The sequence below is a fragment of the Urocampus carinirostris genome, chromosome 6 (assembly GCF_059441175.1).
Source record: "Urocampus carinirostris isolate Australia breed hairy pipefish chromosome 6, RoL_Ucar_1.0, whole genome shotgun sequence".
Taxonomy (NCBI): domain Eukaryota; kingdom Metazoa; phylum Chordata; class Actinopteri; order Syngnathiformes; family Syngnathidae; genus Urocampus; species Urocampus carinirostris.
Genome location: NC_142354.1, coordinates 39,323,462 through 39,387,359, shown reverse-complemented (window position 1 = coordinate 39,387,359; position 63,898 = coordinate 39,323,462). Strand labels below are relative to the sequence as shown.

The 63,898-nt window shown below is 39.9% G+C and overlaps 2 protein-coding genes across 2 annotated transcripts in view; both read right to left on the bottom strand.

Moving 5' to 3' along the window:
- Window positions 1–5,676: 5,676 nt before the first annotated feature.
- Window positions 5,677–33,538, bottom strand: LOC148364772 (immunoglobulin-like and fibronectin type III domain-containing protein 1; the record flags this gene model as incomplete). Its single annotated transcript, XM_088339115.1, is given in 23 exon segments — window positions 5,677–5,732; window positions 7,738–8,064; window positions 12,491–12,787; window positions 12,864–13,056; window positions 13,130–13,215; window positions 14,525–14,833; window positions 14,914–15,042; window positions 15,109–15,285; window positions 15,347–15,646; window positions 15,715–16,008; window positions 17,436–17,577; window positions 18,351–18,475; window positions 18,585–18,830; window positions 18,861–18,920; window positions 20,878–21,159; window positions 21,262–21,424; window positions 22,912–23,025; window positions 23,097–23,292; window positions 23,353–23,398; window positions 24,857–24,956; window positions 26,049–26,188; window positions 26,271–26,393; window positions 33,523–33,538. Coding segments are annotated over 23 exon segments (3,921 nt in total), but the record flags the coding sequence as incomplete, so codon positions are not given.
- Window positions 33,539–46,106: 12,568 nt separating this feature from the next.
- Window positions 46,107–63,898, bottom strand: part of igfn1.4 (immunoglobulin like and fibronectin type III domain containing 1, tandem duplicate 4) — a 25,285-nt gene continuing 7,493 nt past the window's right edge. The window contains 17 exon segments of the mRNA XM_088339113.1: window positions 46,107–46,450; window positions 46,533–46,829; window positions 47,581–47,773; window positions 47,849–47,928; window positions 48,009–48,137; window positions 48,218–48,397; window positions 49,518–49,820; window positions 51,384–51,677; window positions 51,754–51,895; window positions 53,050–53,186; window positions 55,711–55,749; window positions 59,630–59,815; window positions 59,892–60,164; window positions 61,166–61,334; window positions 62,277–62,390; window positions 63,220–63,412; window positions 63,494–63,572. Coding sequence (XP_088195239.1) covers window positions 46,107–46,450; window positions 46,533–46,829; window positions 47,581–47,773; window positions 47,849–47,928; window positions 48,009–48,137; window positions 48,218–48,397; window positions 49,518–49,820; window positions 51,384–51,677; window positions 51,754–51,895; window positions 53,050–53,186; window positions 55,711–55,749; window positions 59,630–59,815; window positions 59,892–60,164; window positions 61,166–61,334; window positions 62,277–62,390; window positions 63,220–63,412; window positions 63,494–63,572 — 3,152 coding nt within the window.

Below are 63,898 nucleotides of genomic sequence, written 5' to 3'. Positions count from 1 at the left end.
CCCTGGTCGTTGGTTTGCAAAAGTCTGTCTGTGCAGCCCTTTGAGACTCCATGTGATGAAGGGCTATACACATAAACATGACTTGACTGTCTTTTAATGATTTTATTCAAAAGGAGTGGAGCATGGACTTCATTTATAAGTTAGGCTTGTGAACGTTTTCATTTTTTCCTTGGCTACAGTTCACACATTGCTTTCTTGCTTTGTTGATGAAATGATGGATATAATGTAGGTTCATTTAATTGTAGATATCACCAGGAACAAACCTCAACGCACGTCAATCATTTGAATCTATTGTATTTATTTGTAGGGAACACTGCACATGGACTGCCTGCTCTATACTGCTCCTTAGTGGCAATGCCATAGTATGACAGCGTGCAGTGGATTTGTGCATGCGTGTAATTCAGATTTAGGGGGGGAAATTGTGCCAAATCTTCAGCAATATGAATGTTGGCGGTTTGAGTGCTAAACTTGTGTGTACAATTATACCTATTAAGGTTTTTGATTGATTGTTTCCGCTTCAAATGACTAAAACAGTGTGTTTTGAGTGTGTTTTGAACTGCGTAAATGGGATTTAATCGGAAAAAAAAATGCAAAGTGAACAATTAGTAGTTGACGTCTGTTTATTTGTCATATATTTTCAACAGGACAAAAAGAGTAAATAGAAATTTCTTGAACACATTTATTGTTTCTGCACTAAACATTTCAGGGATAAGACAAAGGTGGTATTGGGAGGCTGGTGTAACAGAGTTGAAATTTGATTGTTTTGAAAGTTTTTTGGAATTCTCACCATATCTGTGTTTTTGTTGTATTACAGAGACACGAAAGCCGGGGGGAATCGGAGAGGAGGCGGACTTGCTAACACGAGGTGGTGTATCCCTGGATTTTTACAAAGAAAAGATTTCCATCTGCCGCAGGGATGTCGAACTTTTGGACTAGCGTGACGTCATCCACTCCGCTACAAGCACCCCTAGGGCATCCTGTTAATCTGTTAATAAACAACGGGGTATCTATCTATCTATCTATCTATCTATTACTGTTAATATTCCGGTACCTCATTCAATTGTTAAGTCATGGGCGTCTGCGACTGTCTTTTTCGTTTGGCACTTTATGGGCTTCAGCGCTTGCCGTAGCTTCAGCTAATTTGCATCGCGCTGAAGGTAAGTTATGCCCAATATCAGATAAAAAAAATGCATATTTTGCTAGATATTGGAGCTGCTTTCACAAATTATTTTTGCGTATAAAGATATATAAGTTGTGCTAAATGATGTATATTAAAAAAGCACTAAATAAAAAGTAAAGTAATACAGCTTGAAACGATGATTCAACATGTTTTGATGCAAACACGCCACGAGGTGCGGCCTGTTAAGTGATGACCCGTTTTTGTATTTTTAATGTTTTAGATTATTGCAGTCGTGAACAGATGACCTGACTTTTGTATTGTTTTGTTTACTGAATGCAGGTACGTGGGAAAGTTATGTTCATTGTTATTATTAAAGTTTCACTATTAATGTGCTTGCATGTTGTCTGCTTGCCGTAGCGTCAGCTAATTTGCATAGCGCTGAAGATTATTGCAGTCGTGAACAGATACCCTGACTTTTGTATTGTTTTGTTTACTGAATGCAGGCAATAAACCAATTGACTGTGAAACCTTGTGTCGCGCATAATTGAGGGTCGCTACACTTGCTCTTGGACATGTGCAGCAAAACTAATATAGAGCTTTGGATTCATTTTACTGAGAACATTTTCCAGTCCTGGTTGTTTTAAATAGAGATTTTCCTTCTTTTTTTTGGACTTTGTTTTGGATCCAGTGTGACGCGGCAAAGACACATACCGTATTTTCCGCACTATAAGGCGCACCGGGTTATAGGGCGGACCCCGAAAAAATATTTTTTTGTCCTATTTTTGACATACATAAGGCGCACCGGATTATAAGGCGCTACAATGGGAACGTCGACAAAACAGTCAGATAGTTCAGTCAAACTTATTACCCCCTTAACATTCCCAAAGCTTGCAAAGACGCAAATACGTGTCGAGAACACGTGCGGATGCGGTGTCCGTACGATGTCACTCAAATGCATTGTTCCATCATTTGGAAGGTTAAAGTCTTGGGATTCAAGAAATGCCAACCATTCCTTAGTTTCTATTTTCTTTTTCGCTCGCAAATTTACTGTGCATATGACAATAAACACTTGGAATTGAGTTTAATTTAAAAATAGACACTCCATTCCATCCATTATCTGCACCGCTTATCACAGAAACATCGAGTTCAGTCTGAAACAAGATACAGGGATAATATATAGCCGGAGTAGCTCACCGAAGTCGATGTGTTCATAAAAATGTGCAGCCAATGTCCTCTTATATCCGTGAGAGTAGTAAATCCATGAAAATAAAATATTTACAAATACAGTATAGTAAAAAATGCTTTCTGTATGCCGTCAACCACGTGCTATACACATTCATCTTTTACGGCCAATTGCAGGCTTTGTTTTGCCGTCCAAGCCAATGCCAGCCTGTAAATGATAAAAAGGATCCGCCCCTTGACCTTCGAATAACTTTAGCCAATAGTGATCGATTCAACTGATGATTGACACATTTTTTTGGGCCAATTGCAGGCTTTGTTTTGCCGTTCAAGCCAATGCCAGCCTGTAAATGATAAAAAGGATCCGCCCCTTGACCTCCGAATAACTTTAGCCAATAGTGATCGATTCAAATGATGATTGACACATTGGTTAGCCAATGAAACGCCGGTAAATAAATCCCAGCATACACCGCGGACTACTTGGCGTTCGGGGGAAAATCTGGTCGGCGGCTGCAAGTTAGTTGGAAGACTTTGCGACTTAATGTTGATCCATAAATAAGGCGCACTGTATTATATATGGTCAGCTTTTGAAAAAAGGTGTGCCTTATAGTGCGGAAAATACGGTAATTGTCTTTTTATTCAAAATTTTCAGCTTAAAGTAATATGATAGGAACGTGTTCTACTTTTCACTTACATGCGGTAATAAAATACCAAAAGGTCCTGCACACACACACCGACACACACTAAAATCTACAGTGATATTTTACTACCACACCGCATACAATTTCAATTCCTTAATCTGTTGTGTTAATATGCAGTATTGTGATGGCTTCACAGCTGACTTGTGAGCATTTTGTAAAAAAAAAAAAAACAAGAAAAGAAAATGCTTAAAGGGACACTGTGTAATACTTGACCACTAGGTGTTGTTGTGTTGTGCATTGCAACCGAAAACAAGTGCTAAAAAGCACAAGGAAGGATACCAACTACGGAGTCTCAAAGCAACCAAACTGCACCATATTTATTTACAGTTTTTTGGCCAGACTTTCACAAGGATACCGTAAATTCCGGACTATAAGCCGCTACTTTTTTCCATAACTTTCAACCCTGCGGCTTATTCAGTGATGCGGCCAATTTATGTCATTTTTCTAACGGCCGCTAGCGGCGCTGGAGTGTTGCTACCATTAACTGCCCTGTCAAAGCTATATTATTATGATTAAAGCTTTGAAAACTCTCTCGGTGTACCGTCTTTCTTTGTAAATATGTGTAACCCATGTATAATATGTATTTGCAACTGTATATTTTTGTAATGTATTTATTTGTATTTATTTTAGACACTTATTCTGATATGTTTTGCACGGATGAATGGAAAATGAGGGGCGGAACAAACGCGGGGTGCCGAGTTTAAGTGGGGACCGCTAAAGGTGAGGGACAGACAAGGAAAGAAGAGGGGGTAAAAAGTTGGTTAAAGAAAAAGGAGTTGCGTGAGTAAATATGTTCATCTGATATATTTTTCCCACTCTCACATTCGTAAATATACACATTTTTCCTTGGATTAATTTCAACGGGACCCGGACTCTGCAGGTCTGCATCAAACCTTAAGTACCGGTATAATTTTCCGTTCATTTTGCCGGCTGTGATTATTGGACTTTGGAGTTTAATGAAGGACATTTAGTTTCAATCGCGGTACTTGAAGTCGGGTTTGGGTTAATTTTGTGTTTGTGTTACATGTTTAAATGTGGGCGCATGCGGCTTATATACAGGTGCGGCTTGTGTAAGTACAAAATCAGTTTTCCTCTTAAAATGTGGTGGGTGCAGCTTACAATCAGGTGCGCTCTATAGTCCGGAATTTACAGTATTTGTTTTGTGGGGGTACCCGTAACAGCAGGATGGTCAGCAACAATCTTAGCTATAGGTGAAACACTGATGAGTTTATTCTGCTTTTAATATTGGACACTGAGAAGATTGCATAGGATGTCAGGACATTATTTGGACTATTATTGTGTACTGTTGTTTGTTGTTTTCACTATCATGATCTGTTTACATCATTGTCATTATCCGCTAATCAGGTTGCTGTTTTTGATTTTCACAGCCTTTGATAAAAAGAAAGGATCAGGGAATGGCTTTTAGAAGAGGTTGGAATTTCTTATCTAAAGGCTCGATCACCTGTTCTTCTTGCAAGTTTATAATCCATAGATGTCTTCTCTCCTTATTTTAGGTGTCCACTAAACTTCATCTCTCATCTCATTAGCCGTACCGCTTATCCTCATTAGGGTCGCGGGGGGCTGGAGCCCATCCCAGCCATCTCCGGGCAGTGGGCAGGGGACACCCTGAACTGGTTGCCAGCCAATCGCAGGGCACACGGGGACAGACAACTCACTCGCTCATTCACACATAGGGACAATTTGGACCAGCCAATTCACCTGAAATGCATGTTTTTTGGAATGTGGGAGGAAACCGGAGTGCCCGGAGGAAACCCACGCAAGCACGGGGAGAACATACAAACTCCGCACAGGAAGTCTGGAGCTGGATTTGAACCCACGACAGGTTCCCATGACATGAACTGTGCCGCACAAGCGCTAACCACTGCTCCGCCGTGCTGTCCACTAAACTTTAACATACAAATTAAAAATTCTCAACCTAAGAGTATTAAAAGGAAATCACATTTATATGAGAGTTTATGTATTTTTTTTTATTATTCAAACTAATATTATTTATTTTTTTACGAATTATGGTGTTTTTTATCCACTAGGAGGCGCTAAGTAAAACAAAATGTCCCTTTAAAAATGTTCTAACATTAAATTTTATCACAGCCATTCAATTATGAAAGGTTGTTTGTAAAAACAGACAAGAATGCTATTGTTTTTCTTCTGTAGCTTCTGTCTTTCATGTTCTCTCTTCTGCAAACAATCAGAAAAAACACTAGTTAAAATGAATTCCAAAACCACCTGGAAATATAATGACATTAAAAAACGTTCAAAAGTCTGCGGTCACCGAGACAATGTTGTCTTTTCCGTAAAATATTCACACTTTTGTTTATCAAAGTTGTCCAATCTCTGTGATATTTTGCCCATATTAATCTATTGTTTTTGTTAGTCAGTTTCAAATAAGCATTTTTCTTTGCCAATCTGGCTCAAAAGCCAGCATCTCAGAGTCGCCTCCTTATTGTAGATGTTAAAACTTGTGTTTTCTTGGGACTATTCAACCAACCTCTGAGGCATCTACTGTATTTTTTTTAAACAAAGACCCAGATGTACTCCTCCTTCTCTTTCAAACCAGGGGCTGGTCTGTATTTACTGTCCTCTGAAGAGAGTAGTAGACACCAATGTAGAAGATCCTCAGTTTCTTGACAATTTCCCACATGGAATAGCCTTCATTTCTTAGAACCAGAATGGACCGCCAAGTTCCAGAAGAGAGTTGGCGTTTTTTGGCCATTCTGAACGTAAAACCAACCCCCAGAAATGTAATTTTCAAGATACTGGACCTGCTCAAAGGAAGGTCAGTTATGGCTTTTCTAACCAGCTAAACTTTTCAGATGTGCTACCATTATTTTAAAAAGGTTTTCTAATCATCCATTAGCCTTCTGACGCAATTAGCAAAAAAACTATTAGGTCACTTGCAATGTTCCCTCTAACTTTCCACGGGTCTGAACGTTCACACAAAGTCTGTGAGCAACCCTTGAAACAACAGTGAGCAACAGCAATCCCAAGTGTGGCAACTAAATCATTATCAAACATGTCCAAAACTTGTTTCCGGCAATGCAAAAAAATGTTTCACTTTTGAATGAAATGAGTAATGTATTATTGCAAAGGTTGTACGGACTACAAACGTCATTTGTTTTTACAACAATTTACAAAGATTTCCATTTCTTTTTTTCCTAGTATCTTTTGTCGATAATACTAACATTTTGGGGGGCTTTTTTAGTCGGTTGCACGATACACAACTGTATTTAATCACATTTTTGAGTGGAAGTACAATGTTAGCAACACGATTGACCTGGTATAATTGGAAATTATTTGAATGCAACACAAACTTTATCTTCTTTTTCCCTGTTCTTTATTTTTTAAATTCCATTTAAAAAAATCTAATTGAGTTTATTTTTTTCTCGCTGTTACTTTTTTCTTTTTGTTCTCTATTCACTTTTTTCCGTTGTTTCTTCCTTTCCTTTTTTTCTGGCTTTTTTCTGAATGTTTCCTTCTATTTTTCTCCTCTTCTTGTTTCTTTTTTTCTCAGGTTTTCACTACTTTTTCAGTTTGGTATTTTTTTCTTTTTTGTTCTATTCCCCCTTCCTTTCAGTCATTTTGTACATAATTTTACATAATATTTGGTCATATAGGGATGAAAGAAGCAAAAACAACCTGAAGAGCCGTTTAGGACCCGAAAGAGCCGGTTCCTTTTAGTGAGCCGAGCCGAAGAAGCCGGTTCTCGAAAAACTCTACTGACTTTACTCAACTTCGTTCTACTTCGACCTTGACTTCAACATACCGCATTCAGAACACAACGTCAGGGGAACCCTTGTATTTTTACCTTCATGCACTGTAACTTTGACTTAATTCGCTTCTTAGTTAGCAATTTCGAGCCCTGATTTTTGTGAGCTGGCTAGATTTTCTTGTGCGCGGAAAAGCTCTGGGTAGTGCGCAATTGCGCACACACGCAGCTTAGAGGGAACATTGCGCTGGCTAGATTTCTTGTGCACTGAGAATTTGCAGGCAGTGCGCGATTGCGCATGCGCGCAGCTTAGAGGGAACATTGGTCACTGGCGTGGTGGTTACTGTTAATGGGCCTCCATACACCTACTGTATGTCGGCATTGCAATAAAACACAGACATGTGCAGTTAAAATAGTAATTTACAGGGTTGGGTAGGGTTACTTTAACTGGATTACTTTCAATTACTTTTGGATTACTCCAATACCAAATAAGCTAATAAAAGACAAAAGAAACTAAATATGAATAAAATGACTAAATTGTGTGCAGGCTTGGGGAGTAACGGAATACATGGAACGGCAAAAATGATGTTGGCAAGCTGTTTGGATTTATTTTCATTTTGTTTCTGTCGCATTTTATGTTCGTTTTGCCGGAGATCCAAGAGATCAAAGCCAGGAAAGAAAGCTTACCACGTGTTGTGAGTCATAATTGTATTCATATTTAGTTTATTTTGTCTTTTATTAGCATATTTGGTATTGGAGTAATCCAAAAGTAATTGAAAGTAATCCAGTTAAGGTAGCCCTACCCAACCCTGGTCATTTACCACGTTAACTATGTATGGGGTGTATTCTTGATCGGTGATTTTCCTTCCAAAAGTTATTAAATTTCTGGGCAACCCCAAACTTTTGAATGGCAGTGTTGGTCTCACATAAATTGTTGTTTGACTTCTACGTGCTTTATCATTGATTCATACCACTTTAACTTTTGATCTATTAACAAATAAATCCAACACTACCTCTGACGTGGAGCATCATGGTGCACTCGTCCAATCCTAGAGAGTTCTCCGCAGTAACTTTGTACAAGCCGTTGTCCTTGGTGCCCACCTTCAGGATGAGCAGGGAGCACACACCACATACGTTTGTAATGTAGAAGTTGCTGTCGGCACTCAGGTCCAAGTCGTTGCGGTACCACACAACGCGGGGAGTCGGCTCGCCTTTGACGGCGCAGCTCATGTGACATTCATATCCTTCCGGCGGCGCATGGCGCCTCAGCGGGGTTATGAATGATGGCGCTAATGATAGATCAACAGGTTTTCTCCTTGGTACGATCACCTCAAACTTTTCTGTAAGAGAAAATATAAAACATGTACTGCATTTGTTTGTGCATTTGTGTATCATGCGCGCCAATCATTTTTGATTAAAAGTCAGGATAACATTGAGTTTCACATTCTCTCAGCTCAAACTAAGCAATATGACTGAGAAATGTTAAATACGTGCGGTCAAAATTTAAGTTATTTATCAACAAGGGGACCGTTCTCTCTCCGTTCCTATTCACTCTATATACATCGGACTTTAAGTACAACTCTGAGTCCTGCTATGTGCAAAAGTTTGCCGACGACACTGCGATCGTGGGATGTATCAGAAACGGGCAGGAGGAGGAGTACAGGAAATTGATTCAGGACTTTGTCCGATGGAGCGACGCAAACCACCTGCACCTAAACACCACCAAGACCAGAGAGATGGTGGTGGACTTCAGGAGAACCAGAACTCACCCGGTTCCTGTAACCATCAAGGGAGAATGTGTAGAATTTGTCCAGACCTACAAATACCTGGGTGTGCAGCTGGACAACAAACTGGACTGGACTGCCAACACAGAAGCTCTATGTAGGAAAGGGCAAAGCCGACGTTACTTCCTCAGAAGGCTGGCCTCCTTCAACATCTGCAAAAAGCTCCTGAAAATATTCTATGAGACAGTAGTGGCAAGCGCCCTCTACTATGCGGCAGCGTGTTGGGGAGGCAGCGTCAAGAAGAAGGATGCCTCTCGTCTCAATAAACTGGCTAGGAAAGCGAGCTCTGTTGTGGGCAAAGAGCTGGACAGCCTAACAACAGTAGCTGAGAGACGAGCACTGAAAAAGCTGAGGTCAATCATGGACAATCCATCGCATCCACTACACAGCATTATCTCCAGACAGAAGAGCAGTTTCAGCGACAGACTGCTGTCACTGTCTTGTACTACGGACAGACTGAAGAGATCTTTTCTTCCTCATGCCATGAGGCTCTTTAACTCCACCCGGCAGAGTAAAGGCCCACATTAAACCACACCACCTACATTGGATATTACCGAATCTTACTGCAATATGTATTCTGTGTAGCACTATTTAGTTACTCTATATAACACGCTACAGTGGGCATTTGCACGTCACACTGGGTATTTGTATATTGTATTCTTTTGGCTTTATTATTGTACTGTTCTCAGCTCAGGGATGCTGCTGGAAAGGTGAATTTCCCTTAGGGGATGAATAAAGTATCTATCTATCTATCTATCTATCTAACAACGTAAATTATGAACACAATACCGACATAAAATTTGCAATGTATTTATATAATGTCCTTTTTGAATCTCCGATTTATCATCAGATACACCAAAGAGTTGTTACCCTCATTGTGCTTTTTTGCGTTTGATTATAACTTTCTTTTATTTATATATTTTTTTCTCCATTTTCTGACATTTGTCTCTGGTACTATGAATAGTGTGACAATGAGAAGCCCTCTCAAATGCTTTTTCATCCGTTATGACCAACTTGGGTGCCGAGGTGCCTAACTTGTTTGGGTGTTTGGGCAATTGGGTTGGCCATGGTCCAAAAAAAATTGTGTTTTTTTTTTGTTTTATTGTTATTTATTTCCCTTTTATTTTCTTTGTTATTGTATGTGTGTCTCTTGCTGTCGGTCACCCCTCTTGAGGGATATGACCAAGGTAGATCGATAGATAGACATCTATATCATTGGCAGGTTTGGGTAGTGTTACTTTAACTAGATTACTTTCAATTACTTTTGGATTACTCCAATACCAAACATGCTAATAAAAGACAAAAGAAACTAAATGTGAATGAAATTACTGCATTTTGTGCAGGCTTGGGGAGTAATGGAACGGCAAAAATGATGTTGGCAAGCTGTTTGGATTTATTTTCATTTTGTTTCTGTCACATTTTATGTTAGCTTTGCCAGAGATCAAAGCCGGGAGAGAAAGCTTACCACATGTTGTGAGTCATAATTTTATTCATATTTAGTTTCTTTTGTCTTTTATTAGCATATTTGGTATTGGAGTCATCCAAAAGTAATTGAAAGTAATCCAGTTAAAGTAACCCTACCCAACCCTGATCACTGGTGGTCTATTGGTGACGATTCAGCCCTCTCACCGCCGCAACTCGGGTTCAATGACTAATGCATCAAATATTTTGGGATAAGGGTCATTGATATTTTTGACTAATTAATCATTGCACAAATAATGTAATAGAATGTCATGTTTAACGCGCACACAACCTTCGAGTTCTTTTTTAAGTTAAAAAAAAAAATCATTGGAGGTTGAAATGATAATAAATTATTTGAAATATCATAGGTAAAGCATTTATAATTACGTAAAAGATATTAACGCAGCATTTTTCAATCTGTGTGCTGAAGGAATTTTTCCGGTTTTATCCTTGAAACAAAAACATGCCTATGTTTGGTATCTTTGCTTTCTTTTAGTAAACCTCCGAAAAACTTTAACATTCATCCTCATCGGTTGGTGGCAGCAGTGTCCTATTTTTTTTGTTATTTTTATAATCTAATTATCTGCTCAGGTAGTAGTAGGAAATATATTCAATACCTTGTTTTCTATAGGAACTTTTTTAAGATAACGCTGCTAGAATGATAAAATATATCAAATAAAGTTGCACATAATTTGGCAAATTTTGAAAATTATTACCCTATTTTATCTAATAAACAAAAAAAAGTTAGAAAATAGCAACAATAAATATCTTGCTCCTCTGGTATAGAATTCTTGCTCATTTTAAGTATTACGTATGTTATTTTTCTCAAAAAGGTGTTAAAATCCACTCCAAAAAAATAAAGTAAAGTAAACCTATCAGTCCTAACATCAGGAAGAAACTTATGACAGGAATTAATTTTTTTAAAGTTTCAAGGTTTTTTTGATGAAAAAATGAGTGCTCTGGCGCAAAAGATTATGAATGGTTCCTTAGACATTATTCGTGTTTATGGAATAATTATCTGCCCATGAGGTAGTAGTACAAGAAAGTATGGTATATTAAATAACTGATTTTGTTTGATGAAGTAGGTTGTTTTTTTTGCTGATTTTAATTATTATTTTGTTACTTTACAAAAAAAAAAGGAAAACCGTAGAAAAAAGTAAAAAAAAAAATGTATTCTACTGGCAGATTTTCCATCCATCCATCCATTATCCGCACCGTTTATCCTCAGTAGGGTCGCGGGGGTGCTGGAGCCCATCCCAGCTATCTTCAGGCAGTGAGCAGGGGACACGCTGAACTGGTTGCCAGCCAGTCGTAGGGCACATGGTCCAGACAACTCAATCGCTCATTCTTATCTAGGGACAATTTAGACCAATCAATTAACCTGACATGCATGTTTTTTTGAAATGTGGGGGGAAACCAGAGTGCCTGGAGGAAACCCACTCAAGCACAGGGAAAACATGTAAACTATGTACAGGAAGGCTGGTAGCTGGTTTTAGACCCATGCCATCAGAGCAGCATAATTATCAACCAAAATGAAAAGCCTGTTACACCTGTAGAGCCACGGTGACAACAAATCATGAGAATATAATACAATATAAAAATACATGCAGGGACTAATTTTTAAAGGTTTACAATGGAAAGCGTTCCTCAATATTTTTTAATGAGAAAAGTACCATGGCTCAATAAAAGTTGACAAAACACTGATTTAAAGTACCATATGTATGACAATCAGGGTTGGGTAGGGTTACTTTAACTGGATTACTTTCAATTACTTTTGGATTACTCCAATACCAAACATGCTAATAAAAGACAAAAAACTGAATACGAATAAAATTATGACTCACAACACGTGGTAAGCTTTCTCTCCTGGCTTTGATCTCTTTGATCTCCGGCAAAACTAACAAAATGCGACAGAAACAAAATAAAAATAAATCCAAACAGCTTGCCAACATCATTTTTGCCGTTCCATGTATTCCGTTACTCCCCAAGCCTGCACCAAATGTAGTAATTTTATTCATATTAAGTTTCGTTTGTCTTTTATTAGCATATTTGGTATTGGAGTAATCCAAAAGTAACTGAAAGTAATCAAGTTAAAGTAACCCTACCCAACCCTGATGACAATACAGACATGTCATCCCAAAATATGGTGCTTTCAGATGTAAAATGACCTAAAAGTGTCTTTGATTTAAATAACATATTTTGCTTCTTTATGGTTAGAATTAAGTTAACTATGATATTGAATATTTCTATGTTTTTTTTCAAAGTAAAATAACTTAAAGACAAAAATTAGGCTATCTACTGTTATTTAAAAAAAAAAAATGTTATTTAAAACATATGTGTTAAATTTAGCTATAAGCTATTTTTTGTATCCCTAGATTGTGAACTATTTGATATCAGTAAAATTACTTTGTAAAATTATCAATGCCCTCACTAAATCCTAACTATCGTTACAATCTCTTGGAACCCAAAATATTTATTTATATCTGCACATTGTATTTTTTTCATGATCATCTGCGGATACCTTTTTCCTTCTTGGTTTCAAATGCAGGTGACACAGATGGCACAGAAAGCCCAATGTCGTTTTTGGCAAACACCCTGAAATTGTACTGACGCCCAGGAACAATGTCCACAACAGTAAACTTGTTGTTGAAGATGTTTTCCGCCACTATTCTCCAATTATGCTTGAAGGAGTCCCGCATGGAGATGACATAGTGCAGCCTGTCATCTTTCGTCTCATCTGGAGAGGGCGTCCATGACAAAGTGACAGTTCCTGGGACATTCTGCAACAGTTCCACGGGACCTGGAGGCTTTGGGTCATCTAAAATTTCCGTTAAGTAGTCAATAATTGCATATTTTTGTTTAAAAATGTCTTAGTCAATAATGCTGACATTGACCTGTTACCCTAATTTCTACATCGAAGCTTTCTTGGCCGGCAAAATTCTTGACGATGACTGTGTAAAGTCCCGAGTCGGAGCGCTCGGATGTAGGGATCAACAATTGAGAAGCTTTATCAGAATTTGTGACGGTGACATGCTTGGGGACTAAAATACCATCTTTCAGCCAGGAGACATCAGGAAAGGGCGACGCCTGTCAAACAGATTTAATTACCAAATACATATAAACTTACAAGTTCACTTTGTTAATGATTATTTGGAAATACCTCAAAGGGAATGTTAAGGCGAAGGGTGTTTCCTGATCTCACGACGACAAAGCTCTTTATGTTGCGTTCGTTAAACTTTGGACGTACTGCGAGGTACAAACAAAAAAACAATTTATGTCAATAGAAATGATATACTTACGCCGCATCAAAAAGACATCCTGATTTATTTTTTTTCCTAAGACTGGAGTGATTGTCACGATTGAGCACTCTTGAGTTATGTTTCTTTGGATGGTTAACTGTTGTTAAAAGTGTCGATAAAAATTGTTCAAACCTCATATTGTTGGAATATGATAGAATGAAATAGTGTATGTGTTTAATTGCTGTTAAAAATGTCGACAAAAATTGTTCAAACGTCATATTGTTAGAAAATGATATAACGAAATTGTCTCATCTCATCTCATTAGCTACACCGCTTATCCTCAGTAGGGTCGCGGGGGTGGTGGAGCCCATCCCAGCAATCATCAGGCAGTGGGCAGGGGACACCCCGAACTGGTTGCCAGCCAATCGCAGGGCACACGGGGACAGACAACTCACTCGCTCATTCACACCTAGGGACAATTTGGACCGGCCAATTCACCTGAAATGCATGTTTTTTGGAGTGTGGGAAGAAACCGAAGTTCCCGGAGGAAACCCACGCAAGCACGGGGAGAACATACAAACTCCGCACAGGAAGTCTGGAGCTGGATTTGAACCCACGCAGGAGATTAATAACTGCAGTTATTCAACCAGAAAGCAGAAGTAGAAGTAAAATTGTTTCGAATACAGTCATTTTCATTTCAAAATGGGTAGTTTGTATCGGTGTGTAATTTTATGCAGTGTGAACATAATGGATTTCGGCTTTCCTCTGTAAGTGTCAGGATGTCAAAATACTACCAACGATTTTGCAGTCAACCACCTATCTCAACGTGGCTGTAGATTTGTAAACAACACAAAGCTGTTAATAATTCATAATACTCTAAATATATGATTGTCAGGAAACGAACCGGGAAGCAGGAAGTCGGAACTCATATGCATAGACGATCTGTCACTTTAATTTGAGCAAGTAACGTTGTCCAACACACAAACGGACCAAAAAAACAAACAAAACAGGTTCAAAGGCAATCAAAATTACAAACTAGGCATTACTCAGATCAAACAGGCATGAACAGGGATTCAACGAGGTTAAGCAATGGTCTGGCAACGGGCAGTCCCAAAAGGAGCGTTTAAGTAATCCACAAGCAATCAGTTCAATGCGTTTCAGCCGGTGTCAAGGGGCGGGGCCAGCTGGGCGCCATGACAACCATGCAGGACATGACAATGATAAGAATCCTGTACAATTCTTTTTGCAATGTTGTCAGATTTATAGTAAACAGGCAGCAATTAAGACTCTATGTCATCCATCAAACGTATTCTTACCAGGAGGGGGCATGGCAATGATGTGATTGTCTAAGCCTCGAGGTTCTCCATCGCCTCCATAATTGGTGGCAACTACTCTCACCCAGTAGGCGGACATTGCCTTCAAGCCACGGACGGTGTAGGCGGTCGGAGTAATTGGAGAAGCATTGCATCTCGTCCATTCTGGGCTTGCCGTGGATCTTATCTCTATATAGTAGCCCTGGGCTTCATCTTGTAACCCTTGGACTTCCTTGGGTTTAGTCCAAGCCAGTGACAAAGTTGAGTAGTCACTGGATGTTAATCTGAGGTCTGTGACTTTGCCAGGGGGTTCTTGAGGAATGAGCATAAAATATGTTTTAAAGTAGTAGTCTAGTGTTTATATTAACAAGAATGAAATGGTTAATGCATACTCATGGCGTCTCTTGCAATGATGGCATCACATGGATTGCTTGGATCTCCCGGGCCGCATAGGTTGATTGCGGACACCCTAAATTCATATTCGGCGCCCTCAAAAACATCTGTGACGTTGTACCTGGAGTCTAAGGGACAGGTTTTTTGTTGTTGTTGTTATCAAACCGTTGAAGCTCATGAAAAAAAAATCATACCCTGAATTGGTCCTCTTTGATTAACAAGGCTCCAGTAATTAGTGCCTTTCTTCCTTTTTTCCAAATTATAGCCCACCAATTGACTGCCACCGGTGTCACAAGGAGCCACCCACGTCAGACTAATGCAATCCTTGCAGACACTGACAGCTTTTGGTGGTAAAGGGGCTCTTGGATAGCCTACAACAAAAGTTTTTCGAGTTTTCCGAGGAACCCGCCAAGGCCTGTTTTAAATACTTACGTAATACTCCAGCTAGTATGTCTCCTGTCTGTAGGTAGTCACTGACACCCTCTGAGTTTTTGGCTCTGATTCGATAGCAGTATCTCTTTCCAGGATCCACATCGCAGTCTTTGTAAACCGTACTGTTGCCACTAATGTTCCCAAGACTGTACCATTTGTTACGTCCAACCTGCTGCCGTTCGATGATGTAACTTGTGATTGGATATCCTCCATCATCCTTTGGTGGTTTCCATTTCAGCTCAATAGATCGCACAGCGCTATCTATTATGTCTACGGGTCCTTGTGGTGGTGTGGGTTTATCTGCAGGTGGAATCAAGGTTGCTCTATAATCACTTCACATCAAAGAACGAGGGATCCCTGCGACTCACCTATAACGATAAGCCTGGAAATGGCTTCAGTTGTACCAAATTCATTCTTTATTTTAATTTTGATTTTGCCACTATCTTTCCTTTGGCATTGTGTGAGGCGTAGTTTGCTACTAGAGGCTGATTTTTCAATCTTGACATTGGGGCCAGGCAAAAGCCATTCGTTGTCTTTGGTCCACTGCATATTTGTTGGTTCCCCGACCGTGAGTTGAATATTCCATTCAGCAGTCTCGCCTGCTCTTACAATCACTGGCTTTGAAAAGCATTCAAGGGTATGAGCGTCAATCTTTGGTGGATCTTAAGGGTGAACAGGAAATATATTTTGTTCAAACATCCAAGATCCTCACACGCTTACATAAAGTTTTCAGATTTGTGTACCGTATTTTCCGCACTATAAGGCGCACCTAAAAGTCTTAATTTTTTTCAAAAGCTGACCATGCGCCTTATAATACAGTGCGCCTTATATATGGCTCAGTATTAAATCGCAAGGTCTCGCGATTTATGCAAAAGCCGCGGACTCGATTCGATTTCCCCCCGAACGTGGAGTAGTCCGCGGTGTATGCTGGGATTTATATACTGGCGTTTCATTGGCTAACCAATGTGTCAATCATCATTTGAATCGATTGCTATTGGCTGAAGTTATTCGGAGCCTCGGATTGGATAGAGGGCCGAAACAAACCCTGCAATTGGCCGAAAAAGATGTGTCAATCATCAGTTGAATCGATCGCAATTGGCTGAAGTTATTCGGAGCCTCGGATTGGCTAGAGGGCCAAAATAAACCCTGCAATTGGCCGAAAAAGATGTGTCAATCATCCGTTAAATCGATCGCTATTGGCTGAAGTTATTCGGAGCCTCGGATTGGCTAGAGGGCCAAAATAAACCCTGCAATTGGCCGAAAAAGATGTGTCAATCATCCGTTAAATCGATCGCTATTGGCTGAAGTTATTCGGAGCCTCAGATTGGCTAGAGGGCCAAAACAAACCCTGCAATTGGCCGAAAAAGATGTGTCAATCATTCGTTAAATCGATCGCTATTGGCTGAAGTTATTCGGAGCCTCGGATTGGCTAGAGGGCCAAAACAAACCCTGCAATTGGCCGAAAAAGATGACTGAATAGCAAGCTTGCTAAACTACGCCATAAAGAAACATGTTTCATTAGTCTGTATTTGTAAATATTTTACTCTCCTGGATTTACTACACTCACAGTTGTAAGAAGACCATGGTTGCGTATCATTATTGAACGTGAGAACTTAGGTGAGCTATGCGGCTTTATATTTTCCCGGTATCTTGTTTTAGAACGATCTTGATGTTGCTGTGATGAGTTGAGTGAATTAAACTCAATTCCAAGTGTTTATTGTCATATGCACAGTAAAGTTGCGAGCGAAAAAGAAAATAGAAACTAAGGAATGGTTGGCATTTCTTGAATCCCAAGACTTTAACCTTCCGAATGATATTTGAAATGATGCATTTAAGTGACATCATACTGACATCGCATCTGCACGTGTCTACGACACGTATTTGCTTCTTTGCAAGCTTTGGGAATGTTAAGGGGGTAATACGTTTGACTGAATCATCTGACTGTTTTGTCGTAGTTCCCATTGTAGCGCCTTATAATCCGGTGCGCCTTATCTATGGAAGATATAGGACCAAAAACTATTTTTTGGGGGTGCGCCCTATAACCCGGTGCGCCCTATAGTGCGGAAAATACGGTAGTTTAAATTCTAACCTTGAATGGTCAATGTGGCTTCTGATTTCTGTCCATTCGACTCAAAGCAATACACAGCAGCATCCTCTTTTTCACAGCAGTCAATAATCAATTTGTGAGAGGCTCCATCTTTAATAATTCTCACCCCGTCCTCATTGGTGAGCTAGTCGGATGGAAATGTTCAATCAATAAAAGCTGGGGTGAAAGGTCGGAATGTCTCAACTGGATGACATTATTAGAATTTGTGGCTACTTATTAGTTTTCAACTAAGCTAAAAACATTGCACGTTTCAAACAGGAAGTCAGGCTAGAGTCATGTAAGTTATATATATATATGTTTTTAATTTCAAAATAAAAATTCCCTTTGGGAAGGAATATTGTTCCTATACTTACTTTTGGTTTTTTTGGTGCAGTGTATAGAAGTGTCGGATCAGGACTTGATATCAGTTGCAAAACATATGACTAAAATTTAGAGAGCTAACAACTTGATTGAGGCATCCCTGGTTGAAAGCTTTTTTTTAATTTGTTATGATGTTTGGAGGTGGGCAGCACGGCGGCGCAGTGGTTAGCGCATGTGCGGCACAGTTCATGTCATGTGAACCTCCTGCGTGGGTTCAAATCCAGCTCCGGACTTCTTGTGCGGAGTTTGTATGTTCTCCCTGGCTTGCGTGGGTCTCCTCCAGGCACTCCGGTTTCCTCCCACATTCCAAAAACATGCATTTCAGGTGAATTGGCCGGTCCAAATTGTCCCTAGGTGTGAATGAGCGAGCGAGTTGTCTGTCCCTGTGTGCCCTGCGATTGGCTGGCAACCAGTTCAGGGTGTCCCCTGCCCACTGCCTGATGATTGCTGGGATGGGCTCCAGCACCCCCGCGCCCCTACTGAGGATAAGCGGTGTAGCTAATGAGATGAGATGAGATGTTTGGAGGTACTACTCACCAGTTTCCCATTTTTGTACCATCTCCCCTCAGAATTCCCTGTGATTAATTTGCAATGTAGCTCTGCACGTCCACCACTATTAGCTGTGATATCTGACAAGCCACTCACAAGTTGAACATCTTGATCTGTAAAACCAAGGTAACACAAAACAAACAAAAACAAAACATTAATTTGATAAGATAGCTACAGTCTGGGTTAAACCAACAGACTAGCTTCAATGGTATAGAAAATGACCTTTTGCTCCATCGGCCATTGCTGGCCCTGCTCGTAATCGTCTTCCGTCAGCATGAACCTTTTGGCTTTCCTCTTCGCTATCTCCAAAGACGTTGATTTTGACCTCACCTTTTCCCTCACCACCATCGGTTTTCCAGCCACAGCCATCATGAAATCTATTACCTTCAGAATCATCACCTACTCCATTGCCTGTCCTTCCACTCAACTCATTTTGTCCATCATTTCCTTCTTTTTCTTCTGCCTTCACTTGTGGTTTCTGCTTCAAAGTCAAGTTACCCCGGTCACCTTGATTCTCATCTTTTTTAAGCTGGAGACCTTCACAGCCTTTCGGATCGGCTGTAAAAAAATAAAAAAAAAAAGTTTGAGTTTTCCAAATTCGAAATTCAAACCAAATATATAATTTAGGGATTTCGGCTCCTGTTTGCGGTAGGTTAAAAAATTAATCTGAAATCTGTAACTTCACATATTATAGAAATTAAAAACGTTTTTTTTTTTTTTTACACGGACTGATACACAGACTTATTTATTCATTCAATTTCCAGTTCCTTACCATCTGAAACATTTGCGGGGTTGCTGGGGCCCAATAAACTTGACTTTGGGCAGTAGGCAAGGAACATGCTGGACTGGATGCCAGCCAAACACAGAGCACACATACATTCATTACCAGAGACGATTTTGACACTCCAATTAACCTCCCATTAAGGCTTTCAGGACGTGGCAAAAAGCTGGGGTGCTGGGAGAAAATCCATAGGCACCAAAAACATGAACATTTCAAACGAAAGGAATTGAGCCTAGGACTATCATATTGCAATTTTTATTTAAAAATATATTTCATGATAGTTACCAATTTTAGCTGTTTATTATCCATGGTTATTTTGTCATTAGTAGCGCTAGCATTCTGTGTATTATCTGTAGATGCCCTTGGTACAGCCATTGCAGCCTGGCCATCATGGAAGGGCCATTTCTTCTTGTGTGGAGGGGATGGTGTAATAGACTGGACTTGACTTGAAAAGACATACTGTCCCTGACTTTAATTAACCTGGTGATGTCTGCTAAAAATTTGAAAAGATTCACATTTTGCCAAATTTGATGCCTATTCATTTATGAATATATTTAGGTATTAGGTTTTATTATGCCCACCAAAGGAAATGCTATATGTGTGTTGTTAAACAATACAAAGATAGTTCGGAAATAACAAATTTGATTTGATAGATAGATAGATAGATAGATACTTTATTCATCCCCGTAGGGAAATTCACACTTCCAGCAGTCTACCCTGTTGTTTATTAACAGATGAACATGATGCCCGATAAAATTTGCCTTCAGTTAGATCATTTAATTGAATGTATTACGGGTCAGTTTGCTAGTCCATGACACCTTTATGCTTATCCTATTTAGAATCAGGGTTGGGTAGGGTTACTTTAACTTGATTACTTTCAATTCCTTTTGGATAACTCCAATACCAAATATGCTAATACAAGATGAAAGAAACTAAATATGAATACAATTATGACCCACAACACGTGGTAAGCTTTCTCTCCTGGCTTTGATCTCTTTGATCTCCGGCGAAACTAACATAAAATGCGACAGAAACAAAATGGAAATAAATCCAAACAGCTTGCCAACATCATTTTTGCCGGTGCATGTATTCCGTTACTCCCCAAGCCTGCACAAAATGTATGACTTTTATTCATATTTAGTTTATTTTGTCTTTTATTAGCATATTTGGGATTGGAGTAATCCAAAAGTAATTGAAAGTAATCAAGTTAAAGTAACCCTACCCAACCCTGTTTAGAATACATAACTGATTTCATCATTGGAATCTGTAAATGTGAAATTAGTTTCTGAAATTAGTCTCTTCACCAAAATATGTTCTGATAGTATCTCAACATATAACTTGGGGGATGTACAATATCTGATTTCATACCCCTGCATCTTTTAATTACGGAATAAAGTTCTTATTCATTTCACATTATTAGGTGTAACTGTTACTTGTTCCTGACTACAACCGTATAAAATGTAAAACAGCCACGAACCACAGGAACAGAGCTGAAGGCAAACTCCAAAATACTGGGGTTACGTACAATTGAATCGCTTAAGCTAACCTTAGTGGGAAAAATAAACACATCCATTTTTCACACAGGCTTTTTGCTTACATGGCTGACGGATAAAGAAAAGCAAAAAGATACCACAAATATAGACTGCAAAGCCTAACAGACCATAAAAGGGACTGGTAACCTGATGTCAAAAGAGGAGAAGGACAACACTAAATTCTGTAAAGTAAATGGCCCACCTTCCACCTTGAGAGATGTATTGCAAGACACAATGTCAGCCATAGTACAATAACTGCCATTATCGGCCTCGTTTTGGTTTCGGATTTTCAGCTTTTGCGTCCGTTTGCCTTCTGAGTCGTTCGTCTTGTATTTTTCTCCACAATTAAGTGACATGTCCTGTGTTGACGATGTTATTCCGTTCAGTGGTGTTGACAAGCCACTTTTAAATGGGGTGTCTTCGTTTTCCAAGGCCTTTCCATTATTTCCATTATTGATAGTGTTTGCAAGCTCCACTGCAGGAACTAAAGGCAGGGGAAACATAGAACACATGGGTGGAGGTTCATAACAAATTTACCACGGTAGCTTTTTCTCATGGACAAATGTGTACAATGAAAATCGCGTACCTTGGAAGTCAGTAGTGAAAACCGTTGCCTCGCCAACATCAACCCGGTACAAACCCGTGTCTTCTGGCTGAGGGTCTTTGATGGAGAAACAATACTTGTCCCCATGTTTCTGCAGACTATGTTTCGAGTTTTTAGTGTTCCCATATGGGATGTTGGAGCCGTTCTTGACAAACAAATAGGTCAAGTTGAGAATTACATGAAATGGGGCTAAGCAATATACCACAATACAACACAATTAGGGTTGGGTAGGGTTACTTTAACTGGATTACTTTCAATTACTTTTGGATTACTCCAATACCAAATATGCTAATAAAAGACAAAATAAACTAAATATGATTAAAATTACTAAATTTTGTGCAGGCTTGGGGAGTAACGGAACACGTGGAATGGTAAAAATGATGTTGGCAAGCTGTTTGGATTTATTTTAATTTTGTTTCTGTCGCATTTTATGTTAGTTTTGCCGGAGATCAAAGAGATCAAAGCCAGGAGAGAAAGCTTACCACGTGTTGCCCTTTATCCCCCCCCTAGCCCCTTATTATGCCTCCGAAGAAAGTCAGTGCAAGCAGCAAAGTTGCTACAGGTGAAAAAAAGAAAAGTAGTGTGTACAATTATTGCATTTAAGAAATAAATAATAGCAAAATATGAAGGAGGATTGCGAGTGTCTGATCTTGCTAGGGAATACAGCATGGCTTAATCTACGATCAGTACGATACTAAAGAATAAGGAGGCTGTGAAATTGAGTGATGTGGCTAAGGGAGTGAGTGCTATAAGCAAGCAACGGTGGTCCACCTGCGCCTTCTGCTGACCACCACGAAGGTAAGAAATCCTATCCATAATTCTTTTCTTTATCCTTTTTTTTTTCATTTTTACACGTTCATGCTCGCGTAATCTTTCGTACGGAAGATTACGATAACGCGAACGTACGATTAGCCTGGGTTAGCCTTATGTGGGTGTTGGAACGGAGCCCAACTTTCAGGGTGTTGGAACGGAGCCCCCTTTCCAATGAACCGCTCACCACTTGTTGTGGAGACCCGGGTACTAAATGACTTGCAAACAACCTGATTTTTCAATTTTTACATTTTCATATTAGCATAATCTTTCGTACGGAAGATTACGATACCGCAGACATAAGATTAGCCTGGGTTAGCTTTATGATTACGTTAAACATTCAAGGTAAACGTTCAGGGTGTTGGAACAGATTAAAACGATTTACATAATTTTTAATGGGAAAAATGATTTCGGTCATCGAACAAATCGGTTTTCGAACAGGGTTCTGGAACGGATTATGGTCGAGAACTGAGGTTCCACTGTATTTGATCCTATTTTGTCGTGTTCATATAATGCATACCCCGGTGATCTGTGGCTGTGTGCACTATAAATATTCTATGGATTGATAGTATAGCGAATATCATTAACACCCAGCGTTGACTAAACAGCAGCGAGCATTGACAGAAGGTGGCGCTCATTAGTTATGCAGCAGGGTCAAAACATACAAATGGAACGGCTTCATTTTTTTAATTTTTGAGAAAATAAAATGTGTTTATTTATTCTTTTAAATTTCTGTTTACAGCATTTTGGTTTTTGATTTCTGAAGAATTGCCGAAGAATCGCGTAAGCCACATATTGAAGTTTTGATTATGAGTTTGTCACCTTGTAAAGACGAATAACGCTGTTTGGATCCAGTAATTTCATGTCAAGGCTGAATTCCGCCCTTCCGTTCGCTTTCACCTCAATCTGTTTCACATTTCCGAGATTTTCGACAACCTTGAGGAAAGAATGTTTTTGAACCGGTTGACAAAAGACATCGACTGACTCATCATTTTTCAATGCTCTACCTTCGCCTGATCATCTGCCCTTTCCTTTTTCATCTGATTCAACTTTTTCAGCAACCAGCGAAAATCTGTCACTCCAAAGTCCAGGCATATTTTTTCGTAGTCTTTTTTTGGTGCAGAAAGGAGAACTTCCAAGAGTTTGGGGTCCAGTTCTCCCTCTTTATTTGCCGGCTGTTGTTTTTTCTTGGTCACGCCAACACTGAAAAAAAAAGAAACTGTTTGACTTGGGTCATTTTTGGCGTGTTTTTTTCAAACTCACGTTTTCTTAAGCATTGCTCTGAAGTCTTGTGGCTCTTGTTCCTTTGCTGAAAGAAAACCTCTGACAAGTGAACATTACAAAGTAAAAGAGTAAGCACCCATTCAGGGTTGGGTAGGGTTACTTTAACTGGATTACTTTCAATTACTTTTGGATTACTCCAATACCAAATATGCTAATAAAAGACAAAAGAAACTAAATATGAATCAAATGATGACTCACAACACGTGGTAAGCTTTCTCTCCTGAACATTTGGGAAAAAAGTGGCGGCTTATAGTCCGGAATTTACGGTAGTTACTGTACTTCCAGAGTAGCATGTTACTTTTTGGTGTCAGTAATCTTAGGGGTAAGTAAAATACTTTTTAAATTAAGTAAGTAGTAATCAGTGTTCCTTCAAAGCTGCGCTCGTGCGCAATTGTGCACTGCTCCCACATTCTCAGAGCACAAGAAAATCTAGCCAGCGCACAAAAATGAGGGCTCAGAATTACTAATTAAGAAGCGACTTGAGTCAAAGTTACAGTGCATGAAGGTAAAAATACAAGGGATCCCCGGACGTTGTGTCCTAATTGCGGTATTTTGAAGTCGAGTCAAAGTAGAACGAAGTTGAGTAAAGTTAGTAGAGAACCGGCTTCTTCGGCTCGGCTCACTAAAAAGAATCGGCTCTTTTGGGTCCTAAACTGCTCTTCAGGTTGTTTTTGCTTCTTTAATCGCAACATGACCAAATATTATGTAAAATTATGCACAACATGACTTAAAGGAAGATGGGAATAGAACAAAAAAATAAAAAATACGAAAATGAAAAAGTAGTGAAAAGCTGAGGAAAAAGAAACAAAAGGAAGAGAAAAAAAGAAGGAATCATCTAGAAAAAAAGCCAGGAAAAAAGAAAAGAAAGAAATGTAAGAAAAAAAGTAAATAGAGAACAAAAAGAAAAATGTAAAAACAACTAGAAAAAAACACGGAAAAAAGTTTGTGTTGCATTCAAATAATTTACAATTATATCAAGTGAATCTTGATGCCAACATTGTACTTCCACTAAAAAATGTGATTAAGTACAGTTCTGTATCTTACAACCAACTAAATAAGCCCCCAAAAATGTTAGTATTTAAAATATATCAGGATATAAAAAGAAATGGATATCTTGTGAAAGAATTGTAAGAACAAACAACGTTTGTAGGCTGTACAACCTTTGCAATAGTACATGAGTCAATTTATTCAAAAGAGAAAAATAATATTGCATTGCCGGAAACTCAGCAAAATGTAACGTGATGTCAAGTTTTGAATATGTTTGATAATGGATTAGTTGCCACACTTGGGATTGCTGTTGCTCACTGTTGTTTCAAGCGTTGCTCACTGACTTTGTGTGAACGCTCAGACCCGTGGAAAATTACAGGGAACATCGGTAGTAATTATATCCAACGACTTTGTTATCAGCAACGTGCTAACTGGTCCCGTGGGATGTAATTCAATGCACAAAGCTATTCAAAATACTAAACCAACCCTGTCTCACCTTTGATAATGTTGAGGGTGGCAGAGGAAACAGCTGTTCCATATTCATTCGTGGCAAAGCATTTGTAGGTGTCAGCAAATTCTGGTCCTGCTTCCGGTATCTGCATTGAAATACTATCATTAGTAGAGATAATTACTTAGTGATGAAATCAACCCTTTGCTCAGTTTTTACAAAGCCATATTTTGACATACCGTAAATTCCGGACTATAAGCCGCTACTTTTTTCCCAAATGTTCAGCCCTGCGGCTTATTCAGTGATGTAATTTTTCTAACGACCACCAGCGGCACTTGAGTACAAAAGGTAAAATTTAGACCGGTGGAATTGTGCGCCGAGGTAGACTGCATCCTCTTAGTTTATGTTCGAATTGTCCGTATGACAGAGGACAGAGGTTCGTTCCGATTATGAGGAAGACGCCCTTGATGGCGACAGTTATGAGGAGAAAGACGAGGACGGTTCACCGTGATTTTCGCAATTGCGGTACGGCTTTTTTTAACAGCTACGCTTTGTGCGTTGCGAGCGTGTTAGGAGTAGCGTGGTGGTACCATTCACAGGCACGGTTTGGGATGAAAGTTATATTAATATTATTAAAGCTTTGAAAACTCTCTCGGTGTACCGTCTTTCTTTGTAAATATGTGTAACCATGTATAATATGTATTTGCAACTGTATATTTTTGTAATGTATTTATTTTAGAGACTTATTGTGATATGTTTTCTACGAGCGAATCAAAAAGAAGGGGCGGAGCAAACGCGGGCTGACGGTAAGTGGGGTAAAGCTGAGTTAAATCTCTTTGTTGTTGCAGCGGACAATAGTGGATATGTATTTTTCCCACCCTTAACTTTGGAAATATACATTTTTTTCGTTGGATTACTTTCAACGGGACGTGGACTTTAAAGGTTTGCATTAAATTCTAAGTACCGGTATCATTTTCCGTTCATGTTGCCGATTGTGGTGGATGGATTGTGTACTATTTTTGCAGTTACAATCGCGGCACCTAAAGTCAGGTTTGGGATAAACTTGTGACTGTGTTACATGTTTAAATGTTGGTGCATGCGGCTTATATACAGGTGCGGCTTGTGTAAGGACAAAATGTCCGCAAAATGTGGTGCATGCGGCTTATAATCAGGTGCGCTCTATAGTCTGGATTTTACGGTGTGTTGTGCGGGTTGTGAAGTCCGTGCTTTCATGTATCACCTCAAGGATGTGCTCTTGGTTTCTTTCATTATATCGAATCTTGTACTTCTCTGCATCGTTGACGTCTCCCGTGTTCCGCCCCCACGTGACTGTCGGAGTCGGCTCACCAAGGACGACTGCTTTGAAAAAAGCTCTTCTCCCTTCGATGGAAAAATGACCCAAAATGTGGCATACATTGAAAGAGGTCAAACATATTCCGTCCATTTTTATTTGTATGTCTACCTGAATTGACCGTCATGGCTAAGGGCTTCCGCCTGAAGTCAGGTGTTGACTTTCCTGCTGGAACTTCTTTGACCACCTGAGTAATCGTGACGCCGTGGACTTTTGAGGTCCTTTTTATGGCCACTTACAGAAAAAGAACATTGCTATGTTGCTAAATGATGACATGACATATTTTGTATCATAAATTAAAACAACTGGAAAGAAGAAAAGTTAGGTTTTGACGATAATATGTCATGAACCGGAACAGGAGGGGGACCCAAATGTGTGACGTTTCTCACACAAGCCTTTTCTTTTACGGGGAATGTGGAGTCATGCACGTGAGGCAGCAGTCTGGCGCGGAAAGACAGGAAGCCAGAGACCGACGAGATCGATACCAATTGCCCGAGTAGATACGGGACAGATAGGGTCGACACCGGACAGGACAGGACAGACAGGATTGATATCGAAACAGGATATTGAAATTAAACAGGACGGAGACAATAATAAACAGGAAAAAAATAGACGGAAACAATATCAGACAGGAATTACAGGCAGGAAACCGGACAGAGTCAAAACCCACTTCTTGCGGGGCAGAGGTTCGTTGACGGACTGACAAAGGGTGAGTGAGAGCACTGAACTTAAATAGAAGGAAAGCCAATCGGTCAACGAGCCGCAGCTGGCGCCACACGGGTGGGGCCAATTGGGCGCCATGGCAACCGTGACATAATGTCTGCTGATTCTTGTCATAATGTCAATTAAAACATGGATTTTAAATATACGGGCCAGATCAGGCCCACGAACGGATGTAGTCCAGCTTGCGGGACAATGCTGAGAGAAGCACAAGAGAAAGAATAGACGATGTACGTCAAACAATGACATGCAGTTGTAAATATGTATTCGAGATGTCGCCAAAGTCAGGTGCGAACCATCCGCTGTGGCTATATTTGCAAACAGAGAACATTTAAAGAAACACTTATATTTATTTATTTTTCTTAAAATTGAAGTCACTGACTCACTGCGAAAGGCAATAAGATTGCACTTGCGTGTGGCGCGTGAATTTCTCTCTTAACCAACATCTGCTTATACAAAATATCACCTAGATTGCGTAAAATAACATTATTTATATATGTGCATCCGCAGCACGGCGGCGCAGCCGTTAGCGCTTGTGCGGCACAGTTCATGTCATGGGAACCTGTCGTGGGTTCAAATCCAGCTCCAGACTTCCTGTGCGGAGTTTGTATGTTCTCCCCGTGCTTGCGTGGGTTTCCTCCGGGCACTCCGGTTTCCTCCCACGTTCCAAAAACATGCATTTCAGGTAAATTGGCCGGTCCAAATTGTCCCTAGGTGTGAATGAGCGAATGGGTTGTCTGTCCCTGTGTGCCCTGCGATTGGCTGGCAACCAGTTCAGGGTGTCCCCTGCCCACTGCCCGGAGATGGCTGGGATGGGCTCCAGCCCCCCCCCCGCGACCCTAATGAGGATAAGCGGTACAGCTAATGAGATGAGATGAGATATATGTGCATCCAACAGCAAAGTTGCCAAAATCAGGAAAACTTTCTAACAAAAAATAAATTAAAAAAAAAATACCTTTAAATCATCAATCATTTATATCATTTGCACTGAAATGAATGTGTGTATTTTTGTAATTTTCCAATTTGTATGTGTTAAATAAACTTTAGTGGAAATTAGTTCATTTTCAGTTTTTTTTAATGTACATTTGGTAAAAAAAATATTGATGGGAATAAAACTCTTGAAAATAATTTTAATCTTACCCCTCTGAATCACACTTTTATGACATTAATTTACTAGTCCAGCCCCTGACCTAAAAGGGGGTTTGACACTCTTAAATTAGTTTCTCCCATTTTCAGTCATTATAAGAACACAGTGATTGCAGTTGTTATAAAATAACACAAGATGGCGCCTTTTACTTACTGCTTTTGTGAAGAATACAACGTTAAAACAAGACATGCTGTAAAGGCTTCTCATGTGCAATATGCGTTATAAAATAATCAGGGTTGGGTAGGGTTACTTTAACTTGATTACTTTCAATTACTTTTGGATTACTCCAACACCAAATATGTTAATAAAGGACAAAAGAAACTAAATATGAATAAAATTACTAAATGAGCAATTGTCACACTTGTTTCATAACAAACAGAAAAGGGAACAGTTATGTGGCCTTTAAGAGAGAATGATTTAGGACCCTTGTATACAGCTTTGTTTCCAGAGTTACATTTAAAAGCTTACTTTTAACCAAATTATAAACTGTATTTCCAGACAATGTGCCGTACTAGACTATAAACCACAACCTAGCTTTTTGAGAGTAAAAATGCTAACTCGCACCTGACTATAAGCCGCATGTGCCCACATTGAAACATAATTGTATTTACAAAGAAAGACGGTAGCCTACACAGATATATAATAATAAACCAACATAGGGAAAGGGGAACGGGACAAAGCAACGCAAGTAAAAATCCCAGCACTAACATGAGTAAAATAGCACAACCAGCGCTGGTTAAGAAAAGTAGTTGCAAAAAATAATTTGCATTTTCTATTATGCAGGTCAGTTTATGGTCATTTCATTCATGTTAAATAGTGTTAAATGGCGGTTGTGACTTGCGTCCTCCTCAACACCACTTGTTCCGCTTTTACCTTTTCTACTCAAGCATACAAAATGCATACATTGGCCGCATCTCTGTATAAGCCGATAAAATGTATCAGCCAATACATAAAATTATTTTTGTACTGACGTTAAAATAACTGACATTTAAAAGGAGTTGACAAAAACCAAATGAGAGGCGTTAAGGTTAAATGCAAATGGGATAGTGATTTGAGGCATTTGCTATTTTATGAGTTACATGAAGATGACTCAACAGAAGCTCTGTGCAGAAGGTGCCGAAGCAAACACCGTCTGTTGCTATAAAAGTGAGATGTCATACTTCATTATGACTCAAAGCTTCTAAATTCACGCAAACGTAAACATTGACTTCGACCTTGGGTTTTCCACCATTTCCCCCCAAAAATAAGGACACAAAAGCCACTTTGAATGTTTTTTAACAGTTATTAATGTACCAAGCTCTTCAACCCAAACAATTCTTTAGAAGGGGTGTTACACAATACCAGGGTTGGGTAGGGTTACTTTAAGTTGATTACTTTCAATTACTTTTGGATTACTCCAATACCAAATATGCTAATAAAAGAAAAAAAAAATATGAATAAAATTATGACTCACAACACATGGTAAGCTTTCTCTCCTGGCTTTGATCTCTTTGATCTCCGGCGAAACTAACATAAAATCCGACAGAAACAAAAAGAAAATAAATCCAAACAGCTTCTCGACATCATTTTTGCCGTTCCATGTATTCCGTTACCCACCAAGCCTGCACAAAATTGAGTAATATTATTCATAATTAGTTTCTTTTGTCTTTTATTAGCATATTTGGTATTGGAGTAATCCAAAAGTCATTGGAAGTAATCCAGTTAAAGTAACCCTACCCAACCCTGCACAATACAGAGAAATTGACCATTTTATTGGGTTTAAAAGTATACGTTTTCAAGAGTGAAGGGGGGGCATCGATACCAGGTATCGGTGCAAACACCAGAGTTTATAAAGGAATCAATCGTGTTACCACACTGTTACCTTCTAACAATCAGGAAATTGAAGTTGTCAGAACCAGAACAGATACAGGACCCAATCGCGTGACGTTCTCACGCAAGCCCTTTATTTTATGGGAAATGGGGAGTCATGCACGTTAGGAAGCCGGTCTGGCGTGGAAGGACAGGACGCCAGAGACCGACGAGATCGATAATCAGGTCAACAAAAATAAACAGGAGAAAACTGGAGAAACTAACCAACAGGACAAGAATAGACGGAAAACAAAACTGGAACCCGAAATTAAACATGACAAAAATAAACGGGAACAATACCACTCTGCAGATAACGCAGGAAAACAGGACAGAACCCACGTCTTGTGGGGCAGAAGTTCGTCGACGGGCTGACCCTGAAGCAAGAGAGCGCTGAGCTTTATATACAGAGAAAGTCAATGTCTAAACGAGCCGCAACTGGCACAACGCGGGCGGGGCCAATTGGGCACCATGGCAAGCGTGACACACACAGGCAGGGCCAATTGGGCACCACGGCAATCGTGACACACACAGGCGTGGCCAAGTGTGCGCCATGGTAACCATGACAGAAGTTATATCTGTCCATCCATTATCTGCACCGCTTATCCTCACTAGGGACGGTAAAAAGAGCCAAATTTGGGTATTTTTATTTGTAATTTTTTTGGAATACACTATGCCTGGAAATACAAGAAAACATATTGGACAGTACCTAGAAATGGAGAAGGAAATCTGATTGGTCACAAGCACTCAAGATTGCCTGAGTCAGCCAAGAAATATGAATCCTTCGCTGCTATAAAGAGTCGGTGTACACATTTTATTCTATTTGTTTTTATTGCGCAGCCATTTCAAAGCAGTTTTAGGGGGTTAGCTTCAATGCGAGTATATACTGTAATTTATCACTGGATTACTTTCAGATTATCACTCTACTATTGGATGTAAGTACAGTAATCCCTCTGGTATCGCGGTTAATGGGGACCAAGACCACCCGTGAAAACTGAAAATCCGCGAAGTAATGGCGCCCCTTCAAAAATGCTTAAAAAAACGTATACAGGTATACACTATGCCCCCCTGTATACAGTACGCCATATAGAATACGGGTAGAGAGAGAGAGAGAGAGAGAGAGAGTGAAATTCATGTTATAACAAAAAAAAACTGTAAAATATGTTGTATGTACACGGAATAGGACTGTGGCGAAACCACTACGAACCATTCAGTATGTTTGTATTAACCGCTCTCAACCACATGCAGCCATCGCAGTTTATTTCGCTTGTTAACACTACCGGTTACATAAGAAAATAAAAACGGTGAAAATGGTACATTTGACGAGTGTTTGTGAAGCGTTTTGGGAAACAAAAAAATGGTCTGTGTTCATTTTAATGAAAGTAAAAGAGCTACCTTCTGACAATAACAACTTACTTTAGCTAGCGGCATCGAACGCCTTTTACAACAAATACACGAAACCACACACAATTAGCCGTGTTTAGGTAGTACAAATAACCGCTCGCTTTTGGTATAATAAAGTCAAACTTGTGATGAAATGTGACAGAAGAGAATATACTTACGTCGCGTTGCCGAGTTCTTCCATGATAAACTGAGCGCCACATAAGAAGGGGGTGAGGTGGGAGGAGTTAAAGGAGGGGGGGTTGAGCGAAGCGGTAACTCACCATGACCAAGCATTGTGTCAGGGCCTCCCCCTCCCCTTCACAATAAGAGTGTCCACACCGTGTCCTCAGTTGACATAAGCTCGTGCTCAATCGCGTCATGTCAATAAATTGCTTTTATTGCGCAGGTAAGGTATATTTTTTAGACCCGCGAAGCTCTGAACCTGCAAAAGTGGAACCGCGAACTAACGAGGTTCCACTGTACTCTGGTTAGTAACAGAATTACTTTTTTAATTGAAGTAACTACAAATTATAATGATTTATGCTTTTACCTTTATACGAAATAATACACAATGTCCCTATGAGAAATATGTTTGAGGGTTCCAAATCGTATTTTCCGCACTATAGGGCGCACCGGGTTATAGGGCGCACCCCCAAAAAATAGTTTTTGGACCTATATCTTCCATACATAAGGCGCACCGGATTATAAGGCGCTACAATGGGAAAGTCGACAAAACAGTCAGATGATTCAGTCCAACTGATTACCCCCTTAACATCCCCAAAGCTTGCAAAGAAGCAAATACGTGTCGAGAACACGTGCGGATGCGGTGTCCGTACGATGTCACTCAAATGCATCATTTCAAATATCATTCGGAAGGTTAAAGTCTTGGGATTCAAGAAATGCCAACCATGCCTTAGTTTCTATTTTCTTTTTCGCTCGCAACTTTACTGTGCATATGACAATAAACACTTGGAATTGAGTTTAATTCACTCAACTCATCACAGCAACATCAAGATCGTTCTAAAACAAGATACCAGGAAAATATAAAGCCGCATAGCTCACCTAAGTTCTCACATTCAATAATGATACGCAATCATGGTCCTTTGTTTGTTTTGGCCCTCTAGCCAATCTGAGGCTCTGAATAACTTCAGCCAATAGTGATCGATTCAACTGATGATTGACACATCTTTTTCGGCCAATTGCAGGGTTTGTTTCGGCCCTCTAGCCTATCCGAGGCTCCGAATAACTTTAGCCAATAGTGATCGATTCAAATGATGATTGACACATTGGTTAGCCAATGAAACGCCAGTATATAAATCCCAGCATACACCGCGGACTACTCCACGTTCGGGGGGAAATCGAGTCGGCGGCTGTTGCGTAAGTTGCGAGACCTTGTTGATCAATGTTGATCCATAAATAAGACGCACTGTATTATAAGGCGTATGGTCAGCTTTTGAAAAAAATAAAGGCTTTTAGGTGCGCCTTATAGTGCGGAAAATACGGTAAGTGGAACTTGCTTAACGTTAGATGGTTGCTAGGCTAGATGTATGTTCATTTTTTTCCTGTCAGTCCAAGTCCTACAAGTGTGAACAAGGCATTACTCCACTCTAGAATGTTTGGCCTTATTCAGTTGTCAGCCAGGTGCTAACGCTAATGTAGATATTATCGCCTTTGTGGACAATGCAGAGTGACAGGAGAAAAAGGTTTCCTCCATTCATCAGCGCCAAATGGGCGAAATGGCTTAGGCAGCGTGAAGACGCAGCTTCGAAGTGAACTTTAAAGAGAAACCGGAGGCAAATGCTCCCTCTCAAATCACACATTAACACATTAACATGCACTTAAAAAGAGAACCCCAAGAAGAATAGTGCGCACATCCCAAGATTGTCTTCCTATTCCCGATCATTAAGGAGTAAGTTTCCTTTGCTACACTCTCTCTCTCTCTCTTTCTGTCCATTTCAAACTCTTTCTTTTTCTTTATCTTTTGCTCTTTATCCATCTCTTTCTCTCTCTCTTTTTCTCTTTCTTTTATTTGTCTTTCCATCGTACCGTGTCTTTTCATTTTCCTCTCTCTTTTACCTCTCTCTTTCTCCCTCTCTTGTTCTTTCTTTCTCGTTTTCCCTCTCACCATTTCTCTTTCTCTCCATCTATCTCTGTCTCTGTTTTTTTTTGTCTTTCTCTCTCTCTCTTTCTTAGTATCTCTAGTTCTCTCTTTCTCATTTTCTCTTTTCCCCTCTCTCATTCTCCCTGTTTCTCTTTTCTCATTTTTGCCTCTCTACTCCTTTTTTGATGATCTTCCTCTCTCTCTCTCTCTCTCTCTCTCTCTTTCCGACTATTTCAAACTCTTTCTTTTTCCTTATCTTTTGTTCTTTCTAAATCTCTTTCTCTCTCTCTTTTTCTCTTTCTTTTATTTGTCTTTCCATCGTGCCGTGTCTTTTTTTCCCCTCTCTTTTTCACCTCTCTCTTTTTCCCTCTCTTGTTCTTTCTTTATCGTTTTCCCTCTCACCATTTCTCTTTCTCTCCATCTATCTCTGTCTCTGTTTTTTTTTGTCTTTCTCTCTCTCTCTTTCTTAGTATCTCTAGTTCTCTCTTTCTCATTTTATCTTTTCCCCTCTCTTATTCTCCCTGTTTCTCTTTTCTCATTTTTGCCTCTCTACTCCTTTTTTTGATGATCTTCCTCTCTCTCTCTCTCCCTCTCTCTCTCTCTCTCTCCGTCTATTTCAAACTCTTTCTTTTTCCTTATCTTTTGTTCTTTCTAAATCTCTTTCTCTCTCTCTTTTTCTCTTCCTTTTATTTGTCTTTCCATCGTACCGTGTCTTTTTTTTCCCTCTCTCTTTTACCTCTCTCTTTCTCCCTCTCTTGTTCTTTCTTTCTCATTTTCCCTTTCACTATTTCTTTTTCTCTCCATCTATCTCTGTCCCTGTTCTTTTTTGTCTTTCTCTCTCTCTCTTTCTTAGTATCTCTAGTTCTCTCTTTCTCATTTTCTCTTTTCCCCTCTCTCATTCTCCCTGTTTCTCTTTTCTTATTTTTGCCTCTCTACTCCTTTTTTTGATGATCTTCCTCTCTCTCTCTCTCTCTCTCTCTCTCTCTTTCCGTCTATTTCAAACTCTTTCTTTTTCCTTATCTTTTGTTCTTTATCCATCTCTTTCTCTCTCTCTTTTTCTCTTTCTTTTATTTGTCTTTCCATCGTACTGTGTCTTTTTTCCCCCTCTCTTCTTCACCTCTCTCTTTCTCCCTCTCTTGTTCTTTCTTTATCGTTTTCCCTCTCACCATTTCTCTTTCTCTCCATCTATCTCTGTCTCTGTTCTTTTTTGTCTTTCTCTGTCTCTCTTTCTTAGTATCTCTAGTTCTCTCTTTTCTCATTTTTGCCTCTCTACTTCTTTTTTTAATGATCGTTAACTCTCTCTCTCTCTCTCTCTATCTCTCTCTCCCTCCATATATATGTATATATATATATATATATATATATATATATATATATATATATATATATATATATATATATATATATATATATGGAGAGACTGTCCGCAGCACAGTTCTGAGGTCATGCGATCAAATTCACCTACCAGCCTTCCTGTGTGGGGTTTGCATGTTCTCCCTGTGCTTGTTTCTTCTGGGCACCCCGGTTTCCTCCCAAATTCTCAAAACATGTATGTCAGGTTAATTGGCCGGTCTAAATTGTGTGAATGAGCGAGTGAATTGTTTCTCTCCATATATATATATGTCTCTCTCTCTCTCTCTTGAGGACACTTCTGACAGGTCAATATGAGTGGCGTCATCTTTGTGTTTTTTGCTTTGTATAAACTATTTGAAAAATTTGAAACTTTAAGTGAGGGACAACTTCACTGGACAGTATTATAAAACAATAATTGCTTTCATAATACTATTGTGGCACAATGCATTGTCAAAATGAATTTGGCCCAATATGTTTGATTATAGCACGGCGGCGCAGTGGTTAGCGCGTGTGCGCACAGTTCTATGGTCTTGGGACCCTACTGTGTTGTTTCAAATCCAGCTACCGGACTTCCTGTGCGGAGTTTGTATGTTCTCCCCATGCTTACGTGGGTTTCCTCCGGGCACTCCGGCTTCCTCCCACATTCCAAATACATGCATTTTGGGTGGATTGGCCGGTCCAAATTGTCCCTGGGTGTGAATGAGCTAGCGAGATGTCTGTCCCCGTGTGCCCTGCGATTGGCTGGCAACCAGTTCAGGGTGTCCCCTGCCCACTGCCCGATGATTGCTGGGATGGGCTCCAGCATTCCCGCGACCCTACTGAGGATAAGCGGTGCAGCTAATGAGATGAGATGAGATGTTTGTTTAGCATTGATAATATAGCATAAAAACCATAATCTGAAGAACCGATTGAAGCTGAAAGAACCTACTCTTTTCAGTGAGTCGAAAGAACTGGTTTTCTAAAAAGAGACGTCATTTCCATCACTTCTGTTGAGAGTATTTGCAAGATTACACATTCATCATCGTATTTTCCAGCAGCAGCTCGCCTCCCTTTAGAAAGAGCACGTTGAATATTCACTAATGCGTCATTCCTCCTGGGGGGGCGCTCACTGCCGAGTACTCTTAATATCGTTCCAACGCAGGCAGGACTGGCGGGAAGCGTGTTCCTGGAGCGCTGATTCACGGTTTCGTGCTAATCCAAAGCCTGTCAGGACGCCCGCTGCTCGTTTGGTTCTGCATACCAAATGCTATTCTTCTTCTACGGGGTTCCAGCGGGCTCGAGGTACTGCGAAAATTGCTCGGCTGTATCGAGCTGATATCCAAGTAACTCTGGCATACTTATGCAGGCATGTGGAGTCAGTTTTTCCAGCAAGTTGATGCATTGGTGAATATGAGGTTAATACACCAGTATAGAATACTGTTTCGAAAATGTTCCCTTTAATGGAAATACAAAGATCCTTTGCACTTTAGTGTCATTGATATCAATGTACTATGCATTGCAGATAGCAGACAACAAATGCGATCACAGGGCAGGTTAATGACGGCTTTGTGTGTAAAGTGGGTGTGACTGTCTGTGTGCGCGACTGTGATAGGCTGGTGTATGCTGTCAGTCAAACAGTGGGACAGGCACAAAAGTGGCCACCTGAATAAACCGCACACCACGGCATCAGATAGCTTTGAGTCGCTCGTTACATTAGAGCGAAATTCATCATTAAATCATTAAATAAAGTCCATAATTAAATGGACATTAAAATCGGACTCTGAGGGAAGTCAGAAGCGCACAGAAAAAATTGTGTGCTCCATGGATTTTCATAGGTAACGGGAAGCATCAGAGGCGTAGTAGGGAGCTGCGGCTAGGCTAAAAACTCTCTTGAACCATTCTTGCCGAGCCAGTATCTCCCCAACTCCAAATCGATTACCCATGATGACCTAGACCCACAACTCTTTGGAAATCTAAATTCAGGACGGTTATATTGTAACCATCACAGATACCTGGCTCACTACGAGAATGCCCAATGCAAGTGTGCAGCTAGCCAGCTGCTCTCTAAATCGTTTTCTTACTCTCCAATTCTGCTGTATTGTGCAGATTATCCCTTTTGCAGTAGGTTCTGGTACCCATTAGCAATAATACCCAAGGGATTACGGTATTGTACTCATACCAAACAAATAAACACTTTGACTTTGATGAATATCTTTTAATGCCGTGGTCAGCAACCGGGCCGTGGGTCGTTTGGTACATGGCTGCCCAGAAAGTCAAGTCAAGTCAAATAATTTTTATTTGTATAGCCCTTAATCACAAAGAGTCTCAAAGGGCTGCACAGGTTATTGCAAAGACCATTATTTCAGACAATTATTACACCATCCCCTGATCTGGAACCAACATGAGGGCAAGGAAAAACTCAAAAACCTCAACATGAGGAAAGGAAAACAATGCTTCATTTCTTTGCTTATACCATATTTATTTGTGAATACACACATGTGTTGTACCCCCAAATAGACCTCAAAATCTTGGTGAGTGTTATACCTTAGATTTACGGTAGCATATCACCATAAATGAGCAATTTACCTAACTCATACGTTCAGCATTGAATGCAACAGGAATCTATCCTGAATCGTGGCGGTAAGGGGACCAAATCCCAACCACTAGGCTACTATAATTGTATATGACGAAGGAAAAAGCATTCTATTTGATCTCATCATCACGGAACTTTCACACTCGGTGCCACGTTGAACAACGTTGTCATGGGATATTATGGGAAAGAGTTTAGCCAAAATGGAAATGCATTCATATTTGAATCGCATTCTCACTTTTAAAGTTTCCTGATGGCGGAATTTACAGAATCATAGACTGTCATGTTAACATTTCATATAAACTCAGAGTTCCGAATTAAGAATAAAGTTGAGGATTTGATTCAATGCTTGTTAAAAACAGAAATATTTTAACAGACAATAATATAAAACCGTATTGGAAGGTGTTCAAAGAAATCAATCAAAATGGCACTCTGAATTTTCAAACTTACCTTTTGGTGGATCCTTTGTATTTAAAACCATTGTCTTGCTGTTTCGCTGAAACAAAGAAAACAAGTCATATTGTATGTAGGGAGTATCATTTTTTTACTATTTTTGTAATTTATCGTTTTACCTGATAAGCTTTGTTTTAATCATTTTGTGTTTTGTTTGTTTGTGTTTTTTTTATTTAGGCGCAGCACAAAAACAACATGAATCATTAAATATTAAAAAGAAAGAATCTACTAAACTATTATATACTGTACTTTTTGCATTCAAAGAAAAAAAAAAACAGCTGTCCAATGGAATAATATATCACTTAAACATGCCCAAAGGGAGTAGGCTGAATCCAAAGCTATTAAATAATTTATTTGCAAATAGAAGTAAATTAGGGAGATTTTAAAAGTCATCACCTAATTCCTTCTAGAAATACCTCAGGTGGCACAATGGCTTTTCAATGTCGTGAGATATTATTGGACATTGATTGGAAGTTGATTCTGCCTGCAATTCCAGCAGAATTTTACCCAAATCCAATATTATAGAGTCATCAGCAAATAGAATATATTTTAATTACAATGATGCATTACATAACTCATTTTTCATACAAAAAAAAACAATAAAGGTCCTAACACAGACCCTTGAGGAATACACAGATAATGCTCATCAGGCTTAAGTGGCTGTTATCAGTCTGTATGTATTGAGATCTATTTGACATATGAGTACCGTAAATTCCGGACTATAAGCCGCTACTTTTTTCCCAAACTTTCAACCCTGCAGCTTATTCAGTGATGCGGCCAATTTATGTAATTTTTCTAACGGCCGCCAGCGGCGCTCGAGTACAAAAGGTAAGATTTAGACCGGTGGAATATATGCGCCAAGGAAGACTGCAACTTCTTTCCGACACTGAGGAAGACGACTTTGATGGCTTCAGTTCTAAGGAAGAAGATGAGGACGGTTTACCGTGATTTTTACAAGTACGGTATGTTTTTTTCACCAGACCAGTTTACGTGTTGCGAGCGTGTTGCTAGCATGTTGCTACCATTAACTGCCCTGTCACAGGCACGGTTTGGGATGAAAGTTATATTATTATTATTATTAAAGCTTTGAAAACTCTCTCGGTGTCTGTATTTGTAAATATGTGTAACCCATGTATAATATGTATTTGCAACTGTATATTTTTGTAATGTATTTATTTGTATTTATTTTAGACACTTATTCTGATATGTTTTGCACAGGCGAATGAAAAAGGAGGGGCGGAACAAATGCGGGGTGACGGGAAGTGGAACAGACAGACCTGTTTGTGGACACGGCGGACAATAGTGGATATATATTTTTCCCACCCTCACCTTTGGAAATATACACTTTTTTACCCTTGGATTACTTTCAACGGGACCCGGACTCTGCAGGTCTGCATCAAACCTTAAGTATCGGTATCATTTTTCGTTAATTTTGCCGGCTGTGATTTTTGGACTGTGTACTTTAATGAAGGACATTTAGTTTCAATCGCGGGACTTAAAGTCGGGTTTGGGTTAATTTTGTGTTTGTGTTACATATTTTAATGTAGGCGCATGCGGCTCATATACAGGTGCGGCTTGTGTAAGTACAAATTCGGTTTTCCTCTTAAAATATGGTGGGTGCGGCTTATAATCAGGTGCGCTCTATAGTCCTATACATTTGGATGACTTAATATCCGTTGACGCAAAGGAAGGTTACAGAACTGACTACATGATAAAACTGGGAAAATTAATCACAGAGGAACCATCATTAAAGAATTCCAATTTAAAAGTAAAAATTAACATCCATTTGTACATGATGTGCTGATATTTCACGGCTTTCACAAGTGAACATTCTGTAACCATGGTTGAAACTGGGGTCATAATCGGGCCGTGGCCCCATTTTTGTATCACATACGACTGACTGTGACATCATTTTAACTTCTAGGGGGCTGGACGGGGGATGCTTGGACATGCCAGGCTACCATAAACATGGAATATAAAACCCCTGCTGACTGGAGCATCAAGATACCCTGCGAGTCAAGTGGCTGCTCCAGAGGGAGGGAAGCAAACATAGGCTGGGGCTTGAATATCTTCATTTAACAGTTATGTCAGCACCAACGTTCCCTCTAAGCTGCGCGCGTGCGCAACCGCCCACTGCCTGCACATTCTCAGCACACAAGAAAATCTAGCCAGCGCAATGTTCCCTCTAAGCTGCATGTGTGCGCAATTGTGCACTACCCAGAGCTTTTCCACGCACAAGAAAATCTAGCCAGCTCACAAAAATGAGGGCTCGGAATTTGTAATTAAGAACGGAATTAAGTCAAAGGTGCAGTGCATGAAGGTGAAAATACAAGGGTTCCCCTGACGGTGTGTTCTAAATGCGATATTTTGAAGTCAAGGTCGAAGTAGAACGAAGTTGAGTAAAGTCAGTAGAGTTTTTCGAGAACCGGCTTCTTCGGCTCGGCTCACTAAAAGGAACCGGCTCTTTCGGGTCCTAAACGGCTCTTCAGGTCGTTTTTACTTCTTTCATCCCAACATGACCAAATATTGTGTAAAATTACGCACAAAATGACTTAAAAGAAGGGGAAATAGAACAAAATAGAAAAAATACCAAAATGAAAAAGTAGTGTAAAGCTGAAAAAAAAGAAACAAAAGGAAGAGAAAAAGGAGGAAACGTTCAGAAAAAAAGCCATAAAAAAGAAACAAAGGAAAAAAAGTAAATAGAGAACAAAAAGAAAAAAGCAACAGCTAGGAAAAAATAAACACAATGAGATTTTTTTAAAGGAATTGAAAAAAAATGAAAAAGAAAACAGGGAAAAAGAAAAAAAAGTTTGTGTTGCATTCAAATATTTTTCCAATTATACCAAGACAATCTTGTTGCCAACATTTTACTTCCACTAAAAAATGTGGTTAAACACAGTTGTGTATCGTGCAACCGACTAAATAAGCCCCCCAAAATGTTAATATTATGCCACAAAATATACCAGGAAAAAAAAGAAATGGAAATCTTGTGAAATAATTATTGTAAAAACAAATGACATTTGTAGGCCATACAACCTTTGCAATAATACATTAGTCAATTCATTAAAAAGTGAAAACATTTTTTGCATTGCCGGAAACTCAGCAAAATGTAATGTGATGTCAAGTTTTGGACATGTTTGATAATGACTTAGTTGCCACACTTGGGATTGCCGTTGCTCACTGTTGTTTCAAACGTTGCTCACCGACTTTGTGTGGACAATTACAGGGAACAGCACACACATATTTTCTCACATATTTCATAGTTACTTCTTTTGGAACACAAAGCTGGAGAATGACAAGTCATAACATGAAAGTGAGATACATTAGACGCAGCATCCTAGTAATCAAAGTGTTGCAATTTGTAGTTTTTCCAAGAAAATCCTTCCAAAGCACTTTGAACAGAGGCAACAAGATCTTCTTAAGTCTTTTGAGTTAAAATACTGTTTCAGTTTTAAATTCGCAAGCGAAGAAATGAATGGTTTACACTGAATAAACATCTCAAAACAACAATATTTTCAGTTGCCTTGATTAAAGGTTAACTAACAATTAACATACTGATAACCAGTGGCGTGCACAGATAAACACGAGGTGTTTTTTGGGCCACTTGACTTTTTGTCCCTGTATACATGATCTTAATAATTTCATATTCACCAAAACTACCGTTGTATGTGTTCTTCTCCCCTTAAAAACGCCTGCAGATTTTCCCAAAACATTGACCGCTTTTGCAAATTTAAACAACTAAAACAAATCCGATCTCAGCATTTTAGTCTATGGCTGCAGTATTTCGAAACAAAATTAAGTCCTTGTGCATACAGAAACCTCAGAATAATTCCAATTTGGTAAAAGTTTGTCACTTTTAAACAAGCACAGTGTTTTTTTTTTCAGTTTTGTGCGAAAAAATAAAGTGTACAATACAATCTATTATTTTTTTAATGTCAAAAGTTAGGAATGTAAACAATTTATTAAAATCAATGATAGACAGTCTTTCCCAAACAATGGAAACCAAACATGTTTGCATATTAAAAGTGTTTATATATTTATCTATTTATTTATTTAATTGTTTGCTTATTTATAAGGGTTATAACCTCCAAAATCCCAATGTTGTTGAGCACCGCCAGCCAAGGTATCAGCACTAGTATTTAGAAAGTGATTACGCATTAATTATCTTACTACCAATCTACTAAAGGCAGGGTTGGGTAAGGTTACTTTAACTTGATTACTTTCAATTACTTTTGGATTACTCCCATACCAAATATGCTACTAAAAGACAAAAGAAACTCAATATGAATAAAATGATGACTCACAACACGTGGTAAGCTTTCTCTCCTGGTTTTGATCTCTTCGATCTCCGGCAAAACTAACATAAAATGCGACAGAAACAAAATGACATCATTTTTGCCGATCCATGTATTCCGTTACTCCCCAAGCCTGCACAAAATTTATTAATTTTATTCATATTTGTTTTTTTTTTATCTTTTATCAGCATATTAGGTATTGGAGTTATCCAAAAGTAATTGAAAGTAATCCAGTTAAAGTAACCCTACCCAACCCTGACTAAAGAAAATGTTGCATGTACATTAAATATTAAACTCTATGTATTTTGTAATTGTATAGTATGGGTGATGAATGTGTCTTATATTTAACTTACTGAATTTAGTGATCGGAGAGCAAAGAGTTTTGTTGTTTTTGTTTTTTTTTTGGATAAAAATATAATTATCTTTGTGTCACTACTTTTGCCCAGTGGCATTTTTTTCATATTAATTCGGGAGAGCATAACAGAATTTAATGAAAAATGTATACACTTATGAATTCCTTTTAAACAGTCTTACATTGCCGGATATCTTTAGTCATATTTTGTACTTCTTTAGGTATCCGCAGGTGAATCTAACTTAAAAAAATATGAAAAAAAGAAAGAATACTAAAAAGTAAAATAAAATTAAAATAAAACTGTCATCGCAGTACTTTGTCAGGATTGTCATGATATATGTAATTCACTGTTTTGCTGGTAGCAAAAAGACAAAAAAAATGTGTTTTCTATATATAACTGACTCAAAATAACAATTCAGTTTTACTTACTTTCAACTCTTACTTGTGTCTGTCGAGCTGTCTGCTCTCTCGTCCGTTTCCTTGTCCTGTTCTAAGATGGAGAACGATGGCGCCCCTTTATGTCGGGCAATTAAAGGCTGAAACCCCTCAGTGGTTGAAATTCCATTGGTAAAACGCCACATTACTGCAGTAGTAAAGGGTGGTGATGCTTTTTATGTGTCCTAATGAAAACGATAGCCTCCCAGTTGGACTGGAAACATAATCGTTAACTAATCTGCCATTGGCTGCCTCCGATGGACGATATACTCTATTAATGAACACATAACAAAGCCTCCAATTGAAGCAATTTTTTTAAACTTTTAAACGAGATTGGTTATATTTGCCTGTCCCATATTTCATTCATATGTATGTGGTGCTTGTTTCGCTAATACCTTTTCCACTGCTACGTTTGGCGTTTATTGTAACTTACTACAAAGCGTTGATCCCGCTGGCAGCATTACAGTGTTCTTGTAACGCAATATTTCTACAAAGGACTTTAATGGCTGATAAACGTGAACCTGAGCTGTTTTGTCACACTCTGAAGTGTTGGTAAAATATTTCACAGCATCTGCTTTCCGTCAGGCAGGTCATGCCACGTTATAAAAAGATGACCACTCTTGGGGCCCAAGCTTATGGTGCTCGACTCTTGATTCAAATTGTCTGGGGTCAAGATGATCCAGAATGCCTCAAATGTGTTTTTAACTGGTTACTCGGATGCCCACAAAAATAAGCCTTAATAATGAGTTTTACAGTATACTGTACCTGTGTGTCTTGGCAGAATAAAAAGATACCATTTTGTAACATGTTGTTAATGACGAATATCCCATGAATCAGATAATTGGGGCGGCAGTAGCTCAGGAGGTAGAGCGCTCGTCTTGGGATCAAGGGATCCCAGTTCGAATCCCGGCTCGTCCGTGTTACATGTCGAAGTGGCCTTGGGTAAGACACTGAACCCCTAATGCCCCCAATAAGCAGGTTAGCGCCTTACATGGCTGCAAGGCCGCTATTGGGAAATGTGGAGCACATTGTAAAGCGCTTTGGGAAGTCATTGACTTGAAAAGCGCTATATAAATGCAGATCATTTCATTTCATTTCATAATTGCGTCATTAAAAAAAATTCTCAAAACTTTGGAGCGGTTGAAGCAGAATTCCCAACAGAGCTTTTCATATTTCGGTACATCAGCAGGTCTTGGTAGAATCCATATGCGGTATATCGCTAATAAGAACTGTAAGTAATACTTGTGTGTGTGTGCATGTGTGTTTGTATGTTTGTGTGTGTGTTTCCACTTGTTTTCGTCCCTTTGAAAATGAAGCCAATTTGAAACTGGGTACACAAGCTAATTAGTGCATACAAATAGACCCATTCACACTCAGCTAATATTTTGTCTAACTAATTCACCCACCATGCATGGAATTAGGGAGGAAGAACAATGAGCCAAAAAGAAAAACTGGAGATTGGAACCGAATCATTGAACAGTGATCTGTGAGGGCAAAGGAACAACAACATTTCCTACTGTGCAACATAATATTTAGCTCACAGGTATGTTTTCATGGAATACATATTCGTTTTATGCACAATCCACACATGCACATCTAAAACTGCCAAAGATGTGATTCATATGTATTGATACCATGCCAGTTTTCCTCAGCAGGGGTTGGAGGGGGTTTTAGAGTACATTCCAGCTGACACCAGTAGCCAGTTGCCGGGCAATTGCCGGGAACACAGAGATAGACAAAAAAAAATCACCCATGCAGTCCTTCATAGGGACAATTTTGACTCAGTATTCACCCTGCATGCAATGTTTTATTGGAATGTGTGATAAATGAGTGCCAGTCCCAGGAGTTTTAATCGAACCTGGAAACTGAACTATGACACTGTCGTATTAACTCTACATCCACGAAGATCAGAGGTGTCCGTACTCTTCAGAAAGCGGGCTGGACTATGTAAGCTGAAAATGTGTGAGGGACGACTACTCAGGCATTCTTTGAACAGTCTTTTATAAATTGACCCCCTCGTAAAAGGTTTGCAGTGCTTGACGATCAGCTTTGTGACCTGGTAGATGGCCTTTGTATCATGTTTTTATGACACGCAGGGTCTTGTGAAAAAGTGCTACTTTTCTGTTAAAACGGCTTCCACTTGCTTCACCTTTTCACAGGCAACTTTACTTTCTTTGAAGTATAGAATAAAATTTACTTTTATTGTCATTCTTTGTAACCATGCACACAGAACGAAAAGTCGATACACCCGACCCGTACAGTTAAACTGTAGCGAGCCGATGCAGCCGCAGCCAAATAGGGCGCCGCCATTTTAGACCCAACTGCTGTGTTGGGAGTCATTAGGTGACCAAACCCCCCAATTCTAACCATTAGCACCAAGCAGGGCGACAATGAGTACCAATGTTGTAAGTCTTAGGTATGACTCGGCCGAGGCTTTAACCAGCTACCTCCCAGTCTCGGAGCAGGCGCCCTACCATCTAGGCTACCGAGCTGGTACGCTACCGAGCTTTGCTTTCTACAGTAGCCATGTTGGAAACTGGGTGAGCTAAAATTATCACAGAATGCAAGTGCAGGGTAGCCAAAGGGATAGAGATTTATTATATACTGCGGTCAACATTACGGGCAGGACACGGAGTTAATTTCATGACAAAGGCAGCAGGCCGGTAAAAGTTTTGTTCATGGTCTGTAACGGGCCCCCGGCTGGACTTTTGACATACCTAACCAAGATGCTTTAAGTATTATTATTATGATAATTATTATTATTATTAACTGTGAGTGACTGGAGACCAGTAAAGGGGGACCCATGTCCACTGTCCATATTCTGCTTGTATGGCCTTGAGCAACTTAATGATTCTTCTGAGAATAACTGTTGGTAAATGAAATAAGTGAGTATAGTTATTATCATCGTTATAATTACGTGAGTTATAACGTCAGATTCAAGTGCACATGAATCGTGGTCTTGCAGTAAAACAAGGTAAAAAAGAACGTGATAATCTTGTTTAGAAATTCACTCAGCAGCATTTATGTGGATGAAAACAGACAAACATGAGAGCAATTCGATTTTTTATTGAAGTCATATTTTGTAGAGCATTTGTTATTCATTCGTAACAATTTAAATAAATAGATGGACAATTACATTAAAACTACAATGTATGTTTCTACTTTACACTATTACCACCTCTTTTTATTCCAGGAATATGCCTCCAGCTTATTTATTCTGTGGAGAGAGGAAGAGACAGTGATTAGGAGAGAGTCAGAAACAGTCATTAAAAGTGTTTGACTGTTATCATATATTTAGAGTTGCAACAAACCTCGAACAATGAGTTTGGTGGAACATTCTGCCATCCCAAAGGAGTTGACTGCTACAACTTTGTATTCCCCACTGTCCTTTGGCCTCACTCTTAGAATATACATGCAGCATACGCCGAAGGAGTTGGTGATGTAGTAGTTGCTGTCAGAGTTGATACACTGGTCATTGAGGAACCAGGAGACAGATGGTGTCGGGAACCCTCGCACAGCACACGTCATGTAGACCTGATAACCTTTAGGCGGTGCGTGAAGCTTCAGAGGGACCAAGATGGACGGAGGTCTCTCAAAACTGACAGGTGTTGAGTTGATTCTGTTGTGGGTGATTGGAACTGCATGGTGGATAAAATTGAGAATAAATCAGGGATAACAGGAATTCACAGTTACAGAATCTGTGTAATTCTAGTATCAAACCTCTGTTGCTATTCATCCCCCAAGTTGGTGACTGCGACGGATCCGAGAGCCCCATGTCGTTCTTGGCAAAGATCCGGAAATGATATTCAAGCCCGGGAAGGATGTTGTTGACTGTATGTGTGTTGGTGAATAGGCGGTCTGCAACAGTTTTCCAGACCCTGGTGTTGGAGTCTCTTTGGGCGACCATGTAGTAAAGTCTGTCATCAAGCTTCTCATCTGGTGATGGAGCCCAAGTTATCACCACTTTTCCATGGACCGTTTGCTCTAGTTCCACCGGCCCTGGACTCTTGGGTTCATCTGGGTGCAGAAAAAGTAAACAATGTTTTCGTGAATGTGACTATATGCAGTATACTCCGTATGGTCAATTACCGATACCAGGTATCGTATCAAAGCCAATACCGGGCTTTTTAGGTATTGGCAATTGTGATGGCTGCGTAATAGTGGCAGTTCAAAAATTAGTTAACTGAAATTACAGGCAGGGTGGTTTGCATTAAATAAATTGTCATGAAATATATTCAGGGTGACTTTAAATGGCCAATAGATTTCTACTTGTATTTCAGGTTTAGTGTCAGACTAAGTACGGTGGATAATGGGCTTATGCTTGTGGAAAAAAATGAAAAATGTTTTAAAAAAACCTGGAAATGGTCAAATACAGCTGAAGTCCAAATACGTGTTGGGGGATCTATGTTTGGAACTCTTTACTTTCTTTATTCTGGAATGTTTCAGATTGTTTTGTAGAAACATAAACCCATTATCAGACAATCTTACTCTATAATCAAATCTGAAATTAAAAAAATAGCTATTTATTGTCAAAGGGTGTATCATATTAACTAATGGTATTGTAATGTGGAATCAGTATCAATTGTTATCTGGGAGCCAGAAGCTAGGAACAGCAACATTCTTGTAGTCAATAAGATGCTAGTCATTTTGCCTACACATATCATAAGAAATAGCTGTTTTGGAACATTGTTTAATCAATTGATAAAGGCAATCGGTTCCTCGTAACCTGTTGCTCCTTATTTAAAATCTGGGGGGAAACAATCCTTACCTGTAACTCTAACTTCAACATCAAAACAAGCCTGCCCAACTATGTTTTTGGCAATGATAGTGTAGATGGCTGAGTCAGAGCGCTTGGATGAGGGAATAACAAGCTGGGACATTCCTTCAGAGTTGACGATTCTTATCCATGGAGGTAATGGTTCATCGTCTTTGAGCCATGTGATTTCCGGTGGGGGTTCAGCCTAGGTTATGATGGATGGGTATATCAGATGACAAGAACAGTGTAATAAAATAGGAAGTATCTTGCGTTTTAATACCTCATAGAGAATTTTTACACGTGCTGAATTTCCTGCTCTGACAACAATGAAGTCTTCTGGGTCTTTGAAGTAAGGCTTCACTGAATGGAAAGAAAGAAACATCATCAGGCCCCTAGGTTATCTCTTATTACATTGTTACCAGAAAGGATAAACAACTTACTGTTTGGATTCTTTGCACACACCATTGCTGATGGGGGGCTCGGCTCTCCGGCTCCAGATTCATTTATTGCAAGAACCCTGAACTCATACTCTGCTCCCTCTGTGACGTCTTTAACCGCATAGCTGATGTCTGGAGGAAAGAAGACCAAAACAACATAAACGTCAAACGTGTCTGCTTTCCGATCGAGCGGTTGCTTGTCTGTGACTCACCTTCGATGGGTTCATTTACTGCATTCAAAGGGGTCCACTGATTACTGCCCTTCTTTTGTTTCTCCAGTAGGTAACCGATGATGGCCACTCCCCTATCGTCCACAGGTGGTTCCCAGGTCAGAGTGATACAGGTCTTTGAGGTACTAACCACTTTGGGGGCACCGGGTGGGCCAGAAAGAACTGAAACAAGACGTAAGTGGAGACAAACGTCAATGTAATGACCTGCCCAGGATACTCACATTAGGAGTGCTTTAAAAATTTAGGAAAACCGTCTATGATGAAAAGTCTTGTAAAAATACCTAGACTGAGACGGACTGTTTCTTCTCACTATGGTTTGGCCGTGTAAACGTGATTCAATGGTTGCTCAGTCCAATATTTTTTAAAACAGGATACTGAAAATGATGGATAACTTGCCAGAAGATGGTCATACAGAGGAGAAATGCAATATTATTGACAGTTTTGGCCCCCTTTGCTTGATATTAAAATTAGAGGAAATACTTTGACGGGTTTTAAGAGGCTCTGCATAGGGAATATGACATTATTATATCACCAAGGACTTTAAGGAGACTGCCCAAACAGCTGAAAGATTATTAGATTCTGCACAAGCCATTTTATTCAATTTACTTTATGGCAGTCATTTATTTACTTTGTTTTTACTCTATGTAGTGCCAACACTGGCACCGGAAAACCTACAAACTCCGCACAAGGAAGCTGGGAGCTGAAATTAAACCTGTGACCCTTGAACTGTGACAAACATGCGAACCAGTCATCCATCATGCCACCCTGATTCAAAATAGTTAATGTTGATCTTTTTTTGTCCTACTTTTGTTATATGGCCCACATAGCAGCTGGGTGGTTAAGCATGCAGCCCCACGTGTGGAGGTCCAGGCTTTAAATCCACCAAGCCAGCTTCTTCATGTCTGCGTGAGTTTCCTCCAAACACTTCGGTTCTCTCCCACATTCTGAGAACATGCATGTCAGGCTAATTTGCCGATCCAATTCCCCCTAGGTGTGAATGGGCGTGTCAGTTGTCTGTCTCTGTGTGCCCTGCGACTGTCTGGAAACCATTTCAGGGTGTCCCCAGCCCACTGCCTGAAGATGGCTCGGTTAGGTTCTATCACCCCCCGCTACCCTAGTGAAGACAAGCGGCACAGTGAATAAATGCATGGATTGTTGTTAATAACAATAAATATGGTAGATAAATTGGGGGAAAAATGCTTTTCTTAAATCAGGCAATTCATTTTAGGGAAAATCGGCTGGCCTAGGGTTCTACAAACGGACCTTGTTCACAGTTACTCACTCATGATGCCTGCCATAATACTTTCTGCTGTCTCAAGAGCGTCGCTGAGGCCTTCCAAGTTCTCTGCATAGATCCGATAGCAGTACTTCTTCCCGTGGGTCACGTTCCTGTCTCTGAAGGTAGTCTTGTCACCAGACACATGTCCTACTTTGGTCCATAGACTGTGGTCCACTTGATGGCGCTCAATGATGTAGTTGGTGACAGGGGACCCGCCGTCATCTTTGGGAGGTTTCCATTTAATCTCAATGAGAGATGATGTGGTTTTAATGGTCTCCACGGGACCCTCTGGTGGACCGGGGCGATCTGTGTAAAAAAATGAAATGTGAAAAAAGTGTGCTAAGTTTAACAGAATCCGTTGCTATTCCTCACAAGAAAACAAAGAGCTATTCTTTACTGTGTGGTCTTTCATCAATATCAAAAGCTCCAGAGATTCTTTTGAAAAAAAAGTGAACCCAATGACACACGAACCCTTCCTGAAAGGAGGATTATAGTCTGCTGTTGCAAAATACATCATGTAATCAATGTTCCCTCTAATTTTCCACGGGTCTGAGCATTCACACAAAGTCGGTGAGCAACGCTTGAAACAACAGTGGGCAACCATAATCCCAAGAGTGGCAAGATAATTAATTATCCAAAATTTGACATCAAGTTACATTTTGCTGAGTTTCCAGACGATGAAAAATTATTTTTCTCTTTTGAATGAATTGACTCATGTACTATTGCAAAGGTTGTACGGCCTACAAACGTCGTTTGTTCTTACAATTCTCTCACAAGATATCCATTTCTTTTTATTTCCTGATATATTTTGTCGCATAATATTAACATTTTTGGGGGCTTAGTTAGTTGGTTGCGAGATACAGAACTGTACTTAATCACATTTTTTAATAGGTTCCTAAATTTTTCCTTCTTCTTTTCTCTTTTCCTTGTCACGATACGTGGCGGGGATGAAGAGGACCGGACCAGAACGGAGGCAGGAGGCATGAAGGGAGAACTCAAATGCGTTGACGATCCATAAGTTTTATTTAATAAAATAAAAGTCGCCCAATACTCCGGGGGCAAAACAGAAAGATACAGAGTTCCTCCGGCACGAACTCAACAGGACAAGGCATAACAGACCGGGATTGTGAATAATGAGTAATGAACCGGCAACCGCAGAGCCCACAATGCAGCCTTAAATAGCAGACCCACAATTAGTGGAACTGCTTTCAGCTGTTGCCCAGAGGGCGGGGCAGACTGGTCACCAAGGCGACCGTGACATTCCTAGCTTTTCACTACTTTTTCATTTTGGTATTTTTTTCTTTTTGGTTCTATTCCCCCCTTCTTTTAAGTCATTTTGTCAATAGTTTTACATAATATTTGGTCATGTTGGGATTAAAGAAGACAAAAACAACCTGAAGAGCCGTTTAAGACCCGAAAGAGCCGGTTCCTTTTAGTGAGCCGAGCCGAAGAAGCCGGTTCTCGACAAACTCTACTAACTTTACTCAACTTTGTTCTCCTTCGACTTGACTTCAAAATACCGCATTTAGGACACAACGTCAGGAGAACCCGTGTATTTTTACCTTCATGCACTGTAACTGACTTAATTCGCTTCTCAATTAGTAATTTTGAGCCTTCATTTTTTTGCGCTGGCTAGATTTTTTTGTGCGCTGAGAATGTGCAAGCACAAAAAGGGAACACTGCATGTAATATGGGCAAAGGCTTTCATTAAAACTGTCGAGCCAGACTAAATATTGGACTTTGCAATGAATTATAAGTCCACCAATGAATTGCGCTGTTTTGGGATTGAAAAGGACGTCAGCTCGGAATCGGATTTCAAGCTTCTCCAATCGCAGTGTTTGTCCAGCTTTAGTTTGACTTATGACTTACCAAGGACCAACAGTTGAGTGGTAGCCCCGGCGGCCCCGAATGGATTTTGAAGCTGAATTTTAATTTCCCCCGCGTCAGTCTGCAGGCAGTCTCTGAAAAGCAGCCGGCTGTGATTGGGCTCCTTCACAATTTTCACTCCTCCTCCATCTTTGACTTCCGCTCCGTTTTTATACCAGTTAACAATCAGAGCCTCCTGAGGCTCAAAGGGCATTTTGAAAGCGGCATTTTGCCCCACTCTCACTGTCACCGGCTTGCAGAACTTATGAAGGTCGTCCGGGTCGAATTCCGGGACGTCTGCAAGGCATAACATGTAATTAACATAATATCGTGCTTATGCAGAAGTACTGGGATGCTTTCACGTCAATCTTACCTCCAACGATGACCTTTCCCTGCGTACTCCGATCACCTGATACAAAGCTGTACATGCCAGAGTCATCGTCCTGGCAGGTTTGAAAACTCAGCACATGGGTAGAGGAATCTTTGCTAATCTTGATTCCATCTCCAGTTCTTATCTAGTAAATTACAAAGAGAGGTAGAGTCAACTTGCAATAAGCTGGACTTCATCTGTAAGTATCACTAAATGCAGGAATGGGCTAAGTTTTTCAGTCACGAGCTGAATTGGGTTGAAAAAATTGCATCAGGTCCGGGAAATTTGTATTTAATTCTTTATGTCTCCGGAAATAGAGAGTTTCATATACTATACCTCAGAAATGCATGGGGAGATTAAATAACATAAACAAATCTATATTTTCTCGTTTGCTTTACCTGTTAAAGTTATGTCTGATCAGGTATTTGTTTATAAAGGAACCATTTTCATCCATTTGGTTTAAAAACAGTCAAAATATATAAATAGATAAATTTAATTAAAAGTAAGAGCAAATTAATATCTGTTTTTTTAAGCACTAAATGTGATCATTTGCATTGAAAATAACTCGATGCAATCGGGCTACTTTAGTGATATTTTATTGCATGAAATTTAATATATTGATAAACAAATTTGATTTGAAAAAAACAAGTACAGAAAAAGGTAGCTATATTTCGGGCCATGAGCTGTCACAATCACCTGGATTGGGAACACCTGTGCTCAGGTTTTGGCGCCAACAGCCAGGACAGTTGATTGGCACACCCAGTCCATTTAACTCCCCAGCTTCCGGAATCAAGCTGTCTGATTGTACTCACGCTACCTGTTGCCATCTGCTCAGTAAGCCCGTACCTCTGACTCTTTGCCTGCTCCCTGTTTTCTTCTGGTTGATCTCCGCTGCCGACCCGTTTCTGTAATTGCCTACGACCTGCCCTGCCCGTCTGACTCCTGAACTCTTTTCCGAATACTACGACGCCCTTCTTCTCCAGCCCCGGCCAACAACACTACGATTACGCCTGTCCGCGACCATTCCCGCCAAGCCTTCACCCGTCTGTCAAGACAAGAAGCGGCTCATTTTTTTGTTTTTCTTTCTGCATTGACTCGTGATCTGGATTAAGTCAAATGACAGGTATCTTTTAGGCCTTTATACATTTTATTCTTTGATGCAATGCATTTCTGAAGTCTTGGATCAAACTCTTGTTTAAATTCGTCAGTGAAACGATCATGCTTTCTTTTTTTGCGCGTGTTGGCTTTTTCATAATTTACTCACACACTCTCAAAAAAAACAATGGAAAAATAATTTACTGGTTTGCCATCTTTAAACCAGGTGCCATTGCAGTCGATGTTCATCATGACTTTTAGTTCAGCTGACTTTCCACGTTGACAGTAGATATCAGACAGTCCACAGGTGATCACAGGTTCTGAAAACAACGGGGATTATACTGTAATGCAGGGGTCTCCAACATGGTGCCCGCGAGCACCAGGTAGCCCTCTTAAGAACACCGAGTAACCCACAGAAAGGTTCTAAAAAAAGAAATCATGTGATGGCTCATTGCGATATTATAGCAAGTTTGATTTCTACCTCACATGTACTTTAACTGGTAATAGCCTAGTAATAATGTAATATTAAAATAAGTTGAACGAAATGTTTATCAAAATGGTAGTCCAGAGGGTCATCAAAACAGCCCAGAAAATCGTCGGTTGCTCTCTGCCCAGTCTGGAGGACATTGCCTGCTCTCGCTACCTCAGCAGAGCAGAAAACATCATCAAGGGCTTTTCTCACCCCGGCCACCAATTCTTTGACCTGCTGCCTTCCGGCAAGCGCTACAGGTCATACAAAACAAAAACAAACAGACTCAGAGACAGTTTCTTCCCCAGAGCCATTACCACCCTAAACACACACCGCACAAAAAACTGAAAACTCCTGCAAACACACTACCTCATACGAACGTAAAATGGTACTCATGTCTATGTTTCTTGCACAATGTTGACTGCACTATATTTACTGCTCACCTTGCACAATGGTGACTATTTTTTTTTGCACTATGTTGACTATTTTTGCACCAAAATGCATATTGCACAAACCCTTACGATACCAACTTTATGTAACATCCTACATCTCTTTGTGTAAATATTGTGTAAATTATAACTATAACCTTATCCTCCTTGTTTTATAACCTTATCTTCTCTGTTCCTTATCTTCTTGGTTTCTTCACTGTGAATGTGTGAAACTGGAGTGTCATGCCCAATTTCGTTGTCACAATATGTTAACCCATTTTGTAACAATGACAACAAAGGTATATTCTATTCTATTCTATTCTATTCTATTCTATTCTATTCTAGTCCTTCGCCTAAACAGCAAAAAAGTAGCTCTCAGCCTCAAAGAGATTCGTGACTCAGTGTGTGTTCGCACTTCAAAAAATAATTTTACCCATCAGCAGATATGTCGGTATACTTTAGTTATGAATTCATTATTTTCTGTAAAATAGTAGAAATAGCTCCTTAACCTAGGAAAAATGCATTTGTCTGATTATTTTCCTCTATTTAATAATTATATTGTAACAGGATAAAACAAAAATAACTACCGTAAATTCCGGACTATAAGCCGCTACTTTTTTTCCCAAACGTTCAACCCTGCGGCTTATTCAATGATGCGGGCAATTTATGTAATTTTTCTAACGGCCGCCAGCGGCGCTCGAGTACAAAAGGTAAGATTTAGACCGGTGGAATATATGCACCGAGGAAGACTGCAACTTCTTGGCGTGTGCATAAATTAAATTAGCGTAAACATACCTTCATCATGCAAAATGCAAAAAGAAAGGCACATGACGCAGCTTTCAAGCTAAGAACAATCGAGCAGTCCGATAAAGAAGGAGCGAGTGTGTTGCTAGCGTGTTTTGGAATAAGGGAGCGTGGGACGTCGTCTATATGACAAAGTTTCTTTCCGACACTGAGGAAGATGACTTTGATGGCTTCAGTTCTAAGGAGGAAGATGAGGACGGTTTACCGTGATTTTCGCAAGTACGGTATGTTTTTTTAACAGACCCGTTTACTGTGTTGCGAGCGTGTTGCTAGCGTGTTGCTACCATTAACTGCCCTGTCACAGGCACCGTTTGGGATGAAAGTTATATTATTATTATTAAAGCTTTGAAAACTCTCTCGGTGTACCGTCTTTCTTTGTGAATATGTGTAACCATGTATAATATGTATTTGCAACTGTATATTTTTGTAATGTATTTATTTCAGACACTTATTCTGATATGTTTTGCACGGGCGAATAAAAAAGAAGGGGCAAAACAAACGCGGGGTGACGGGAAGTGCGGTGAGACTTGTTTGTGGACGCAGCGGACAATAGTGGATATATATTTTTCCCACCCTTACCTTTGGAAATATACACTTTTTTTCCTTGGATTACTTTCAACGGGACCTGGACTCTGCAGGTCTGCATCGTACCTTAAGTACCGGTATCATTTTTCGTTCATTTTGCCGGCAGGGATTTTTGGACTGTGTACTTTTATGAAGGACATTCAGTTTCAATCGCGGGACTTAAAGTCAGGTTTGGGTTGATTTTGTGTTTGTGTTACATTTTTTAACGTGGGCGCATGCGGCTTGTATACAGTTGCGGCTTGTGTAAGTACAAAATCGGTTTTCTCTTAAAATGTGGTGGGTGCGGCTTATAATCGGGTGCGCTCTATAGTCCGGAATTTACGGTACATATGTTGCCTTTCATTTGCCGTATAAAATAACTTTGTTCATTCAAAACTTTACTTTTGATATTTAAATACGAAAATAAGTTACAAATCTTTACAATAGAAAGACTTAAAATCAGCCCCTTAAGGATTGCATCATTTACAGCTTATTCTGACTTTTTGTGATGAAAGGCTTTACTAATAAATGTTTTTCTTAAGTCTAAATGAACCGAAAGAGACAATCAAAACATCAAATTTATTAAAACAATTTCCTCACCTGGAAGAGCTGGCTCAGGATTTATTTGTGTTTCCTTAACTGAGAGGGCAAAGAAAATCAAACAAAAACAGAAATGTAAGTCATACAGTGGTTTGCTTATTTTGTATTCGCTTTGACTAAATTCTGGTACCATGAGTGCAGACAGTGCCAATGACAGTTCAATCGCAATATTTCTTGACACATTTTATTTTATATGAATGTTATTCCCTTACGGGCAGCACGGCGGCGCAGTGGTTAGCGCATGTGCGGCACAGTTCAAGTCATTGGAACCTCCTGCGTGGGTTCAAATCCAGCTCCAGACTTCCTGTGCGGAGTTTGTATGTTCTCCCCGTGCTTGCATTCCAAAAACATGCATTTCAGGTGAATTGGCCGGTCCAAATTGTCCCTAGGTGTGAATGAGTGAGTGAGTTGTCTGTCCCTGTGTGCCCTGCGACTGGCTGGCAACCAGTTCCGGGTGTCCCCTGCCCTCTGCCTGATGATTGCTGGGATGGGCTCCAGCACCCCCGCGACCCTACTGAGGATAAGCGGTGCAGCTAATGAGATGAGATGAGGTTATTCCCTTATCACTGTCTTTTGCATCTGCATCCGCAATATTTGAGGGCACATCTGACGATTTGTCTTTTCCTGTTAATCATTCATATAAGTTGTTGCTGTGTCAAGAACATTATCGTGCAAGCATACTGAAACTTGATGAACAGCAAAAAAGGCAAATGTTCAACGTTCAGATAAAACATTAATCATACCTCTTACCATTGCATATCTCCTTCAATGTCACATTGACTGTTTATCACTTTCTGTCGAACATTGTTTTTTTATTATCTGCTATTTCAACAATTACTCAATGCAGGGATACAGACATTGACAAATGTATGTGTCGTAAACAGGGTTGGATAGGGTTACTTTAACTGGATTACTTTCAATTACTTTTGGATTACTCCAATACCAAATATGCTAATAAAGGACAAAAGAAACAAAATAGGGCAGCACGGCAGCGCAGTGGTTAGCGCACGTGCGGGCACAGTTCTAAGGTCTTGGGAACCTCCTGTGTGGGTTCAAATCCAGCTACCGGACTTCTTGTGCGGAGTTTGTATGTTGTCCCTGTGCTTACGTGGGTTTCCTCCGGGCACTCCGGTTTCCTCCCACATTCCAAAGACATGCATTTCAGGTGAATTGGTCGGTCCAAATTGTCCCTAGGTGTAAATTAGCAAGTGAGTTGTCTGTCCCCGTGTGCCCTGCGATTGGCTGGCAACCAGTTCAGGGTGTCCCCTGCCCACTGCCCGATGATTGCTGGGATGGGCTCCAGCACCCCCGCGACCCTACTGAGGATAAGCGGCGCAGCTAATGAGACGAGATGAGATGAGAAACTAAATATGAATACAATTACTAAATTTTGTGAAGGCTTGGGGAGTAACGGAATACATGGAACGGCAAAAATGATGTTGGCAAGCTGTTTGGATTTATTTTCATTTTGTCTCTGTCGCATTTTATGTTAGTTTTGCCTGAGATCAATGAGATCCAAGCCAGGAGAGAAAGCTTACCACCTGTTGTGAGTCATAATTGTATTCATATTTAGTTTCTTTTGTCTTTTATTAGCATATTTGGTATTGGAGTAATCCAAAAGTAATTGAAATAAATCCAGTTAAAGTAACCCTACCCAACCCTGGTCGTAAATAAATTGAATAGAAAACATAAAGTCACTTCTTAGGCGATCAGCTGAGGCAACATTGTGTCAAAATTAGTAGCTGATGTTCAAACATCATTGTACACATCATGTCAAGTAGTGCACAGCAATATAACGCAAATAAATACTGCATTGAGGAACTAAATAATTCAGCTACAGCGCATTAGGGGAGAGACAGATGATGTTTTGTACCTGTGGGTCATACAAAACATACTTTCAGGATCATTTGCTTCAACTTCTACTGTATTGTGAATTATGTAAAATGTTACAGACGTGCTGCACTTTTGTCACCAAAAGTAAACTTTTAGATTTTACCAATACCAATATATTTTCTGTGTAGACTAGCAATGCTCTGATTGTGGTTCTATTTGTTTTTGATTGGATTGAATTGAACATACACACTTTTGGAATACAGTGGAACCTCGGTTTTCGAACGCCTCTTAGTTCGAACAAATCGGAGTCCGACCAAACATTTCGAGAAATTTTTGCTTCGCTGTTCGGTCAAAAAAATCGGAGTTGGAACGCCGGTAATGCGTGAGTGCGTACGCTAGGGTGCGATGCTGAGCGGCGTATGGGTGTAGATCGCTCTTTTCGTGACCAACTGTTATCGCGTGAGGACGTGCTTCGTTTTGCTTTCGCTTTTAATATAGGTGTACGAAGTGTTTTAGCCCCTAATTATGCCTCCGAAGAAAGTCAGTGCAAGCAGCAAAGTTGCTACAGGTGAAAAAGGAAAAGTAGTGCGTACAACTATTGCATTTAAGAAAGAAATAGTAGCCAAATATGAAGGAGGTTTGCGAGTGTCGGATCTTGCTAGGGAATACAGCATGGCTAAATCTACGATCAGTATGATACTAAAGAATAAGGAGGCTGTGAAATCTAGTGATGTGGCCAAGGGAGTGAGTGCTATAAGCAGGCAACGGCCGCAAGTTTTGGAAGAGGTTGAAAAACTGCAAACAATAACATTTCTGTGAGATTAAATTACATTTACCAATAAAATAACACAAACTAATCCTTAGTACGTGCTTAAGGGTCTGATTAGGTAGATGCAGATCATTCTGTTGACTTTTCTGTTGTAATAACAAAGTTATTAAATAAATGTAACGAGTGTAATAATAACTTGTTTTATTGAAATTCGTGCTGAAATATGTTGTATAGTTTTTGTATAAGTGTCCTGCAATGATGAGTCCAACAGTGCCACCTGCTGGTATGGGGTAGGGTTTGGTTTGGCTTTTGACATGTGACCAGAAGGCGGGGTTTTCGGCAGTCTACAACGAGCTGCCAACGGAAAGACACGATCTTTTGGTGCTCCGCAAAAAGTTAATTTTAAACATTAAAACCACAGCTGACAAATCTCTCAACATGCACAGTAATGTGATTGATGTTGTCAAGCTGTTTGGATTTATTTTCGTTTTGTTTCTGTCGCCTTTTATGTTAGTTTTGCCGGACGTTGCATGTTGTGCTAAAATGCTAATTCCCCTTTTATAATAATAATAATAATAATAATATAATGATAATTTCCTTTGTATTGTCATTCTTTGTAACAGTGTACACAGAACGAAATGTCGATACACCTGACCCGTTGTAGCGAGCCGATGCAGCCGCAGCCAACAGAGGGCGCCGCCATTTTACCAATTAGGTATGGCTCGGCCGAGGCGCGAACCAGCGACCTCCCAGTCTCAAAGCGGGCACACTACCATCTAGGCTACTGAGCTGGTATAGAGATCAAAGCCAGCAGAGAAGCTTACCACATGTTGTGTTGTGACTCATTCATTTGCAGGTAAATTGTACCTGTTTTTATACTCATTATTGTTATTATTTCTATTTTCTCATGTATATAAAAAGGATGATGTTGGTTAAAATTCAGACTAAAGAAAATATGTTGAATTCATTGTAAACGTTAAAAGTATCTTGTTAAAATGGATGTAAAAATGTATTGTGACGGTTGATATTCTAAAATGTATTTATGTAAACTAGAAAGAAAGATCTTTGATATGTTTTGGGCAGTCTACAACAAGCTGCCAATGATCAAAGAGATCAAAGCCAGCAGAGAAGGCTAACCACGTGTTGTGACTCATTCATTTGCAGTAACTGTGATAAAAACCTCATCATCCAGTCCAGCGTGAATGTGGATCTTTGGTGGGACAGGTACACCGCGGTTACATAAATATAACCCCAAAAATCGAGAAAAATAAAATAAAAAAAACAACCGCAATTTAATATATCAATGTTGTTGTTTACCTGGTTTAGGAGTTTCAGCTGGAGGTGCAACTTCTTTTGCAGCCTTGATTTGTTCTTTCATTTCCTCTTTTTGTTTCTCCAACTTTGCATGTTGCTCTTGAGCCACTTTCTGCAGGTTGATACCGGAGCCCCCGGCCCTTGTTGTCTTCCTTACAGCCTTCTTGCCCTGATCTGGATCTTTATCGGCTGGAGAGATATGAAAATGCTTAGGTATGTTGGAGATTTCAAAAATTATATTTCGGATATAGACGATAGAACATACCTTCAACAACAAGCCAGGCATTGCATGATTTTATCCCAGCACAAGCGGAATAAATGCCTTTGTCGACCACCATGCAGTCTTTGACCACCAGCCTATGGATGAGCTTGTCCTCAGAAACCTCAATATCGTATTTATCTCCTTGTTCCAAGGGCAGATTCTTGCCGAACCATGAAATCTTGGCAAGGGGGACCGAAAGGACACACTCAAATATGGCGTCCTCTCTCTCTTTCGCTGTCACTTCCTGAATTTTCACTAAGAAATCGACCATGGGAACTGCAATAAAGTAATTTTAAGAGAAAAACACTGAATTACCTTACCGAAGAGAAAAAAACCATAACATCTGTTCTCTTTAAGTAAAAGTAACACTGCATTCGGGCAGCACGGCTGCGCAGTGGTTAGCGCATGTGCGGCACAGTTCATGTCATGGGAACCTCCTGCGTGGGTTCAAATCCAGCTCCAGACTTCCTCTGCGGAGTTTGTATGTTCTCCCCGTGCTTGCGTGGGTCTCATCCGGGCACTCCGGTTTCCTCCCACGTTCCAAAGACATGCATTTCAGGTGAATTGGCCGGTCCAAAATTGTCCCTAAGTGTGAATGAGCGAGTGAGTTGTCTGTCCCCGTGTGCCCTGTGATTGGCTGGCAACCAGTTCAGGGTGTCTCCTGCCCACTGCCCGGAGATGGCTGGGATGGGCTCCAGCCCCCCCGCGACCCTAATGAGGATAAGCGGTACGGCTAATGAGATGAGAACACTGCATTCTGAAAAAAAAAAAATGCATCCCAAAATAATCTAAAAAGATTGACAGTTTTGGTAATTTGCCCAGATTTACTTCTTTCTTTATTTATTAACTAGTTTAATATTGTATTTTACGAAATCATCATTTTGAAACCCAGCAAATGGGGTCATTTGTACAAAAGAAGCAAAAACTACACACAATGAAGTAATGCATCTGTCCATTCTGGATGAACTTTGAATTATTTTTTCCCTTTATTTCTTTTTTTTTTTTTAGTATAAAAAGGAATTAAATGATCTGCATTTATATAGCGCTTTTCAAGTCAAGACTTCCCAAAGCGCTTTACAGTGTGCTTCACATTTCCCAATAGCGGCCATGCAGCCATGTAAGGCGCTAACCTGCTTATTGGGGGTATTAGGGGTTCAGTGTCTTACCCAAGGACACTTCAACATGTAACACGGAGGAGCCGGGAATCGAACCTGCGATCTCTTGATCCCAAGACGAGCTCTCTACCTCCTGAGCCACTGAATTCTGTTTTGACCTACTCTTAAAATCGGTGGAAAAGACGTTGACATTTTCTACGTCCAACTGGTAGAATCCGCCGTCTTCTGGTCTGAGATCCCTCATGCTGAATATATACTTTCTCCCTACTTTCCTCAGGCTGTGCTTCATCGTGTCTCCCAGTTCTTTTGTGTAAGGGATCATTTCGCCATCCTTTGAAAAAAACGAGCCAAGAATACATATTCAGGAGTAAGAAAACAAAATCATCTAAAAATAATGTCGACACACTACAGGGAGTGCAGAATTATTAGGCAAATGAGTATTTTGACCACATCATCCTCTTTATGCATGTTGTCTTACTCCGAGCTGTATAGGCTCGAAAGCCTACTACCAATTAAGCATATCAGGTGATGTGCATCTCTGTAATGAGAAGGGGTGTGGTCTAATGACATCAACACCCTATATCAGGTGTGCATAATTATTAGGCAACTTCCTTTCCTTTGGCAAAATGGGTCAGAAGAGGGACTTGACAGGCTCTGAAAAGTCAAAAATAGTGAGATATCTTGCCGAGGGATGCAGCACTCTTAAAATTGCCAAGCTTCTGAAGCGTGATCATCGAACAATCAAGCGTTACATTCAAAATAGTCAACAGGGTCGCAAGAAGCGTGTAGAAAAACCAAGGCGCAAAATAACTGCCCGTGAACTGAGAAAAGTCAAGCGTACAACTGCCAAGATGCCACTTGCCACCAGTTTTGCCATATTTCAGAGCTGCAACATCACTGGAGTGCCCAAAAGCACAAGGTGTGCAATACTCAGAGACATGGCCAAGGTAAGAAAGGCTGAAAAACGACCACCACTGAACAAGACACACAAGCTGAAACGTCAAGACTACTTCCAAAATATTCAGCTTTGATATTAATGAGACTTTTGGGTTCATTAAGAACATGGTTGTTGTTCAATAATAAAATTAATCCTCAAAAATACAACTTGCCTAATAATTCTGCATTCCCTGTATGATCCACATTTGATCAAAGAAGGTAAATGTTAAAGTAGGCTAATAATTCCGTTGAACTTTCAGCAAACACTGTGAATGAGTCGGGTTACTCTGTGACCTTTTGTAAGAATGTTAATGGAATTGGCGTGTTTTCACCTGACCTTATACAGGTATATTGAGCTGCTCTGTTCGATAAGGTCCATGTCAATCTCAAAGGATGCAGTACCATCGGCGTTCACCCGGATATGTTTCAGGTTGGCTATGTTCTTGACAAACTGCATTGAAAATCGAATGACATTTAAGAAAATAATGGTTTGTAAAAGGAAATACAGTGGAACCTCGGTTTTCGAACGCCTCTCAGTTTGAACAAATAGGTTCTCGACCAAAAATTTCGAGAAATTCTTGCTTCGCTTTTCGTTCAAAAAATCGGAGTTCGAACGCCGGTATGCTAGGGTGCGATGCTGAGCGGCGTACGGGTGTAGATAACCCCCACCCCTCGTGAAGAACTGTTATCACGTGCGGACTTGCTTCTTTTCGCTTTTAATATCGGTGAACGGAGTGTTTTAGCCCCTAATTATGCCTCCGAAGAAGGTCGGTGCAGGCAGCGAAGTTGCTACAGGTGAAAAAAGAAAAGTAGTGCGTACAACTATTGCATTTAAGAAAGAAATAATAGCAAAATATGAAGAAGGTGTGCGAGTTTCCCTTCTTTCGAGGAATAGAGCATGGCTTCTGCAGACCACCACAAAGGTAAGAGATCCTATTCATAATTCTATTCTTTATCCTTTAACCATACACCACTTTTTGTGGAGACCCGGGTGCTAAATGACGTGTAAAGGACCTGATTTTTTCACTTTTACACGTTCATGTTAGCGTAATCTAATAAAGATTACGCTAACGCGAACGTACGATTAGCCTGGGTTAGCTTCATGTTTACGTTTATGGTAAACATTCAGTGTGTTGGAACGGATTAAAACGATTTTACATTACTTTTTATGGGAAAAACAATTTCGGTGATTGAACAAATCGGTGTTCAAACAGGGTTCTGGAACGGATTATGGTCGAGAACCAAGGTTCCACTGTATAAGGAAATATAGTCTACTTTACCTCTGCTTGTTCCTCTTCTCGTTCCTTTTTCATCTGGTTGAGTTTCTTCAGCATGCAGCGGAAATCAGTCACTCCATACTCCGCACAAATTCTCTCGTAGTCTTTCTTATCGGCGCTGAGGAGCAGCTCCCAGAACTTTGGATCCGACTCGCCGTCCTTCTTCTCTGTTTGTTCGGATTTCGGGGGTACTTTACTACGGAGAAAAATACATGTTTGTGTAGGTTGGGTACGGGGGATCTCAAAGAAACATGATTCAATTAGAAAGAAAGGAAACCTTTTCCTTAGGATTTTCGTGAAACCGCCATTAATTGGGGGTGTAACCTCTTGCTGGGCGTTTTTCTTTTTGTAGCCAACTGAAAAACATGAAGTTGTGCATCTTAAAATATTTTTAGTACAAGGAAGAGTATATCCAGTGATAGGTTTAAACTTTAGTAGACACTCAAAATAAGGAGAAAGGACAGGAATCGATTTTGAATCTGTAAGGAGGCCAGGTAGAGAAGCTTTCAGATCAGAAAGTCCAACCTGTCAAAAGGCTTTCCTCTGAGCCCTTTGTTTTCAGGAAATATCTTAGGTTACAAAAGCAGATCTTCCATAAAGGGTTAGGAAATCTCATCTCATTAGCTGCACCGCTTATCCTCAGTAGGCCCGCGGGGGTGCTGGAGCCCATCCCAGCAATCAT